The sequence below is a fragment of the Leucopleurus acutus genome, assembly GCF_964270905.1.
Source record: "Leucopleurus acutus genome assembly, chromosome: 9".
Lineage (NCBI taxonomy): Eukaryota > Metazoa > Chordata > Mammalia > Artiodactyla > Delphinidae > Leucopleurus > Leucopleurus acutus.
The window spans coordinates 92,106,650-92,178,738 of NC_139144.1; positions in this window are offsets into that span (position 1 = coordinate 92,106,650).

Below are 72,089 nucleotides of genomic sequence, written 5' to 3' on the forward strand. Positions count from 1 at the left end.
TTATTACTCGTGGTTGTTACTTCTTGAATACTACTGATGCCTATTCAGGATTTGTTTGAAGAGTTTTAAAATTGGATTGTCCGCCCCTTGCCTGTCCCCTATACAGTCCTGACTCAGCCAAGCAGAAAGAGTTCTGAAAGGACTGAATGAAAGCTGGAGTTTCCAGCCAGTCCCCCTGGGGAGCTGGAGATGTCTGGTCCGTGGTTCGGAGGCATTAATTCTGCTTGCTTTGGCTTTGCCAACTGTGTTTGATTTCTTTTCTTCTCTCTCACTGGGCACTTCATTGTAGAATTTTGTATGTAAAGGGAGCGTTCAGCATGTATTGCAGTTTCCCACATGTGCTTAGGCAGCGAATGCTGTCAAAAGCACTCAGTATAATAAAAAATGGCTCTCATCAATGACATTTTTTTATTATGGATTTCCTAGCTCTCTGATAGGCTGTACCTTTGATTTAGGATTTCAAAAAGAATTTAATCATGAAAGAAAGCTCTGTGTGCTGGGTGAATCCTCTTGAAGGCAATTGCCTTTTATACCTCCAGGTTCTTAATCGCTCCTTCAGTCTGCTCAACTGTTTTATTCTTTTATGTTTGGATCAACATGTAAATAACTGAGGATCATGGCTGACTTTACTTAAGGAAAGGTAGAAATGAAATCCAGGCTCAATGGAGGAGGGAGAGAATAAAAGAGATAGGAGGCTGATCCACTGAATCAAAGGATGACTTTTCATGCCCGAGTTTCTGCATCAGAAATATGGAACTATTCCACTTTAGCTTTCCCCAAAGTGAGTTTCAGGGAACAGTAGGCCCGTGAGGCTAGTGTTCCAAGGCTAGTGCTCCAAGGTCAGGTACTACACATGATGCTCAATGGTTTACAACATGTATTAGCTCTGAGAAGACTTGATGTAAAGTTTTATTTTGTTGAATATAGCATTTTTTAATGTATTTGCCTACTGAACTCTTTTTAGAAGAATGACTTATACCACCTGAGTTTTATGTTCCTTTCTTCCTTTGGAAAATTGAAAGATTAATGGATTCTCTATAATTGAGATTAAAAGACATACACACTGGAGCCCAAAGTTAGAGCAAAAAGTTAATATATTAACGGATCTTCTGCTTTATATCTAATTTTGTGAATCTTTCATTTAAAAAGATACACAAAGCAAATATGACAAAATGTTAACAGTTCTTATTTTTGAAAAGAGATTTTCGGTTATGCTCCTTTTTAGTATGTGTTCAATTTCTGAGAAAGTCAGTTAAGGTGCACAGGAAATGTAAATGTCAATTGTACATGAGGCATTACAGTAATAACCATTCATCTGTTCATTTATTCAACAAAAGTTTATTGAGTACTTAAAATATACCATGCACGATTCTTGGCATTTGTGATATACCAATAAATAAATAGATAAAGATCTCTGTCCTTGAGGTGCCAGACTAAGGTTTAATTCAATAAATATTTATGAATTGTTGAGGCTTGTTTCTAATAATGTCTGAATAAGATTCTATCCGACTGACCCTTCTGCAGATAACAACTATAAAGTCTAGACAAAAATAAAACAAAACTAAAAAGCAAAACCAATGGCCAGAAAGTGCTGGAGAGCAACAAAATGCAGGTAGTTTCTGGAAGGAAATCAACACTTAGACAAAAGGGAAGGCTCTGGGTGAGTTCCTATCTGTATGGCTTATAAACTGAGTAAAGGCCTCAGCTTGCCCTGTAGATGTAGGATGCTAAAACTATGATAGAACACCTGAAATCTTTTTGGTCTAAAAAAATCAAATAACAAAGATCTGGACAACAAAGCTTCTGGAAAGTGATGGAATCAGAGAGAAGGAGACTAAAGATACATCCCGACCGCCTGACTGGCCCTGAAACATAAATGTTTGGGGTAGGTTCCAAGCAGCTTAGTTAAGGATTAGATAGAAACTGTTATCCAAGAAAAAGAGCTTGAAGTTTGAGGCCTATCAAACTAATTGCCTGCTAACAGAAACAAACTCAACAACAAAACACTCTTTAGAGGCATAAAACATAATCTAGCAATCCACAATCTAAAATTACTTAATATACAAAGAATCAGAAAAATCTGATTCATTCTCAAGAGAAAAGAGAGTAAACGAAGGCCAACTCCAAGATGAGCCAGATGTTGAATTAGCAGTCAAGTATTTTAAAGTAGTTATTATAGTGATGCACAAGGTCATGAAGAATATATGCTCACAATGCGTTTTTAAAAAGTAAATCTTAGCAGAGAAGTAAAAAGAATAACAAAGAATGAAATGGAAATTCTAGAATTGAAAATTACAATATTTGAAAATTTAAAAATTCACTGGACGGGCTTAACCAAAAGAAAAAGAAAAACAAAAAGAAGAGGAATCTGTGAACTTGAAGAGAGAGCAGTCGAAATTAGCGATTCTGAAGAATAGAGAAAAAATATTTTATAAATGAACAGCACCTCAGTGAAACATGGCAAAATATGAAAACATTTACCCTAAGTGTAACGCAAGTCCCAGAAGAAGAGAGAGGGAATGGGGCATAAATAATGGCCATTTTTTTTACATACATTTGTAAATTTGAGAAGATTAGAAAAGCCTAAGCGGCATGTATACAAAGAAAACCATGCAAAACATAGTCACACTTCTGAAAATCAGTGATTAGGAGAAAATCTTGAATGTAGCCAGAGAAAATCAACACATTTTATAAAGGGGAATGAAAATTCAAATCATTACTGATCTCCTGTTAGAAAAAAATGGAGGGTAAAATACATCAGAACAAAATCTTTGAAGAGCTGAAAGGGCAAACTGTTAACCCAGAATTTTCTGTCCAGAAAAAATAACCTTCAAGAATGAATGCAAAATGAAGACATTTTTAGGTCAAACTAAGGGAATTTGTCACCAGTGGACCCGAACTAGAACCATATTGCGTTGAAAGAAGTTCTTCAAGCTGAAAGGAAATGATATTAGACAGAAATGACCGATTTTGAGCATTACCATAAAGATATACTAATCAAGACAGCAGAGTATTGGTGAAAGAATAGACACATTGATCAATGTAATAGAATAGAGAGCTCAGGAATAGATCGACACAAATTTAGCTAATTTTTGAAAAAGATGAAAACACAATTCAATGGAGAAAGGATAAATTACACAAATATATACGTTTATCAAAACTCAGCAAATGTACACTTAAGATTTATGCATTTCATTGTATATATGCAAGTTTAAAAGAAAAAAAATAAAGTGATGAACTTTAATGATTTGCATATTGACAGATTTAGGAGTGAAATGCATCAATGTCTTCAATTTACTTTGAAATGCATTAAAAACAAGATGGATTGATACATGGATAGAAGAATGAATAGAAAAGTGATAAAGCAGATTAGTAAAATGATAATGGTCAAATCCAAGTGGCAGTTATACAGGTGCTTCTAGTATTATTTTTCTCTCTCTGTTTAAAGTGTTTTGTGTAAAAAACTAATAATGGACTGCCTATTATGGACTGGTATTTCTAACCATGGTCCCCCAAATCAGGAAAAAGTAGTTCTTTATTCTCAGGTATCTCCTAGTCTAGTGAGAGAAACAAACATGTAAATCATAAAAATATGGTACTATAAATTCAGTAGGGATGAATAAAGGTTATTATGACAACATGGAGAAAGGTCCCATAATCCAAACCAAGGGTGGTCAGAGGTGGTGAGGAAAGGGGTCTAGTATTAGGTGATGCTCTTACTGAGTCCTAAAGAATGAAAAACAGTTTGCCAGAAAAGTTGAGGAAAGAAGGCAAGGGAGGAAAGAGTATTCCAGGTAGAGGAGATAGCATGGGCAAAGACAAGAAGAGGATTTACAAAAGAAATGAGTGGGATATTAAATGTAATCAGAAGCCAGACACTGCAGTTTGGGCCTGTGTATTGGGAGCTATAGAATGGTCTTAAATAAGGAAGTAGCATGGACACATTTGAGTTTTAGACAGACTGCTCTGGCAGCTGTGGAAGACAGAATTGAAGTATTGCTTCTGCAAGAGTAATTAGGCTGTTACAATAATAAGACTTGATGGGAGCCTGAACTAGGACTTACATTTTAAGGATGGGGGAAAAAGGGATGTCAGTTTAAGGCACAGGAAGGAAGCAAGGTTGGATATGGGTTTGGGGTGGCCATATAATTTATCATCTGTAAAGGGCACTTTTGAGAGTGAAAGTTGGCATTTTGATAATTATGCCAGGGCACCAGGAATTAACTGAAATAGTCTAGGGTAAGTGGAGCATGTTGTCAGACGAGATATGACGGGGCATGTATTGAAGAGGAGCCTAGAATGACTCTGAAACCCCTAACTCAGCTGACAGAGATGGGAGCAGGTTTACAAGTAAAGATGATGACATACAAAGAAGTTTGTGATTTGTTGGTTTCTGCTCTAAGGAATATACAATCTAGAGAACACTCAACTTTTCTTGGCTACGGTAGTCAGGGATAGAAGAGGCGTCTGAGCTGGATCCTAAAGAATGTAGGATTTGGATCTCCAGAAAGATAGAAGGAGACATAAGACCAAAGTGAGCCCTGTGCCTTGAGCTCTAAAAATAACATTTTTCATAGAGCTGGGTTTTTTTGATTATTTAAATAGTTAAAAAATGGAAGTAACTCAAGTATCCCATTATTAGAATTTTAGGAGTCCAAGTGAGAAATAGACACCAAAACAGACAGATGAGGTCAATATATCTATATCTATCTCTATTATTGTTATTACCAGATCTGGACTGGAGCAGGTAACTGGGACCTGCAGCCACCATTGTGCTTCCTGATTGGATCTCGGGAGTCCTCACGGGGAGAGGAGTCTCTAAGGCAGTCACCACGATATTCTTGTTTTCAGAGGTATTCTGTAACTTCAAGGTGGAGCTCCTTTCCAGGTAGATGATTATCCATCTAGAAGAAGAATCACTGTCTTATCTGTATCAAGCCCTGAGAGGGGGTTTAGAGAGAGAAAGATAACAGGTGACATCTGACTTTTATGTCATTAACTTGTTCCCATCAAAAAAGTAAATCAACTGATGTCAGAATCTTCCTACTTAACCAGTTGGATAATTCCCTCCTCTTCCAATGTTGGGGAGTTAAAGGAGGGGTGGGGAAAAGAGATAAAAGCTTTACTGGCATGCTGTCCTTTCCTGGAATGAAAGTTATTTCGTGGACACATGAAGGCAGGAGAGTAGAGTCCCTTCTAACATACTTTATATTTCTATCATAATTCAAGTCCAGTTTGGTTATCCATTTCAGAAATATATTAATATATTCTCATGTGGCAACACCCTTTATAGAACACTCCCACTATGCCTCTGCCTGCAAGTCTCCTTTTTTCCTTCATCCTAATGGTTTCTAGGCACTGACATCCTCATATATGTAGATTTATATTCAATTACAAATTCTTTAGGTTGCAATTTCATTTTGCTTCCATTTCTATCTGATTGGTTTCTTTTGAACAAGATATACCTCTTGATCACTGTCTTCATAATGAATTCTATACCACCAAGTCTCAGCCATATTTTTTTTGCTAAGCCTCAAGTTCACCTTGACTTTTTTCCCCTAATCTATATTGAATGCATTGGTATATCTAAGCCTCAAGTTCACCTTGACTTTGCTAAGCCTCTTTGCTAAGCCTCTTTGCTAAGCCTCAAGTTCACCTTGACTTTTTTCCCCTAATCTATATTGAATGCATTGGTATATCTACTAAAATATATGTAGATAGGGCTTCCCTGGTGGCGCAGTGGTTGAGAGTCCGCCTGCTGTTGCAGGGGACGCGGGTTCGTGCCCCGGTCCGGGAAGATCCCACATGCCGTGGAGCGGCTGGGCCTGTGAGCCATGGCCACTGAGCCTGCGCGTACGGAGCCTGTGCTCCGCAACGGGAGAGGCCACAACAGTGAGAGGCCCGCGTACCACAAAATAAATAAATAAAAAAAATAAAATATATGTAAATTCTTGTACTTTCAACTATGTTCTCCTTTGAATTATCTGGCACTTCATCCACAGTTAATCTTTTTTTTCAATGTCAGAAGCGATGTTGACTGTCTTAATATTTTTGCCATTTTACTGAGAATATTTCATCTTCCTTTTCAATTTCAGGTCCTCTCAATCAGAACAGCAAATTATTTTCTTCCCAGTCATCATGATATATTCTTTGTCAGAGGTATTCTATAACCTCTAGATGGAACTCAAGGATACATGCCCTACTCCCTCTTTCCAAAGTCAAGGAAGAAGAAGATGTGTACTGATATCTATCTATATATCTAGATCTATAATCTGTATATCTATATATCTTCACAAAAAAATTAGTGCCTTTTGGTGGGTAGAGGAAAATCTCAGGACTGGATGATATCTTTGGAGACTTTTTTCTCCTTATCTTTTCATCCCTGCAAGATGAACTGGGGAAGACTTCTATTTGGAGGAGTCCCTTATCATGGTAGACCTAGAAGAGCTAGGTAGAAGACACAAGAGGAAGGCTGGCAGGTACATCTTAGCTGAGATTGACTTTGCAACTCTGGAAAATGGGCTTTATTTTCCGTGCTGTCACTATGAGGGTAGTAAGATCTAGAAAGCCAAGAAGAAGGTCATTCAGCTTCATTTTAATTAAAGCTTAAGGCTAAAGGGTCAAAAGTAATGCGCATAGCTCATCTAGACCAGTGTTGGGGAAAATATTACAAGCCTCTTCTTAATATTTACATATGGGGGCTTCTGTTCCATTCTTCAGGAAGAAACAGTATTGGAGAAACACTTCTTGCCCTTTTATCCAAACTCTTCCTCCAACAAGTAGGGTGAAACTAATTCAACTGGTGAAACTAGGGAGTCCTTGGAAGCCTTTGAGTCCCATTAATGGGAGCACAGCCATTGCACTGTGACTCAAGTGACATAGGACATCTCTTTCATCTATACATGCTTCCAGGATTAGCAGGGACTTGCTGTTCTCTATTCCCTAATTTCAGCTTCTTCAAGACTGTAACGGCATGGGTACATCAGGGTTGCATATTTACCAAACTCTAGGTTTGGGGAGTGGTAAAGGAAGCCTTGCAATGACCTCTGATTCTGATTTATTGGCAATTGAGCTGATAGTTTGATACTGATTTAGCTAGTTAGTTATGTTTGTACCCTGGAGGGGACAAGGAAAAGTGCTAATTTGAGTACCAAATCCCACCCTGAACTTTCAGCACCCAGCTTACCAAGGAAGTAGATCCTACTGAGATACCAAAGGTTTAGCTAGGAAAAGAGCTTTGCATGTTCCTGGAATGTATTCTCTGCACATGGCTCCCTCCTCACCAATGTAACCTGTTACAGTGTCATCTACTCAAGGATTCAAGGACTTAGTATCCCAATCAAATGTCTCTTTTCATCAGCGATAATCAGCATCCCTAGCTAAAATCCTATTCTTTTTGGAACTTTGTGTTTTGGTCTGGAAAACCAAAACATCTCTATATTATCCTCCATTTTCTAATAATCTACAATTTACTTCTCATATTCTCTCCTTTTAAAGCCCCAATACAATGTGGAAGAAATGGTTAAATCATTACCTGTCATGTGGCAAAGATGTCCTAGTCATAGGCCACTATAGTTAGAGTGGTGAAGATATAAAATAGGATGTAATAGGGGAAAGTGCACAAGCAGAGACGTAGCAGAACACACACACTCCCACAAGCACTTCTTTTGCTAGAGAGTTGTTGACTCAAGCTGGGCATAGCTGGACAGGGTGCACTATAACCAATGATCCAGTGGAGAAGACTTTGCCCCTGTAATGCTCTCCATATTTATAGGAATTATAAATTTATTTTTATAGGAACTATATATTCATATTTACAGGTACTATATATTTGTAGGAACTTGTTAGACCAGGATTGGCAAAATTTTTTCTGTAAGGGACCAAAGAGTAAGTATTTTCAGCTCTGTGGTACATAGGTTCTGTCACAGCTACTCAACTCTCTACTGTATTGCAGAAGCAGACATAGCCAGTATGTATATTAATGGATATGGCTGTGTCTCAATAAAACTTTATTTACAAAGGAGGTGGTGGGTCAGATTTGACTCATGGAGCCAGTTTGCTAACCATTTATCTAGATAACAGTGTAAGAGTGAGCACTTTGTATTCAGAAGTGGTCTTGATAGAAAGGGAGAACTTTTGGAACTTAACACCTGGTGTGTCAGCCTGTTCTTCTATTGACCTAACTCTGACTGGCTGAGTCAGCTTTCTGCCAAGCTACCAAAAGGGATCTGGAATGAACCTCCAGAACTAGACGCCAGGAGCACTATTATTCATTTCACGTGAGTCTACAGGAGAAGATAGGACTCACAGCAACATTTCTAGAAAGACCTGTCTGAAGTTACAGTCTCCAATTCGTTACCTTCTCAATCAACTCCAGTAGAGCATCTATCCCACCATGTTTTTGAAAAGGTCAGTCATTATCAGTCTCCATGTTATAAAATCCAAAGATGGCTCTCCGTACTCTCCTTACTCAGTCACTCTGCAGTGTACGTGTAGCTGACTGCTTTGTCTTTCTTAATGCACCATCTTCTCTTGGCTTCTATGGCACTGCATTTTCTTCATTTTCCTTCTGCTTCATTGGCTACTCTTTTCCTCTTTGTCTGTATTGGCTCCATCAGCACATTGTCTAAATGTCAGAGTGCCACACAGTTAGGTTTTGGGCACACGCTCTTCTCTATTTGTTCTTCCTCCATAACTAATTTCATTTAGTCCTTTGGTTTAAATGACATTTATATTCAATGATTCCAAAATTTACAACTTCACCTCTGGCATTTCCTTTCAGCTTTAGAGCCATATATGCAATTATATTTTTGATGTTTATGTTTGGCTGTTTAATAGCCATCTCAAGTTTAATATTTCCAAGGCAGAAGGAAACCTTTTCCCCAGCTTTCAGTATCTCAGTGTATAGCACTGTCCTTACAGCTAACCAAGTAAAAGCCCACCTCGTTCTTTATTTCTCTCTCTCACAAGCTCCTCTTCGGAACCATAAGCAGAACAGAGCCCAAACCAAACAGCTTCTCTCCATGTCTACTAATCCAAGTCACCCCCCTGCTGGACGGCTGTAACAATCCACTGATTCTTCGAAATTCTCCTTTCTGGTTACAACCTCTTCTCCAAGGAACAGCCAGAGTGCTATGTTTAAACGGTAAATCGGATTGTGTCTCTTTCTGCAGAGAACCTTTAATGACTTCTTGGCACATGCAAAGAAAACCTAAAGTTCTTACGTTATTCGGTCCCTCTGAGACTCTCCAATCTCCTCTTCTGTCAGTCTCCCCCTCACTCCCTTTGTTTCAGCTATGTTGGCTTGTTCCCATTGTAGAACTTTGTACCAGCTCTTTCTTGTGTCTGAAATGTTCTTCTCCCCAAGATCTTTGCATGACCAGTTCCGTTTCTGAGCCTCAGCTCAAAAGTCATCCTCTCAGGCCTTTCCTTATTAACTATTTATCACTTCACTCACCACCCATGGACATTGTCTCTTACATTGTCTATTGTAATAGACAATGTTCTTATTTTCCTCATAGCTCTTACCTTGATTATAAGGGCCTATGTTTATGTGTTTCTTGTGTGTCTCCCACTAGAAAGTAAGCTCCTGAGAGCAGGGACCTTGTCTTCTAGTTACACTCTGTATCACCTACAGCATTGCTTAGTAGAGAGTTGCCCCGCAGTAAATACTTGCTGAAATTAAACAGATAATTGTACCTCAGAAAGCTTCTTTGCTTTCTTAAATATCCGAGTCAGGAATATTGTTTACCATCTGCTCAGCTTTGATTCGTAAACAGTCACATCTCTCAGCAGTGAGTCATCAACCCCCACAATGCATCTCTTCTTCCTATGGCGGTCGATTGGTTTCTGGATCTTTCTAGGCTCTTTACTCCTGGATACAGAAAATACGGGGCTGCCTCTTCCTGAGAGGCTCACTCTGCACTGTCTTTTCTTTTCTTGCTAAGTCACAGTTCCTATCAGTTTCTTGATCTCCTTATACTTTTTAAGAGATTTAAAATTTTAAATCCTTTTGGATTTTCTTTGATTATGATACATACTTATATATGATAAAGAGTCTGTGGACTCCTGAGTCCAGTTGGGACAGTTCCAACCCACTCCACCCCTGTGGTCTCAGCGTAATTATTATTTTTTTTTAATAAATTTATTTATTTATTTTTGGCTGCATTGGGTCTTTATTGCTGCATGCGGGCTTTCTCTAGTTCTGGTGAGTGGGGACTACTCTTTGTTGCAGTACGTGGGCTTCTCATTGTGGTGGCTTCTCTTGTTGCAGAGCACAGGCTCTAGGTGCATGGGCTTCAGTAGTTGTGGCACGTGGGCTCAGTAATTGTGGCTCGTGGGCTCTAGGGTGCAGGCTCAGTAGTTGGGGCGCACAGGCTTAGTTGCTCCGCGGCATGTGGGATCTTCCTGGACCAGGGCTCGAACCCGTGTCCCCTGCATTGGCAGGCGGATTCTTAACCACTGCACCACCAGGGAAGCCTCAGCGTAATTATTAATGGCACCTCCTTATGTTCCCCAAATTGTCTCAGTTTGGACAATATACTATATGGTCACCCTTACTGGTAAGCCTTCCTGCAGTCATTCCTGCTCGTTTGTCATCCAACCTCTGTTCCCCAGTTTTTAATCCCTTCTGGTGAGGGGTCTCAGGTGGCATTACGCTCTTAGTGGATCCCCAGGGAGCTCTCATTACACACTGTCACATCTGGCCATGGAAATCCAACGTGGGCTTTGCAGCCACTGTCTTCTCGTACCATGACAGGCAGACTTATTTATCTCAGTGAGATGAATTAGCAATTAACAATTCGCCTCCTTAGAGCTGCTGAGCTGGGCTTTGCACAGGGAACTGCCTGCCTCAGAAAGCTGAGTCATCAGCCAAAACCCACAGCCTTCAATATTTGAAAACTCCGTCTCTTCCTCTTCTGCCAGATGAATTGCTTGCTGTTTGTTAACGGGACTGCTAGTCTAGGCTGAAATGAAATTTCTTTCTTTCTCTTTCATTCTTTTCCTTTTTTTGTCTTATATTTAGCCTGCTTGTGCCTCATTGGCCTACACTTCCGGAATCAATAGTAAATCATTTTACTTATTGATTATATCTGGTTTGGCCAAGTCTTTTCATAGCCATTGATGCTATGGCTTAAAATGCTATGGTATTCTCCTCCTAAATAGTCTATAATTAGATTTCTACCACTGCACTATATTAGTCTTCACCCAAATTAGTTTTACTTTACCTCATTTCACAAGGGAATCCTACAACATGGGGTGATGTTCCACTGTAGCAGCTGTGATTTGATTCCATCTGCCTTAATGTTGTCTTTTGAGTTATTCTGACATCATTTTGACAACATTCTCTGCCTGTGCCATAGGCTAATAGATTTTTGCCATCGTGTAGCTGATTTACTATGGTATCACTTGACTTGGGGAGGCCATTTTAGTCTCTGAAGACAACTGTTTTTGGTGCTTTAACATGCAAATATTAATTCTATTCATTTGTGTTAAAATAAGTTCTAAGGTTCTGGGGTTTTCATTGTATTCCTTAGTTTCTGCTGTGTAACAAACTCCCTCAAAACTTAATTGCTTAAAACAATAATCATTACTTTAGTTCATGATTCAGTGGGTTGGTAGTTTGGGCTGAGGTCGGCTGGGAGGTTTGTTGTGTTGATCTGGGCTGGGCTCACTCAGGTAAATGCAGTCACTTCAGCTGGTTCTGCTTCTGTGGTTTGGTGTGCAATTGGCTGGAGTGATGGGGGCCAATGAGCCATATGTTTCTCATCATCCAGCAGGCTCTTCTGGGCTTGTTCACGTGGGGTTTCAAGAACATCAAAAGACATGTCCCAAGGCACAAGTGATTTTCAAGCCTCTGCTTATGTCACATTTACTAATGTTTATTTGGCCAAAGTGGGACATATGGCTAAGAGTAGTTTGAGAGGATACTGCAGAATCACATGGCCTTTTTTTTGCAAACAATTTATCAAAAGATCATAAACAGAAACATTGCCATAATTAGACCTTCTGTGTAGAATTCAGTGAAATTCAACACATAAAACACTTTATAAACATGTGAAAAGAACTTTATTGTCAAGTTTCACCTAGTTATTCCATGACATAATCCTAGAGAACAATATTATAGTGAGAGTCTAGTATATTTTAGTACATTGTATGGACCGAATTGTGTCCCCACCCCCCAAATTCATGTTGAAGTTCTGATTCCTAGTAGTTCAAAACAAATTCCCATGACCTGTATTTGGAGATAGGGTCTTTAAAGAGGTAATTAAGGTAAAATGAGTCCTTAACCCAATATGACTGGTGTCCTTACACAGAAGGGGGATCAGGACACAGACACGTGTGTGCAGAGGAAAGGCCATGTGAGGACACAGAGTGACCATCTACAACCTAGGGGAGAGGCCTCAGAAGAGACCAACATTGCTGACTCCTTAACCTTGGACTTCCCAGCTGCCATCACTCTAAGAAAGTAAATCTTTGTTGTTTAAGCCACCTAGTCTGTGGTATTTTGTTATGGTGGCCCTAGCAAACTAATATAGTAAATATATTTAAATTATAAACCAATTAAATTATACATCATTACTGAAGTCAGTATTTAAAGAAATTATTATTTTCTACCCAGTATTGTACTAAAATATTAACAATTATGCCAAAGAAAATTGCATTTCATCCACTCTTTCAAAAGTCATTATTGAGTTCTGATTCTGTTCAAGAAAACCATTTTAGCATTTTTGTGATTCCTGCACAAAAATAGATGATAATGCAGTTGAGAAGATAGGGCTGAGGCTTTTGGGGGGAAAACATGCTTATATAACGGCATATGTTCTTTGAATTATTCTTATTTTCTTGTATGTTTGAATTCTCGCAATTCTGTGTGTTCCTTTAAGGTGAACACTATCTCCTGTGTCTTTGCCCTTTAGTACCTAAAAATTGATGAATATTTTTGATTAAAAGTTGCACTTGGTGTGAGCTACAACAGAGCAAGAAAGGTGTCAGGTGTAGTCTGTGAAAGGGAGATAACATCAAGCGTGACTGATGGAGTAATAACAGCTGATGTTCAGGGGTAGTGGACCTATTCTGTAGGGCTCTGGAACCAAGAAGTCCAGGTATGAATTCTGTTCAGACATTCCAGGAGGCAGATAGTTATGTCAGATAGAAGTAGGTTTTATCTCAGGGTCATTTGTTCCCTGTTTCTCAGTAGGTCCAACTTGTTTTGGGGGGCTAACTTTGAGAGCTCTGGTTTTCATCCCCTATCATCCTAAGTGTTATGGGTTCCTTAGAAAATGCTGAATATAAGCATGGAATGTTGTGGTTCACATAGTATCCAGAAAAGCAAAGGAAATTCCTAGGCAGAGAATAGTCTCTTTAGAACAGATTTATTCAAAGACATTATGGGAAACATGAGCTATAATTGTTATGGCTATAAACATTAAGAGTTTGATTCTTTGTCCAGAAAGGGGGAACTCAGCTCAGCTTTGCAGGTAGAAACAGTTCTCATTCAATATTTGTGAAAGGAAAGGAGATTGCCTCTACATTTTCACAGGAGCAGAAGGCATTTTGTTTATGCTATCCTACTTCTTAGGGGGACTCTTAAAAAACCTATCCGTGGTTTCAACATGTCAACTTCTGTCAACATGTCCAGCAATTTTTCAGTAGGAATTAAAGCTGCGTGGAATTCTGGGGAGTCAAGAGCTAGGGAAATGACCTCTTCTAAAGCTGACAGAAGCTCAGGTGCTCAGAGAATGTGAAATGAAAAGTGTGAATAGAAACTAAATAGAAGAATTAAGCAAACAGACTTAAAACTCAAACTATAGGAGACATTGTTTTTTCTGAGTTGCAGTATCACTGAATTTTTTTTTCCTATCTTTGGGTAGATTCCATTTTTTGCCAACTTAAAGGGTTATACATACCTACCAAGTAATTTCATATAGACATATATTGTTAATGTAGTGCTTTCATAGGCGTTAAATAATTAGCATACTGTCTTGGAAATACGTGAATTTAAGCAATACTATACAAAACTTTAAGTTAGAAAATGTTTGAGGAGCTTCCCTGGTGGTGCAGTGGTTAAGAATCCGCCTGCCAATGCAGGGGACACGGGTTCAAGCCCTGGGCCGGGAAGAACCCACATGCTGTGGAGCAACTAAGCCCGTGCGCCACAACTACTGAGCCTGTGCTCTAGAGCCCACGAGCCACAACTACTGAAGCCCAAGTGCCTAGAACCCGTGCTCTACAACTAGAAAAGCCACTGCAATGAGAAGCCTGTGCACTGCAGCGAAGAGTAGCCCCTGTTCACGGCAGCTAGAGAAAGCCCGTGCACAGCAACAAAGACCCGAAGCAGCCAAAATATAAATAAATAAATAAATAAAATTGATACTTTAACAAAAAAAAATTGAAAGCTTCAGAAGGGAAAGATGTCAATAATGATGAGAAAAAGTCAGCACTTCTGAAAACTATGTTATACCCGTTTCCCTGAAGAACACTCTTGTGTAGGTAGACAATATTGATTTTTTTATATCTTTATTAGAGTATAATTGCTTTACAATGGTGTGTTAGTTTCTGCTTTATAACAGAGTGAATCAGTTATACATATACATATGTTCCCATATCTCCTCCTTCATGCGTCTCCCTCCCTCCCACCCTCCCTGTCCCACCCCTCCAAGAGGTCACAAAGCACAGAGCTGATCTCCCTGTGCTATGCGGCTGCTTCCCACTAGCTATCTATTTTACGTTTGGTAGTGTATATATGTCCATGCCACTCTCTCGCTTTGTCACAGCTTACCCTTCCCCCTCCCCATATCCTCAAGTCCATTCTCTAGTAGGTCTGTGTCTTTATTCCCGTCTTACCCCTAGGTTCTTCATGACATTTTTTTTCTTATATTTCATATATATGTGGTAGCATATGGTATTTGTCTTTCTGACTTACTTCACTCTGTGTGACAGACTCTAGGTCCATCCACCTCACTACAAATAACTCAATTTCGTTTCTTTTTATGGCTGAGTAATATTTCATTGTATATATGTGCCACATCTTCTTTATCCATTCATCAGATGATGGACACTTAGGTTGTTTCCATCTCCGGGCTATTGTAAATAGAGCTGCAATGAACATTTTGGTACATGACTCTTTTTGAATTATGGTTTTTCTCAGGGTATATGCCCGGTAGTGGGATTGCTGGGTCATATGGTAGTTCTATTTGTAGTTTTTGAAGGAACCTCCATACTGTTCTCCATAGTGGCTGTACCAACTCACATTCCCACCAGCGGTGCAAGAGTGTTCCCTTCTCTCCACACCCTCTCCAGCATTTATTGTTTGTAGATTTTTTGATGATGGCCATTCTGACCGGTGTGAGATGATATCTCATTGTAGTTTGGATTTGCATTTCTCTAATGGTTAATGATGTTGAGCATTCTTTCATCTATTTGTTGGCAATCTGTATATCTTCTTTGGAGAAATGTCTATTTAGGTCTTCTGCCCATGTTTGGATTGGGTTGTTTGTTTTTTTGTTATTGAGCTGCATGGGCTACCTGTAAATTTTGGAGATTAATCCTTTGTCCGTTGCTTTATTTGCAAATACTTTCTCCTATTCTGAGGGTTGTCTTTTGGTCTTGTTTATGGTTTCCTTTGCTGTGCAAAAGCTTTGAAGTTTCATTAGGTCCCATTTGTTAATTTTTGTTTTTATTTTCATTTCTCTAGGAGGTGGGTCAAAAAGGATCTTGCTGTGATTTATGTCATAGAGTGTTCTGCCTATGTTTTCCTCTAAGAGTTTGATAGTTTCTGGCCTTACATTTAGGTCTTTAATCCATTTTAAGCTTATCTTTGTGTACGGTTTTAGGGAATGTTCTAATCTCATACTTTTACATGTACCTGTCCAGTTTTCCCAGCACCACTTACTGAAGAGGCTGTCCTTTCTCCACTGTATATTCCTGCCTCCTTTATCAAAGGTAAGGTGACCATATGTGCGTGGGTTTATCTCTGGGCTTTCTATCCTGTTCCATTGATCTATATTTCTGTTTGTGTGCCAGTACCATACTGTCTTGATTACTGTAGCTTTGTAGTATAGTCTGAAGTCAGGGAGGCTGATTCCTCCAGCTCCATTTTTCTTTCTCAAGATTCCTTTGGCTATTCGGGGTCTTTGGTGTTTCCATACAAATTGTGAAATTTTTTGTTCTAGTTCTGTGAAAAATGCACTGGTAGTTTGATAGGGATTGCACTGAATCTGTAGATTGCTTTGGGTAGTAGAGTCATTTTCACAATGTTGATTCTTCCAATCCAGGAACATGGTATATCTCTCCATCTATCTGTATCATCTTTAATTTCTTTCATCAGTGTCTTATAATTATCTGCATACAGATCTTTTGTCTGCTTAGGTAGTTTTAGTCCTAGGTATCTTATTCTTTTTGTTGCAGTGGTAAATGGGAGTGTTTTCTTAATTTCACTTTCAGATTTTTCATCATTAATGTACAGGAATGCAAGAGATTTCTGAGCACTAATTTTGTATCCTGCTACTTTGCCAAATTCATTGATTATCTCTAGTAGTTTTCTGATAGCATCTTTAGGATTCTCTATGTATAGTATCATGTCATCTGGAAACAGTGACAGCTTTACTTCTTTTCTCGTTTGGATTCTTTTTATTTCTTTTTTATCTCTGATTGCTGTGGCTAACACTTCCAAAACTATGTTGAACAATATTGGTGAGAGTGGGCAACCTTGTCTTGTTCCTGATCTTAGTGGAAATGGTTTCAGTTTTTCACCATGGAGAACGATGTTGGCTGTGGGTTTGTCATATATGGCCTTTATTATGTTGAGGAAAGTTCCACCTATGCCTACTTTCTGCAGGGTTTTTATCATAAATGGGTGTTGAATTTTGTCAAAAGCTTTCTGTGCATCTATTGAGATGATCATATGGTTTTTCTCCTTCAATTTGTTAATATGGTGTATCACGTTGATTGATTTGCCTATATTGAAGAATCCTTGCATTCCTGGGATAAACCCCACTTGATCATAGTGTATGATTCTTTTAATGTGTTGTTGAATTCTGTTTGCTAGTATTTTGTTGAGGATTTTTGCATCTATGTTTATCAGTGATAATTGGCCTGTAGTTTTCCTTCTTTGTGACATCCTTGTCTGGTTTTGGTATCAGGGTGATGGTGGCCTCGTAGAATGGGTTTGGGAGTGTTCCTCCCTCTGCTATATTTTGGGAGAGTTTGAGAAGGATAGGTGTTAGCTCTTATCTAAATGTTTGATAGAATTCACCTGTGAAGCCATCTGGTCCTGGGCTTTTGTTTGTTGGAAGATTTTTAATCACAGCTTCAACTTCAGTGCTTGTGAATGGTCTGTTCTTATTTTCTATTTCTTCCTGATTCAGTCTTGGCAGGTTGTGCATTTCTCAGAATTTGTCCATTTCTTCAGTGTTGTCCATTTTATTGGCATACAGTTGCTTGTAGTAGTCTCTCACGATCTTTTGTATTTCTGCAGTGTCAGTTGTTAGTTCTCCTTTTTCATTTCTAATTCTATTGATTTGAGTCTTCTCCCTTTTTTTCTTGATGAGTCTGGCTAATGGTTTATCAATATTGTTTATCTTCTCAAAGAACCAGCTTTCAGTTTTATTGATCTTTGCTATCGTTTCCTTCATTTCTTTTTCATTTATTTCTGATCTGATCTTTATGATTTCTTTCCTTCTGCTAACTTTGGGGTTTTTTTTGTTCTTCTTTCTCTAATTGCTTTAGGTGTAAGGTTAGGTTGTTTATTCAAGATGTTTCCTGTTTCTTAAGGTAGGATTGTATTGCTATAAACTTCCCTCTTAGAACTGCTTTTGCTGCATCCCATAGGTTTTGGGTTGTCGTGTCTCCATTGTCATTTGTTTCTAGGTATTTTTTGATTTCCTCTTTTATTTCTTCAGTGATCACTTCGTTATTAAGTAGTGTGTTGTTTAGCCTCCATGTGTTTGTATTTCTTACAGATCTTTTCCTATAATTGATATCTAGTCTCATAGCATTGTGGTTGGAAAAGATACTTGATACAATTTCAGTTTTCTTGAATTTACCAAGGCTTGATTTGTGACCCAAGATATGATCTATCCTGGAGAATGTTCCATGAGCACTTGAGAAAAATGTGTATTCTGTTGTTTTTGGATGGAATGTTCTATAAAAATCAATTAAGTCCATCTTGTTTAATGTATCAATTAAAGCTTGTGTTTCCTTATTTATTTTCATTTTGGATTATCTGTCCATTGGTGAAAGTGGGGTGTGAAAGTCCCCTACTATGAATGTGGTACTGTTGATTTCCCCTTTTATGGATGTTAGTATTTGCCTTATGTATTGAGGTGCTCCTATATTGGGTGCATAAATATTTACAATTGTTATATCTTCTTGTTAGATAGATCCCTTGATTATTATGTAGTGTCCATCTTTGTCTCTTGTAATAGTCCTTATTTTAAAGTCTATTTTGTCTGATATGAGAACTGCTACTCCAGCTTTCTTTTGGTTTCCATTTGCATGGAATATGTTTTTCCATCCCCTTACTTTCAGTCTGTATGTGTCTCTAGGTCTGAAGTGGGTCACTTGTAGAGAGCATATATATGGGTCTTGTTTTTGTATCCATTCAGCCAGTCTGTGCCTTTTGGTGGGAGCATTTAATCCATTTACATTTAAGGTAATTATCGATATGTATATTCCTATTACCATTTTCTTAATTGTTTTGGGTTTGTTATTGTAGGTCTTTTCCTTCTCTTGTGTTTCTTGCCTAGAGAAGTTCCTTTAGCATTTGTTGTAAAGCTGGTTTGGTGGTGCTGAGCTCTCTCAACTTTTGCTTGTCTGTAAAGGTTTTAATTTCTCCATCAAATCTGAATGAGATCCTTGCTGGGTAGAGTAATCTTGGTTGTAGGTTTTTCTCCTTCATCACTTTAAATATATCCTGCCAGTCTCTTCTGGCTTGCAGAGTTTCTGCTGAAAGATTAGCTGTTAACCTTATGGGGATTCCCTTGTGTGTTATTTGTTGTTTTTCCCTTGCTGCTTTTAATATGTTTTCTTTGTATTTAATTTTTGACAGTTTGATTAATATGTGTCTTGGCATGTTTCTCCTTGGGTTTATCCTGTTTGGGACTCTCTGTGCTTCCTGGACTTGATTAACTATTTTCTTTCCCATATTAGGGAAGTTTTCAACTGTAATCTTTTCAAATATTTTCTCAGTCCCTTTCTTTTTCTCTTCTTCTTCTAGGAACCCTACAATTCGAATGTTGGTGCGTTTCATGTTGTCCCAGAGCTCTCTGAGACTCTCCTCAGTTCTTTTCATTCCTTTTTCTTTATTCTGCTCTGCAGTAGTTATTTCCACTATTTGATCTTCCATGTCACTTATCTGTTCTTCTGTCTCAGTTATTCTGCTATTGATCCCATCTAGAGTATTTTTAATTTCATTTATTGTGTTGTTCATTGTTGTTTGTTTCATCTTTAGTTCTTCTAGGTTCTTGTTAAATGTTTCTTGCATTTTGTCTATTCTGTTTCCAAGATTTTGGATCATCTTTACTCTTACTATTCTGAGTTCTTTTTCAGGTAGACTGCCTATTTCCTCTTCATGTGTTAGGTCTGGTGGGTTTTTATCTTGCTCCTTCATCTGCTGTGTGCTTTTCTGTCTTCTCATTTTGCTTATCTTACTGTGTTTTGGGTCTCCTTTTTGCAGGCTGCATGTTCGTAGTTCCCATTGTTTTTTTCTGTTTGTCCCCAGTGGCTAAAGTTGGTTCAGTGGGTTGTGTAGGCTTCCTGGTGAAGGGGACTAGTGCCTGTGTTCTGGTGGATGAGGCTGGATCTTGTCTTTCTGGTGGGCAGGTCCACGTCTGGTGTTGTCTTTTGGGGTGTCTGTGGACTTATTATGATTTTAGGCAACCTCTCTGCTAATGGGTAGGGTTGTGTTCCTGTCTTGCTAGTTATTTGGCATAGGATGTCCAGCACTGTAGCTTGCTGGTTGTTGAGTGAAGCTGGGTGCTGGTGTTGAGATGGAGATCTCTGGGAGATTTTCGCCATTTGATATTACGTGGAGCTGGGAGGTCTCTTGTGGACCAGTGTCGTGAAGTTGGCTTTCCTACCTCAGAGGCACAGCACTGAGTCCTGGCTGCAGCACCAAGATCCTTTCATCCACACGGCTGAGAATAAAAGGGAGAAAAAGTAGAAAGAAAGAAAGAAAGAGGATAAAATAAAATAAAATAAGGTAAAATAAAATAATGTTATTAAAATAAAAAATAACTATTAAGAAAAAAATTTTAAAAAAAGGAAAGAAAAAAAAAACGGACGGATAGAACCCTAGGACAAATGGTGAAAGAAACACTATACAGACAAAATCTCACACAGAAGCATACACATACACACTCACAAAAAGAGGAAAAGGGGAAAAAATAATAAATCTTGCTCTCAAAGTCCACGTCCTCAATTTGGGATGATTCGTTGTCTATTCAGGTATTCCACAGATACAGGGTACATCAAGTTGATTGTGGAGCTTTAATCTGCTGCTCCTGAGGCTGCTGGGAGAGATTTCCCTTTCTCTTCTTTGTTCGCACAGCTCTCGGGGCTTAGCTTTGGATTTGGCCCCGCCTCTGCGCGTAGGTCGCAGGAGGGCATCTGTTCTTCGCTCAGACAGGACGGGGTTAAAGGAGCAGCTGCTTCAGGGGCTCTGGCTCAGTCATGCCAGGGGGAGGGAGCGGTGCGGATGTGGGGCAAGTCTGCGGCAGCAGAGGTTGTCATGACGTTGCAGCAGCCTGAGGCGCGCTGTGCGTTCTCCTGGGGAAATTGTCCCTGGATCATGGGACCCTGGCAGTGGAGGGCTGCACAGGCTCCCCAGAAGGGGGGTGTAGGTAGTGACCTGTGCTCGCACCCAGGCCTCTTGGTGGCAGCAGCAGCAGCCTTAGTGTCTCATGCCCGTCTCTGGGGTCTGCGCTTTTAGCCGCGGCTCGCGCCCATATCTGGAACTTGTTTAAGCAGCGCTCTGAAATCCCCTCTTCTTGCGCACCAGGAAACAAAGAGGCAAGAAAAAATCTCTTGCCTCTTCGGCAGGTCTAGACTTTCCCCTGGACTCCCTCCCAGCTAGCCGTGGTGCACTAACCCCTTCAGGCTGTGTTCACGCTGCCAACCCCAATCGTCTCGAAAATATTGATTTTAATTGGAAAGAATATGGGTGGAAATCAAAGGAAAAAGAGAGACTAGAAATTGCAAACATAGAAGCTTACATAATCAGGACATTACTTCCAGATGGGAAAGTGAGATTATGAGAGAAAACGGTGTCGAGGCCAACTCTATGGCCTGGAGGACCTTCCTACTTTGTGGGGAGTGTAGTAAAGGGATAGAAGGGCTCATTTTTGAGGCCAAGTGGGATGAAAGGAGCTGGAAGTGGAGAGCTGAAGACCAGGAAGAAACTTTCCACCTTTGAAGAGAATAAAAACTGAGCTACTAGGTGAAGCTATTTCCCTGACCACTTTTATTTTAAATTTATTTGAATAAATAATGCATTCTCATGAAAAAAAAATAACATACAAAGTGAAAAGAGAAAAAAAAAGTGTAAAGTGTGAAGTCATTCTCCATTCCCCGTTTCTGACTTTTAATTCTCCACTCCCCTTATCCATTTTCTTGTTTCATTTAGAGGTTATCTAGGAATTAACATGTAATTTCACCCAGAAAAATAAAAGAAACAAATGGTTACAGACCACATTAGTGATTCATAACCGTCTTCATTTAACATCCTTTGGGACATGTGCCATATCAGTACATATAGAGGATATCTCATTAAACAAAATGCTCCAGAACATTCTATTATATGGACATGTCTTAGATTGCTCTGTAGGTTTAACTGCTGTATTTTAATATTTGAGGGTTTGTTTTATACTCCAATCTTTTGGAGCTAAATGCTTATCTCTATTAATTTTTAGTTTTTCTTCTTCAACAATAAAGGCATTTATGAGTATGAATTTGCCTGTGATTTCTTTCACAAAAATGTTTCCATATTGTAGCCTCATTGTCAGTAATTTCTAAAATATTCTGAAATTTCAGTTTTGATTATTTCTTCTTTGATTCAAAAAAAGATTTTTCCATCAAGGAGATAATGTCGTTTTATGAAGATTTGGCTCTTAAAATATAGTGTGACTTTTTATTTATGGGCTAATTCAAGTTATTATTTTAATAATGGAAGTTTTTTCGGAAAAAAACACATTTCATGTGGAAGTAGTGCTCTATGCTGAGTCTCAGCTGATGGTGCCTGAAGAAATCTTTCACTACGATACCCTAAACCTGGCCCCGTGATTACCAGCTATCAGAATTATACAACCTCACAAGGAAATTACTGAGATCTAGGAAATGTGTACAGTAATGTAAACAATAACAGTAAGGACATCACACAGCTAAATGACACAGTTTCAAGCTGTCAGCACTGAAGGTAATTCTATTTCTTATCACAAACTAGTAATTGGTGTTTCCTGCCATATTTGACAGATTCATAAACCCAATTTTTATCTTAGATAACTCAAAGGAGATTTTTTTCTCCTTGAAAAACATCCACTTTGGAGGGCAAGTAGAGCCTTCTCTGTACCCTTTCTTAATTCAATATGTACTTTGTTCATGATTTAAGGTGATTTTTCTCACCCTGTAACTCAAGAATTCTACTTCCTTCCTCCCAAGAATGCCAAGTGCAATTGTTTTTGTTTAAGGCAAACTACAAAAGTGGCCAGGATGATTTGGCCAAGACATTAAGCCCGACTTCTCAGAATGCCATCAGTTCAGTTGTGGTTGCAAGGATCCCCTCCTCCCACACCAAAACTGTTCATTTGCTACATTAACCTCAGATGGAGGTACTACATACATGGATGCAAAACATCCGGTTGTGAGGAAAGTGTTTGGTCCATATTCAGGCACTGGGTGGACCCTGCTCAGGGAAATGGGACTCTGCATTTCTTAAGCATTTATTTATTATTGGTTATACCTAAGAGATGGAAGAAAAACACAAGTACTCTTTCTCTTAATAAAAGGCATAGTAATTTGTGGATCCATAGCGGAAAACAGCACTCTTACGATGCTGAACAACTTTTAATAAATTGGTAATTTTAAAATGATCAAGAAATAGGTCAGTGAGAGACAACAGGTACAAAAAAATGAAAAACAGTTATGGTGACGCTCACCTCTTTTATTTTTCACTTTTTTTTCTCTCCAATGTTGCAAATGATCTTCGGGCAAAACCAGTTTACAGGTTATAAATCATATAGTTTTCTGGTTTTAGGAATAATATTAGCTTCTATGGTGCAATAATTCTATTAAAATATCTATTTAAGTGATTAATTCTATTTATGAGTGTCTTCTGAGCACAGCATTACAACTGTGCCTTACAGTCATTTACAGACTGATAGACGAATTGGAATGGGTAATACCCTAATACAATTAATTTGAAATGTTGTAACCTGTGTCCTCTTTCTGGAACAAGAAATTTCTTTCACCAAAGGGACTTTTATTAATGTAAGTCGTACATGAGACTCCTACACAGATTTTCTGAATTATTCATGAGGAAAACTCTGCTTTGGAGGAGCATTACCTGGTAGAGGGCGTACTGAGCAGGCCTGGGAAGACCCGGGTTCCTGTTCCGCCTCTTGCCCCAGCTCATGGGTGATTCTGTGTGCATCATTCAGCCTCTTTGGTCCTTGGTTTCTTCATCTTCAATGTGAGGAAGTTAGAATAGAGATGTAAGTTCCCTGTAGCTCTAACATTTAGAGACTAGGATGAATATGATCTACATGTCCAGAAGCTTGCAGACCAAAGGTATAATTATCTGGATTTTATGATAAACATATGCTATGTCTTTCCTTTTATGTAGCAAAAGTCTTCACAAACAATTGTTTCCAAAGGAAGTTTTTCTCTGATAAAAATATATCTGAATAAATATTGAGCTGTGTTGATCATTGGGAACTGCTGGAGATTCCAGTATAATGAATTGATTATTTTCTTATCCACAGGCAGTAAAAAAGAATGTGCCTCTGAAAATGACAAAAAAAAAAACCCCAAAAACCCCAAACCACACACAGTGAGATGTAGTGTTTTTGTATACAAAATGACCAAAGCTTTTTTTTTCTTTCATTTTTTTATTGTAGTAAAATAACATAAATACCATCTTAAACATTTTTAAGTGTACAGCTGAGTGACATTAAGTACATTGATAAGGTTATGCAATCATTGTCACCATCCATCTCCAGAACTCTTCATCTTGCAAACCTGAAACTCTATGCTCATTGAACAGCTCCACCATTCCCTGCACCTTACACTCTTAACCACTGACCCAAACTTTTAATTCTCAAGTTCAGCTGGCTTCATTCTGTTCTCATTGTCCTTTACCTCTCTGTAGCATTGGACACCATGGACCAACTGAGGCTTTTTGAAAAGTTTTGTGTTTTTTTTTGTTTTTGTTCTTGTTTTTTAACCTCTCTGTTCTCTCCAACTGCTCCTTTGCCACCTGAGGAGAGGAAGCTTGTCTTTTCCCTTTCTTCCTAATTGGATACGTGGAAGACTTCAGTCATGAGCCTTAGCTTACCTCTCTCACTGTCACTTTTCCCTAAAACATCAATTTTGTGTGTGTGTGACTTTAACTATCATGTCTATTTAGACAATTCAGAAATTTGTGTCTCTGGTCCTATTCTGGCACTCTAACCTCTGGTGTATCCATTGCCACTCAAGAGTGTTGCCATCACCTCATACTTAATGTTTTCAAGGATTTTATCCCGTTATCATCTCTTCCAGGATTGTTCCTCTATTTTCTCTCCCTTTTTTGCCGCTTTCTTAATGATCTCTCACATTCTCCCAGAAACTCAAATGCTTCTTGATCTCCTGCTCCCACTCACTAAGTACAGTAGGCTCCGTCTTTGAAAATATTGTATGTCTGTCTTTTACTTCCTCTTTTCAGTGGTGCCATCCAGGTATAGCTCTTGGTGGGCTGCCTGGTGTCAGACTGTTTCCTTCCGAGGCATTATGCACACTTCTGCCCCATTTACCTTCCCCGTGTCTATCACTTCACCGAACCTATTTCCCATGGTTTTCTGCCTGAACTCCTCTGCTTGGTTTCACGTCTCTCAAACCACATTTCATCTCAAATATGCGTTCTGTACTCTGGTCACACTAGTCTCTTTCCTGCTACTTGGATATTCTTATTTCTATGCCTTTAACCACATGGTTCCTGTTTTCTGACCACCCTTTATCTTCCTCTAGCTACAATCTGATATGCGAAGGCGACTCCATTTCTCACTGATCTACTCATCTCCCCTTTCTCTAAACTTCTGTAGTCACAGCTGGTATCACAGGAATCTTAGCATCATGTACAGTCCTAGATTGCTTGCTTTTTTATGTGTATTTATTTTGTGATCTCCCTACTTAATTGCAAATTCCTTGAGGGCATAAGTCTACATAGCTGCTGAATGACTAGAGATTTTTCATCAAACAGAAATGCCCTGGGTTTGGAAGAGCTGTAAAAAGGACAAGTTTAGAAACACATCAAGGGAGATTGGAAAGCTCCTTCTAAATTGTTTTTCAGGTGACTTTATTGCAGTGCAGTTGTTGAGATCATGTTTTGGGAAGCAAAGCTGTAGATTTTGGAAGGAGGCCAGAGAGAAAGCTCCAGTGTAGACGCCAACTAGAATTAAGATGTGGCTTATCCACAGATTCCTCTTCATATGCATGTGATTAACTTGGGATTCAGCTCTTTGTCTTAAAAAGAAGTGTTACTGAAGACCTTTGTTGCTCATGTATCATAAGCAGCCATAAAGCTATACTGAAATTTGAACATTTTGGGGGTGAAATTTCCCCTTTTAAAAGAAGGTTTCTTCATTGTCTGTACTCTGACATTAGATGGAAGTAGAGCTATAAAGTCCAAAGATCTAAAGTCACAAAGTCTAAAGATGTAATGATCCTTCCCACAGTCAGAAAATTGGATGAATTTACATTTGTGTGATTAGCTGGATTAGAGATTTATTGGGTTTATTGATTGATCTGTTCAAATAAACTGTTTTTGGTTTCATTGGTTCATTGTTTTCTGTTTTCAGTTTCATTTATTTCCGTTCTTATCTTTAAACTTCTTTTATTCTGGTTGCTTTGGTTTTGATTTTTCTTATTTTTCTAGTTTCTTAGTGTAGAAGATTCTTTTATTGATTTCAGAAATTTCTTCTTTACTAATATATACATTTAATATTATGAATACTCCTCCAAACATTGTTTTAGTTACTTGGACAAATTTTGATATGTTATATTTCTATTTTCATTCAGTTTTAAATATTTTCTACCTTCCTCTTATGGACTGAATGTTTGTAGCTTCCCCAAATTCATATATTGAAGCTCTAACCCTCCCAGGGTGATGTTATCTGGAGGTGGGGCCTTAGGGAGGTAATTAGGTTTATTATTTATTTTTAGAATTTTAAATATTTATTTATTTATATTTATCTTTGGCTGCATTGGATCTTAGTTGCAGCATGTGGGATCTTTCATTGCAGTGTGTGGGCTTCTTTTTAGTTGCGGCACGCGGACTTCTCTCTAGCTGTGGCATGCGGGTTTTCTCTCTCTAGTTGTGGCATGCAGGCTCCAGGATGTGTGGGCTCTGTAGTTGTGGCGCTTGGGCTCCAGAGCAAGTGGGCTCTGTAGTTTGTGGCACACGGGCTCTCCAGTTGAGGAGCATGGGCTCAGTAGTTGTGGCTCACGGGCTTAGTTGCCCCATGGCATGTGGGATCTTAGTTCCCCAACCAGGGTATTGAACCCACATCCCCTGCATTGGAATGTGGATTCTTTACCATAGGACCACTGGGAAAGTCCCAGTAATTAGGTTTAAATAAGGTCATGAGAATGGGGCCTCTAAGATGGAATTAGTGTCCTTCTAAGGAGAGGAAGAGAGATCAGGGCTCTCTCTCGCTCTACCATGTGAGGACACAGTGAAAAGGCAGGCCAGGAAGAGGGCTCTCACCAGGAACCAAATCTTTGGGCACCTTAATCTTCGGCTTCTCAGCCTCCTGAACTATGAGAATAAGTGTCTGTTGTCTACACAGTCTATGGTATTTTGTTCTAGCAGTCTGAATAGATTAATACACTTCTCTTGAGAAATCCTATTTGACCCATAGATTATTTAAAGTGTAATGTTTCATTTACGAGTATTTGAAGACTTTCCTAATATCTTTTTGTGATTAATTTCTAGTTTAATTCCATTGTGATCAGAGAATGTACTTTGTACAATTTCAGTTCTTTTAAATTTGTTAAAGTTTGTTTTAGGACCTGGGACATGGTCTGTTTTGGTGAGTACTTTACGTGCACCTGAGAAAAATGTGTATTCTCTCTTTTGGGAGGAAAGAATTTTCTATACATGTTAATTAGGTCAAGTTTGTGGTTTCTTCATTCTTGATGATTTTATCTCTTACTAGTTGATTACTGAGAGAGGAGTATTGAAGTCTTCATCTATAATCTTGGGTTTATCATTTTTTTCTTTCAGTTCTATCAGTTTTGCTTCATGTATTTGAATGCTCTGTCATTAGGGTCATTCACATTTTAAGTTGTTTTGCACTCTTGGTGAATTGATCCTTTGATAATTTTGTAGTATCCATTTTTGATCCTGGTAATTTTCATGGTTTTTAAGTCTAGTTTTTCTAATATCACTCTAGATACTCCAGCTTTCTTTTGCTTTGTATTTACATGGAATATCTTTTTAAGTCATCTTATTTTTAAACTATCTATATTATTACATTTAAAGTGTATTTCTTGTAGACATGATATATAGGGTCTTGTTTTGTTCCATACAATCTGACAACCTTTGCCTTTTAACTGATGTGATTAGACCGGGGATTGGTAAACTATGGCCTGTGGTCTGTTTTCATACTTCCCATTAGCTAAGAATGATTGTTATATTTTAAAAGAGTTATACACGGACAAAACAAACTTAAAAAAATAAGCAAAGGAGAACATATGTGTCCTGAAAAGTCTAAACTACTTATTATCTGACCATTTACAGAAAATGTTTGGTGACCTGGTTCCCTCTTGTTTCTACCACATTACATTTTATCCATACGGTGATGCACTGTCTGACCCAGTGATATAATATATTGTAAAGGAGACTGCAGGTGAAGTGGGGTTTGTCCTATTTGCTTTACAGCATTGCCAAATAGGTGAGAGGACTACAGGCCTTTCAGTGATGCATGAAGTCAACCATCTGCTCCAGTTTCTCCAGGCTTCCCAGCTATAATTTGAAGCTAAAAGAGGGTGTCTGGATCAAAGCAAGCTCTCCCACTGCTGAAAGGTTTGGGCTCTGTTCCAATGCCATGACTCAGGATTCCAATCTGTTATTGAATGGGTTCTCAGATGCCCTCTCTGACTCAGAGCATTCCAGTTCTCTATACCTACAGAAACTCTGGGTTAGGGTCTCAGACTTATTCCTCTTTCCCTCCTTGTTAGAATCATTTCAACACAGGGTCTTTGAACTTGTCCAGGCTACCACCTAATCACTCAAGTGCAGGTGGTACTCCAGAAGTGGACAATAAGTAGCCCCAGTCATCCTGGTCACTAAGGTAGTATTTCAGAAAAAGGAAGTGATACGTAAAATGAAGAACAGTTGTCATCTCAAGGAATACTCTGTCTCAAGCAAGGCAGAGATGAAATAAATTAGAAGGTACCTGAGCAGGAGAAATAGGCTTCAATGGGATGCTTAGTGATGACAGAATTCAGCCAAGAGAGGCAATCGGACACTACTGTACTTAGGTCTAGTTCAGACGACTTTTTTTTTTTTCAGAGTAGGAATTTTTAATATAGCCAGCAAAACTGAACCTAAAAATTGCTGACGTGGTTATAGTTAGTGGACAGGGAAGGCTTTTGGCCATTTTATAAGTATGATGCAGTCAGGAGAAGTAAAGATGTTTTGATCACCAGGTAGAAGTCTAAGCTAGACTAGGAAACTTTTAGCCTGCCAGTTCCTCCACCAAATAATGTATTCTTCTCTGTTTGAAGTGTATCTTCTCTACTTTATTTATTTACTCATTAAATTTTCATTTATTTATTCATTAAATTTTGTTATAATTATTTTTATTAAAGAATTACATGTCTAAAAAATTGACGCATACACAGGCTTTAAAATAAAAACCAAAAGTCTTCCACCAACTCCTATTCGACAACATTACTCCCTGTCCCATTTCTGGTTTTGATTCTTCTGTTTGCTTTTTCTCTTAATTGCATTTATAAATTACTTTTATTATTTTTATATACATAATTATTAAATCTTAGTGGTCTAATAAAGGCTTCTTCAACAGCAACAAAATTTCAGCTAGAAATCATCCAGCCTAATCTTTTTTTTTTTTTTTTTTTTTTTTGCGGTATGCGGGCCTCTCACTTTGCGGCCTCTCCCGTTGCGGAGTACAGGCTCCGACGCGCAGGCCCAGCGGCCATGGCTCACGAGCCCAGCTGCTCCGGGGCATGTGGGATCTTCCCGGACCGGGGCATGAACCCGTGTCCCCTGCATCGGCAGGCGGACTCTCAACCACTGTGCCACCAGGGAAGGCCCCAAAGTGTGGCTATTTCTTTTTTTTTTTTTTTTTTTGCAGTACGCGGGCCTCTCACTGTTGTGGCCTCTCCCGTTGCGGAGCACAGGCTCCGGATGCGCAGGCTCAGCGGCCATGGCTCACGGGCCCAGCTGCTCCGCGGCATGTGGGATCTTCCCGGACCGGGGCACGAACCCGTGTCCCCTGCATCGGCAGGCGGACTCTCAACCACTGCGCCACCAGGGAAGCCCAATCCAGCCTAATCTTAAACAACTTCCTGGATGAGTGATTTAGCAATTTTAAAGTTTGGTAACTTCTTTAGGCTTTTTTGTAAATGATATTGTCTAGTCTTTCTAGGTGTGACTCCAAATGCAAAAATTCATAAAATTAAAAAGGAAAGAGAGAGAGAGGGGAAGAGGGAGAGGAGAAAGTTTTGTGGTTATAAAAAGGAGCAAACAAAATCTTTGAGTGAAAGCACTGCATGTAAAATTAACAACAAAAAAGATAAATGGTAGAAATTATACATACATATATTCTTTTTTAAAAAAAATTAATTTATTTTTGGTTGTGTTGGGTCTTCGTTGCTGCATGCAGGCTTTCTCTAATTGTGGCGGGCGGGGGCTACTCTTCGTCACAGTGCATGGGCGTCTCATTGCAGTGGCTTCTCTTGTTGCGGAGCGTGGGCTCTAGGCATGTGGGCTTCAGTAGTTGTGATACGCAGGCTCAGTAGTTGCAGCTTGTGGACTCTAGAGCGCAGGCACAGTAGTTGTGGTGCATGGGCTTAGTTGCTCTGCAGCATGTGGGATCTTCCTGGACCAGGGCTCTAACCCGTGTCCCCTGCATTGGCAGGCAGATTTTTAACCACTGTGCTACCAGGGAAGCCCGCATACATATATTCTTGTTGATTGATACTCAAAGAGCCACACTTAAAAACAACGAGGTACTAACTTTTTATCTGTCAAATTGACAAAGAATAAAGAACATTAATACTTAGTTTTAATAATGAGGTAGGAAAATGATCACTCTCATGGTAGAAATATAAGTGATATAATATTTCTGGTTGGCAATTCAGCAATGTGACAAAGTTAAATAACATGCATAAACTGTGATCTAGCAGAAATGGAATTGTTAGAAGTTCATCTTACTGATAGATGTAGACAGAAGAACAAAAATATATGTATAAACGTTTTTCAATTGCATACTTGTTTTTAACAGTATAAAATTCGAAAAAATTAAGATTCCAAAAATATTGGTAAGGAAACAGTGGTGGTTGCATACAAAGAAATACTGTGTATCCATTATGTAAGATGTAATGGATATACCAATATACTTATTTACAAGTAAAGATGTTCACTATGGTTTTAAGTAAAAACTCTGGTTCCAAAGCAATATGTGCTGTGGGATTCCCAAAAGGAGATGAATCAGGGTTAACAGTGGTTTATCTCTTAGTAGCAGGATTATAGGTGACTTCTAAAAAATTTTGACTAATTCAATATTTCTTTTTTAAATACAGAAAAATACTTTAAATAATTTGTCTCCTTCATAGTAAATGACAGTCGTTTTTAACTTTTCATAGGGCTTAGTTTAACCCCTTCTAATGATCTAAACAATTGTAACATTTCATCCATATGTTGGTTCTTTAGATGTTTGAAACTGTCATTATATACTCAAAGACACTAATGTTTGCTATCCCAAATTCCCCTCCTTTTTCATTCTAACAGTGTCTTTGTTTGTTTAGCTATCCAGTTCTCAGGGGAGCTTTTTAGATCATCACACTGATGTCAATAAAACCCTCTAACTCATTTTTAAAATGTGGAATTTAAAATTTTCTCTTCATTCTTTGTTTATTTAGTCTCTTTGGAAAGTGGTAAGTAGCACCCAAACTACAAAAGCTTATACATCATTTACTTCTTGGAAAGATAATTTTCCTATAGGTCTCTTTGAACTTTGTGATTAGATTAGTTTTAGGGCATTTACAATTTAAGCCATAGGGTTTGTTTGTTGAATGCTAAACTCTCTTTATTCCCAGGAATATCTTCAAATTGGATTTTGTATAATCACTCTGGAAGAGATTTGAAGGTGCAGTTGATTTGAAAAGTAAGATAAATACAGGAATATAGGAAGCTTCCTATTTTTCGTTCTTAAGTTCTAGACCAACTGAGTGTCATAAGGAAAGATCTATATACTATAAAGAACTATGACCATAACATATTCTTGTAAGATGTCCTTGCTTCTTCTGCTCCATTTTTTGGTATACTAAATGCAAAATGTTTTTTCAGTCCTTTCTTCTAAATTAATACCATTTAAATAATGGAGAATGCTTGAATCTTATATGTAATCTAACTTACACTAAATAAGTAGGAAATAAATACTGGTCAAATTATATTTATTTATTTATATTTTTTTTAGATGTTGGGGGTAGGAGTTTATTTATTTATTTATTTATTTTTGCTGTGTTGGGTCTTGTTTCTGTGCGAGGGCTTTCCCTAGTTGTGGCAAGCGGGGGCCACTCTTCATCACGGTGCGCGGCCCTCTCACTATCGCGGCCTCTCTTGTTGCGGAGCACAGGCTCCAGACACGCAGGCTCAGTAGTTGTGGCTCATGGGCCTAGTTGCTCTGTGGCATGTGGGATCCTCCCAGACTAGGGCTCGAACCCGTGTCCCCTGCATTAGCAGGCAGATTCTCAACTACTGTGCCACCAGGGAAGCCCGGGTCAAATTATTAAAACCACAGTTAAACTTCTGCTAGAAACTAAAATAATTTACTAAATTGAAGTCCTCTTAGTTGTTACAACCTTTATTTCTTTCAGTTAGTAATAGATGTAAGTACTTGAATTTCATGAGAGCCTTTCAAATGTGATATATTTCAGAGAATGAATATTTTTGAAGTAAGGCTTGGAGAGTTACTTACTTTCATATACATATCACTACGTTTGACAAACAAGACTTCTGGAATTGGGTAATAGCTATTCATTTCTTATAGCCATGGTATGTATATAGTGCTTTGATGTCCAAAGTCATGTCTTTTTCAGGGACACGCCAACATGGGTTGTACCACTCATTTGGCTAAACATCCAGCAATCTGGGAAGGAGCTTGGCTGCCTTCAAAAGCTAAATTATTGACACCGTTAAACATATTCAGTAAAAGTAATTACAGGCAAGGATCATTCTCTAGGCACACCTTCTGTGGACACAAAAGGGGATCCGTGTTCTACACTGGAAAAAATGACTTGCTTCCTCTCTTTAGGTCTTGAAATTAAAATGGTGTTTGAGAAAGTCAGAACTACATAAAGAACTGATAATGAGAAAGAGCAGTTCAAAATGTGATAAAGGGAAGGACTCTATCTCCATGTTTATTATTGATGTAAAGATTTAAAAAATAAAATCACTTTTTAGGATAGGTATCCACATCCTCAGATACAGAAACACATGAGGACGTGTACATTTGTGCATAGCAGAAGTTTAATCTCTTGAGAATGGAGAGGTAGCTATTTTGGTAGGTGTGGGAGACTGAGTGTGTGAGAGAAGATGGAATGAAGGGAAGATAAATGAGAGTTGGAAAAGGACAGACAACATGCTTATACAACCCTGTGGGTTATTTTCTGTTGTTGGGATGTGAGAAGGACGACCAACTGTAAATGACTCATGAGGGGCCAGACAGAGCCTATGACGAGGGCAATGGAAAGATATTGCTCTGGGGGGATGGAACACTCCCTTTAGCACCTTGAGCCTTACTCTTAGCCTTGGGGGAAAAAAGCAATAAACCAATAAAAAAAAGTGGATGTTACTCCTCTTGTCCTCATTAACATCTGGAAGGGCAACTCTGCTGTTTCCTTGATGTAGCTAGGGTCTTCACCTCAATGAATACTTTATGGTCCAGTTTGAAATGTAAGCAGTTCTTATCAAGGGGAAAAGAAGAGAAAGTAAGAATATGTATTAAAGGATTGGAGGCACATGGTCACCTATAATTTAACAAAGCCCCTCATTTTATTTTGTGTTCGTGTAAATGCACCATCAAGTATTTCTGAAAGACACTCAGGTTTTTAACAGTATTCTCTACCGAGAATATTCTCTAGCTCCAGTTCAGAAGCATGCAGACATCAAAGAAATTGCGAAAAAATGAAATAGGGTAAAAGAACAAATAGCAAGGAAACATATTAGCATAATTTATTAGGTGTCTGGCACTGTGATAACTGTTAGTTATGTAATATCTAGCTTCACAAGTTATGAGGTTTAGTTATAACTTTTACTTTTTTGACATTTTTCACGAAAATAATTATAACTTAGTTCAAGAAATTTCTCCAATACCATGTATCTTTTAAATGGGGAAACCAGATTTTAAATCAAGCTCTCAAATGCTTATGTTCTTTCTAATAACCCAAAACTCATGACCAAATAATACCGCATTTTTTTTTACCTTGAAAACTTGTGTTAAGTCTTCATTCTTCTGTTTCTTTTAACTACCACATTTAAGAATGAGGTCCTATCTAATCTACCTCCTAGGTCCATCTCAATTATTTTTTCTCTTCTCCGTTTCACTAACCTCCTTTAGGCCTCTAATATTTCTTGTACCTACTATCTCATTAGTCTTTTAATTGGTTTTCTTTCTTCTGGTTCATCCCTTTTCCAACAGACAAGTGAATCCTCCTTGTTGAAGTGCTTTCTGCTTCCCTTCTCAATTTTTTTTACAATTTAACCCTTTACCTAATGCTGATTCCAATCTGACCTACTACCAGATGACATTTATCAACTAACATTTAGCAAGCATTTATCAGCAAATATCTGTCAGCTGCCCCCTACTTGCCACATACAGGGATGGGTTGGCTCATAGAAGGATTGAAAACTCAGCTAAACCACAGTTGCTGGTCTCAAAGACCAGTGGAGTGGGAAAAATAAACAAGAAAATTAATGATTAGAGTAAAAAATTTCCCATGCTTTGCAAGAAAAGCATGCACAGGGTGCTAATTGAGCCTCTAGGGTGGAAGTGGCAGGGGAGACCACTGACATAAGTCAGACTGGAAATCTAGGGCATTAGGGATGACATCTAAAGAGACGATGGAGTGATTTGAGTAGGAGCAGAGGTAAATTACACCAAAGGATATAATGTGTTGATTCAGGGTTAGGAATTGCAAGAGGGCTGTCGAGTCATGATTGGTGTGAGAGGCCTTGATACAATACAAGCATGTGTGCTTTTGGAAGTATGTCGAGCTCCTGGATCTGCACATGTTCTTGGTCCAGAAAGAGGGAGATGAAAAGAGGAAGGACACATAATCCTCTCCCCGACGCAGGGATGAGGACGGAGGAGTCCAGTCCTCGTAGAAGTGGATGCAGAGGCGTCCATCCCTGCATCTTGTGAGCAGAGTGTATGTGGGCTTTGCACCGAGGGAGGCCTCCAATTCACCACGTCATATCAAGTTAAATAAATACATATTTTAATTTTTTCTCAGTTTTAATTTCGAATACAGTAAATATTAGTAGTTTTAATCCACATAGTCCAAAGCCTTTGGAGTCTTACCTAAATTTTTAGGGTGTAAGTGGTCCTGAGACCAAAAAGTCATAACTGATGAGCTGGCAAGACAGAGTCCAAAGCACGAATCGCTGGTGGGTGTGGGAAGCTAAGAAGTTCTAATTTCATCTTAAAAATTATGGGGAGATATTGAAAGATTTTAAATAAGGAGGGACAAATCAAATCTATGTAGCCTGTGTTGTGAAATATCAGTTGGCCTGTTCTTTGAGAGGAGGCATGGTGACCAGGTAGGAGGCTGTCCTTAGTTGTTCAAGCTAGATGTGATAAAGGAGAGCAAAGGAGTGGTCAGAATCACTTTGAGAGGAATCCTGGATCTCTGTAGGACTTAGTGACTGAAGCAATGCACAGAATAAATGAGCATGAGGACTCAAGAGTGAGTGCCTCAGATTTCTGGGTCAGGTAACTCAGAGGATGCCAACGACACTGTACTCACATCCTCTCAGATCTCTGCTCCCTCCCCAGACTTCTGTGCTCTTTTGCCTCTTTGGGAGATGACTCCATGGCTCCTGGAGCCCTTTACTCACTTGTGCAGAGGCTGAAAGTACCTGAGAATTTATGTTTCCCCAGCCCGACCCTGAGGGACTGACTGCACAGGAATATGAAAGCTCCGCTGCCCAGCCTTGAGGTGGCATGAACTGGAGATGTAACATACATTCCAGGGCTTCCCCGTGCAATCAGGCTGAGGCTAGAATTTTTGGTGAAATCACACTGTTGCTTGATTGCCACGTTTTCCCATTCTGCTTTCTCTTACTCCCTTAGAGCTTTCTCCTGGGAGCACGCCCCTCTCTCTGTCACTACACATGAATATTCATCTCAGAGTCTGCTTCCCTGGAGCCTGACCTAAGACAGGGCTCATGTTGACTTTGGATTTTGCTCAGATAGAACATACCATGTATGGAGCGGAATTTAGAGGAAGGAGAGTAAGTTCGCTTTGGACACATTGATTTTAAGTGCACTTGGATCATTATGTGGAAATATCTAACAAGTAGTCAGAGCTGAGTTAGAAATATTGCTTTGAGAGCCATCAGGATATAGATGGCGATCAAAGCCATGGGTGTGAATGAGGTGCATTTTGGAGAGTGTATGGCGAGTCTAGAGGTGAAGACTGGGCCACAGGGAAATTTTGACAGATGGATATTAACCTGTCCTTCATAAAAATCCTTTTCACAAAAGTAGCACTTTACATTTTCATATTCAGAAACATCATATCATTTGACCTTTACAGTAACAAAGGAAGGTGGGAGACTGTATAATTATTGTCCTTATTTTTCAGATGAGGAAATTGAGACTCTGAGAATTCATGTGAATTACCTAAAGTCATGAAAGTGGCAAGACCAGCACAAAAATCCAGGTCATTTAACTCCTAGCACAAAGCTTTTCCTGCCACCCAATTCCTTTTGGAAAAAAATGTCATTTTTTTCCCCCTAAATACTCTTGCAATATGTAGGCAATTGTCTGTATTGCAGACTCGGCATTCTTACCAGCTCCTATGACATCTGTTCCAGTGTTTCTGATATCCTCATAAATTTATCATGCTCTGCTGCAAGATAACTTTGTTTCCTAGAGCCCAGAAAGTCACTTCCTTCAGGAAGCCACCCTGAACCAACTTCAGCTCTCTGGTTGTTTCTTAACAGTTTTAAATTTATTTGACAGCATATTCTTTTCACATGTTGATATACCACTTTTGAATTTTTCCCTTGGTACATTCTGTGCATTTTTGTTTTTCTTTCCCCAACTATATTGTATCTTAATCTTTAAGATATTCTCTTTTATACAAAAGTCAATACATTCTCATTATAGAATTTTTTTGGAAAGTAAAAGATAATCTATAGTCCTAGATTATAAAAACTATCAATATCTTATATATCTAATTTCAGTCTGTTCATTTTCCCCACATATTTATGGATTTTCTTCTGCATAGTGGCATTCCTGATGTTTGTAGTTATTCCCCCAGGTTGCTATTTGATGTACAGATATGTTTTGTAATGAATTTTGATTCTGTGTTAGTATATATTGCAGTGCATTGAATAGGGATTCCGCACCTGATTGGGCATTCCTTAAGTGGGAGATAGATTTGTAAAAGATGCCGCCGATATTAAGTCAGGTTACAGAAGCAAAGATGGTCAGAGAAGAGACTGACTGGGGGGAAATGATTTTTTGTTTACAGGGAGATTTTTACTTTCATAGAATAAAATGCTTAACAGATTTAATTGGTCCAATGGTCTTCATTTGTTAGGATATCCCTGCTTGGTGAGCTTGCATTTTTACTTTCCTCTCCCTGCTGGGACTATTTAGACAGCTGAGGGCATATTAGAGCTGGTAAACAATTTGGTTTTATCTTATTTTTATTCAGCTGTCAAGACATGATTGTGACCTTCTTTCAGAGTTTAGTATAAAACACTTTTCTGGACTTTGATTAATTTTTTAAGAGAGTCCTAATAGGTTATACATTCCATTTTTAGACAAGAAACTCTCCAATCAAGTTTTATAAGTTATTTTGTAAGTTCATCTGGCTAGCACCCTTTCTTGGCATAAGAACATCATTGTACATAACTATGACTCGCCATTAATCTGGGTGTATTAGGTTTTCAAACATTTGTTCCTCCAAACTACACACTGGATTTGCACTTTGCTGGATGACATTTAAGTAGTTAGCCTGGATGCTAACTATTACCAGCACAGCATGAAAATGCATTTACTAAGGGCTTTGTTTCTGTGGTTTTAGATAAAAAAGAAATAACTCTTCCTCTCTCTTGAGATGTTTGGATTACATTTAATTGACTTTTAAAATATACCAGCATGATCAAAACACTTTAAAACAAATGAATTCTTTTCTTAAAAAAAGAAAGCAGGTTACCTTAGGGGCTTGACTTTAAAAGCTTTGAAATACTGAAATACCAAGGAGCTAAAGAGCTTTTTTTTTTTTAACTTAGGGAAAGACCAGCACACATGAAAAAAATTTATAGTTTATGCTTATGCTTTTAAAGTTTGAATACACATAAACTTGCTTCTGGAAAGAAGGCTTTTCATTCTGAGGGGCTTGAAGTTACAAGCCTTTTCACAGGATACTGTTGGAAACGTGTTGTTTTTGTCAGACTAATGCAGCTCTATTGACTTAAAGCTTAGAAAGAAATCAATATATTTTCAGAGATGCATGGAAGATGGTAGAGCTTCCATTTATGAAAAAGGTGGACACTTGCCACCCAGGCCGTCTATTTCAAGGCATGGTCCCTGGACCAGTTGCAGTGGCATCACCACCCACCAATGTGATATTGAACAGGTGGTTCTCCTGTGACAAACGATGCTGCCCTCATAGACTCTTGCTGAAGTGCTTGATCTCAGACCATCTGCTCACCAACACCTGCTTAAAACCCTATGGAGATCAGTGCCTTATAAATAAGATTGTCTGAGAAACATGATATCCACTCACTTCTCTGGCTAAATCGACAGCTCTATCCTTGAATCAAGGCAGAGCACTAGAATATTACATAACTTTCACATTATCTTATCCCCTGAACAACCACCTTCACTAAATCAAATTCAAATGTTATATCTTTGGTTTTGTCTGTATTTGGTAGATAATTTTGGTCAAAGACACATTGCCTATTATTTTCTGTATACAGTCTCATCTGGGAAGTCCATTCAAAATTTATAGCCAGGGAAGAAATGCACGTGCTCATTTTCTCTATATCTCTCTCTCTCTTTCTGTCTCTGTCTCTTTTTCTCTCTTAAAATTGGTTTGCTTTCATCAAGCAAATAACTAGAAGTATTTAACCTGGGTTTTTTTTTGTTGTTCTTCTTCTTGCCCTGAGGAAACTCAGAGCAAAATTGAATAGGCAATCAGAATAATTATATCAAACCTTATGTTTAGCATTTTTGCTTTCTCCTACTCCTCCTTATATCTTTGATACATTATTTTTTCCCCAGACCTTTGTTGTATACATACATTTTATTTTAAGATGCTTTAAATCCCTTTTGAAAAGCAGAAAGTATAAACAAACTGTTAAGTGTAGGATAAAAAAGGGCTATTCAGAAGGCCGGAGGATAATGATTCTATAAACATCTATAAACTTTAGAAACATAAAAAGAAAATGGTATTTTTGATTGTCATTTTACTGCCAGGGTGACTCCAACCAACAAATGGTCATTTATTCACTAGTGATACTCAGCAAGTGTGGCCACATCATATAGTATACTTTCCTGTAGACTCTATTGATTGAGAGAAATAATGGACATGAACAATTCTATGTGGATCAAAAAATCTCTGTATAGGGTCCTTTTATAAAAGATTATGAAAGAAATAAGTGGGCCAAATATTTGTATTAAAATGGAAACACCATGAGGACTTAAAAAAAGTAGCTTCTCTAGTAAATTTTTAGTATTGGTTTTTACCTGACTCAAATTTTTTTCAAAGGATATAGAAATTGGGAATCCTTGGTTATCCAAAAAATTTTAGACGTGAAGCTAAAGTAATTTCAATGGAAACTGAGGAAATAATTATGATTCAATTAAAATATATTTGCATGCAACCTTTAAAAATCACATTTATTTTTTGTATATAGTCCTATCTATACTTGAGATAATGTAGATACCAATAAAAGATAAATTAGAAAATGAGAATCAGAACTGTAGGGTTAAAATTGGTTTGAAAAGTCATTTATCCCAACCTCTCATCTGAGTTTTTTTTTTTAATTTTTGAATTTATTTATTTTTTTATAAAGCAGGTTCTTATTAGTCATCAGTTTTATACATATTAGTGTATACATGTCAATCCCAATCTCGCAGTTCATCCCGCCACCACCCCCACCCGCACCCACACCACCCCACCACTTTCCACCTTGGTGTCCATACGTTTGTTCTCTACATCTGTGTCTCAACTTCTGCGCTGCAAACCGATTCATCTGTACCATTTTTCTAGGTTCCACATATATGAGTTAATATACAATATTTGTTTTTCTCTTTCTGACCTACTTCACTCTTTATGACAGTCTCTAGATCCATCCACGTCTCAACAAATGACCCAATTTCATTCCTTTTTATGGCTGAGTAATATTCCATTGTATATATGTACCTCATCTTCTTTATCCATTCGTCTGTCGATGGGCGTTTAGGTTGCTTCCATGACCTGGCTATTGTAAATAGTGCTGCAATGAACATTGGGGTGCATGTGTCTTTTTGAATTATGGTTTTCTAAGGGTATATGCCCAGTAGTGGGATAGCTGGATCATATGGTAATTCTATTTTTAGTTTTTTAAGGAAACTCCGTACTGTTCTCCTTAGTGACTGTATCAATTTACATTCCCACCAACAGTGCGATAGGGTTCCCTTTTCTCCATACCGTCTCCAGCATTTGTTGTTTGTAGATCTTCTGATGATGCCCATTCTGACTGGTGTGAGGTGATACCTCATTGTAGTTTTGATTTGCATTTCTTTAATAATTAGGGATGTTGAGCAGCTTTTCTTGTGCTTCTTACCATTTGTATGTCTTCTTTGGAGAGATGTCTATTTAGGTCTTTGACCATTTTTAGATTGGGTTGTTTGTTTCTTTAATATTGAGCTGCATGAGTTGTTTATACAGTTTGGAGATTAATCCTTTTTCCATTGATTCGTTTGCAAATATTTTCTCCAATTTTGAGGGTTGTCTTTTCGTCTCGTTTGTAGTTTCCTTTGCTGTGCAAAAGCTTTTAAGTTTCATTAGGTCCCATTAGTTTATTTTTATTTCCATTACTCTAGAAGGTGGACCAAAAAAGATCTTGCTGTGATTTATGTCAAAGAGTGTTCTTTCTATGTTTTCCTCTAAGAGTTTTATAGTGACCGATCTTACATTTAGGTCTTTAATCCATTTTGAGTTTATTTATGTGTATGGTTTTAGGGAGCATTCTAATTTCATTCTTTTACATGTAGCTGTCCAATTTTCCCAGCACCACTTATTGAAGAGGCTGTCTTTTCTCCATTGTATATGCTTGCCTCCTTTGTCATAGATTAGTTGACCATAGGTGTGTGGGTTTATCTCTGGCCTTTCTATCTTATTCCATTGATCTGTGTTTCTGTTTCTGTGCTAGTACCATATTGTCTTGATTACTGTAGCTTTGTAGTATAGTCTGAAGTCAGGGAGTCTGATTCCTCCAGCTCCCTTTTTTTTTCCCTCAAGACTGCTTTGGCTATTCGGGGTCTATTGTTTCTCCATACAAATTTTAAGATTTTTTGTTCTAGTTCCATAAAAAATGCCATTGGTAATTTGATAGGGATTGCATTGAATCTGTAGATTTCTTTGGGTAGTATAGTCATTTTCACAATATTGATTCTTCTAATCTAAGAACATGGTATATCTCTCCATCTGTTTGTATCATCTTTAATTTCTTTCATCAGTGTCTTATAGTTTTCTGCATACAGATCTTTTGTCTCCCTAGGTAGGTTTATTCCTAGGTATTTTATTCTTTTTGTTGCAATGTAAATGGGAGTGTTTCTTAATTTCTCTTTCAGATTATCATTAGTGTATAAGAATGCAAGAGATTTCTGTGCATTAATTTTGTATCCTGCAACTTTACCAAATTCATTGATTATCTCTAGTAGTTTTCTGGTGGCATTTTTAGGATTCTCTATGTATAGTATCATGTCATCTGCAAACAGTGACAGTTTTACTTCTTCTTTTCCAATTTGGATTCCTTTTATTTCTTTTTCTTCTCTGATTGCCATGGCTAGGACTTCCAAAACTATGTTGAATAATAGTGGTGAGAGTGGACATCCTTGTCTTGTTCCTGATCCTAGAGGAAATGCTTTCAGTTTTTCACCATTGAGAATGAGTTTGCTGTGGGTTTGTCATATATGGCCTTTATTGTGTTGAGGTAGGTTCCCTCTATGCCCACTTTCTGGAGAATTTTTATCATAAATGGGTGTTGAATTTTGTCAAAAGCTTTTTCTGCATCTATTGAGATGATCATATGGTTTTTATTCAGTTTGCTAATATGGTGTATCACATTGATTGATTTGGGCATATTGAAGAATCCTTGCATCCCTGGGATAAATCCCACTTGATCATGGTGTATGATCCTTTTAATGTGCTGTTGGATTCTGTTTGCTAGTATTTTGTTGAGAATTTTTGCATCTATATTCATCAGTGGTATTGATCTGTAATTTTCTTTTTTTTGTAGTATCTTTGTCTGGTTTTGGTATCAGGGTGATGGTGGCCTTTTGAACGAGTTTGGGAGTGTTCGTTCCTCTGCAAATTTTTGGAAGAGTGTGAAAAGGATGGGTGTTAGCTCATCTCTAAATGTTTGATAGAATTCACTGTGAAGCCATCTGGTCCTGGACTTTTGTTTGTTGGAAGATTTTTTTTTTTTTTTTTTTTTGTGGTACGTGGACCTCTCACTGTTGTGGCCTCTCCCGTTGCGGAGCACAGGCTCCGGAAGTGCAGGCTCAGCAGCCATGGCTCACGGGCCCAGCCGCTCCGCGGCATGTGGTCTTCCTGGACCGGGGCACAAACCCGTGTCCCCTGCATTGGCAGGTGGACTCTCAACCACTGCGCCACCAGGGAAGCCCTGTTGGAAGATTTTTAATCACAGTTTCAATTTCATTACTTGTGATTGGTCTGTTCATATTTTCTGTTTCTTCCTGGTTTAGTCTTGGAAGGTTATACCTTTCTAAGAATTTGTCCATTTCTTCCAGGTTGTCCTTTTTATTGGCATGGAGTTGCTTGTAGTCGTCTCTTAGGATGCTTTGTATTTCTGTGGTGTCTGTTGTAACTTCTCCTTTTTCATTTCTAATTCTATTGATTTGAGTCCTCTCCCTCTTTTTCTTGATGAGCCTCACTAATGGTTTATCAATTTTGTTTATCTTCTCAAAGAACCAGCTTTTAGTTTTATTGATTTTTGCTATTGTTTTCTTTGTTTCTGTTTCATTTATTTCTGCTCTGATCTTTATGATTTCTTTCCTTCTGATGACTTTGGGTTTTGTTTGTTCTTCTTTTTCTAGTTCCTTCAGGTGTAAGGTTAGATTGTTTATTTGAGATTTTTCTTGTTTCTTGAGGTAGGCTTGTATAGCTATAAACTTCCCCTTAGAACTGCTTTTGCTGCATCCCATAGGTGTTGGATCATCGTGTTTTCGTTGTCATTAGTCTCTAGGTATTTTTTGATTTCCTCTTTGATTTCTTCAGTGATCTCTTGGTTATTTAGTAACGTATTGTTTAGCCTCCATGTGTTTGTGTTTTTTACATTTTTTCCCCTGTAATTGATCTCTAATCTCATAGTGTTGTGGTCAGAAAAGATGCTTGATATGATTTCAGTTTTCTTAAATTTACTGAGGCTTGATTTGTGACCCAAGATGTGATCAATCCTGGAGAATGTTCTGTGCGCACTTGAGAAGATAGTGTAATCTGCTATTTTGGGATGGAATGTCCTATAAATATCAATTAAATCTATCTGGTCTATTGTGTCATTTAAAGCTTGTGTTTCCTTATTTATTTTCATTTTGGATGATTTGTCTATTGGTGTAAGTGAGGTGTTAAAGTCCCCCACTATTATTGTGTTACTGTCGATTTCCTCTTGTATAGCTGTTAGCCGTTGCCTTATGTATTGAGATGCTCCTATGTTGGGTGCATATATATTTATAATTGTTATATCTTCTTCTTGGCTTGATCCCTTGATCATTATGTAGTGTCCTTCCTTGTCTCTTGTAACATTCTTTCTTTTAATATCTATTTTATCTGATATGAGTATTGCTACTCCAGCTTTCTTTTGATTCCATTTGCATGGAATATCTTTTTCCATCACCTCAGTTTCAGTCTGTATGTGTCTCTAGGTCTGAAGTGGGTCTCTTGTAGACAGTGTATATATGGCTCTTGCTTTTGTATCCATTCAGCAAGCCTGTGTCTTTTGGTTGGAGCATTTAATCATTCATGTTTAAGGTAATTATCGTTATGTATGCTCCTTTCACGATTTTCTTAATTGTTTTGGGTTTCTTTTTGTAGGTCCTTTTCTTCTCTGTGTGTCCCACTTGGAGAAGTTCCTTTAGCATTTGTTGAGCTGGTTTGCTGGTGCTGAATTCTCTTAGCTTTTGCTTGTCTGTAAAGCTTTTAATTTCTCCATCGAATCTCAATTAGATTCTTGCTGGGTAGATTAATCTTGGTTGTAGGTTGTTTCCTTTCATCACTTTAAGTATATCAGTCCACTCCCTTCCGGCTTGTAGAATTTCTGCTGAGAAATCAGCTGTTAACCTTATGGGAGTTCCCTTTTATGTTATTTGTCATTTTTCCCTTGCTGCTTTCAATAATTTTTCTTTGTCTTTAATTTTGGTAATTTGATTAGTATGTGTCTCGGTGTGTTTCTCCTTGGGTTTATCCTGTATGGGACTCGCTGCACTTCCTGGACTTGGGTGGCTATTTCGTTTCCCATGTTAGGGAAGTTTTCGACTCTAAACTCTTCAAATATTTTCTCGGGTCCTCTCTCTCTCTCTTCTCCTTTTGAGACCCCTATAATGTGAATGTTGTTGTTTTTAACGTTGTCCCAGAGGTCTCTTAGGCTGTCTTCATTTCTTTTCATTCCTTTTTCTTTATTCTGTTCCGCAGCAGTGAATTCCACCATTCTGTCTTCAAGGTCAATTATCCGTTCTTCTGCCTCAGAAGAAGTTATTCTGCTATTGATTCCTTCTAGTGTAGTTTTCATTTCAGTTATTGTATTGTTCATCTCTGTTTGTTTGTTTTTTAATTCTTCTAGGTCTTTGTTAAACATTTCTTGCATCTTCTCTATCTCTGCCTCCATTCTGTTTCCAAGGTCCTGGATCATCTTCACTACCATTATTCTGAATTCTTTTTCTGGAAGGTTGCCTATCTCCACTTCATTTAGTTGTTTTTCTGGGGTTTTATCTTGTTCCTTCATCTGGTACGGAGCCCTCTGCCTTTTCATCTTGTCTGTCTTTCTGTGAATGTGGTTTTTGTTCCACAGGCTGCAGGATTGTAGCTCTTCTTGCTTCTGCTGTCTGCCCTCTGGTGGATGAGGCTATCTAAGAGGCTTGTGCAAGTTTCCTGATGGGAGGGACTGGTGGTGGGGAGAGCTGACTGTTGCTCTGGTGGACAGAGCTCAGTAAAACTTTAATCTCCTTGACTGCTGATGGGTGGGGCTGGGCTCCCTCCCTCTTGGTTGTTTAGCCTGAAGCAACCCAACTCTGGAGCCTACCTGGGCTCTTTGGTGGGTCTAATGACAGACTCTGGGAGGGCTCACACCAAGGAGTACTTCCCAGAACTTCTGCTGCCAGTGTCCTTGTCCCCAAGGTGAGCCATAGCCACCCCCTGCCTCTGCAGGAGACCCTCCAACACTAGCAGGTAGGTCTGGTTCAGTTTTCTCTGGGGTCACTGCTCCTTCCCCTGGGTCCCAGAGCGCACATCACTTTGTGTGTACTCTCCAAGAGTGGAGTCTCTATTTCCCCCAGTCCTGTCAAAGTCCTGCAATCAAATCCCACTAGGCTTCAAAGTCTGATTCTCTAGGAATTCCTCCTCCTGTTGCCGGACCCCCAGGTTGGGAAGCCTGACGTGGGGCTCAGAACCTTTACTCCAGTGTGTGGACTTCTGTGGTATAAGCGTTCTCTAGTGTGTGTCACCCACCCAGCAGTTATGGGATTTGACTTTACTGTGATTGCGCCCCTCCTACCATCTCATTGTGGCTTCTCCTTTGTCTTTGGATGTGAGGTATCTTTTGTGGTGAGTTCCAGTGTCTTCCTGTTTATGATTGTCCAGCAGCTAGTTGTGATTCTGGTGTTCTCAGAAGAGGGAGTGAGAGCACGTCCTTCTACTCCGCCATCTTTGTTCTTCCTCCTCATCTTAGTTTTAACCTTTAAACAATTGTTGCTTTAAATGAGCAGAAAAGTAATGGTAAAATAACTTTTTCTTTTCTCTTTCCATTGCAATTGGTCTTTAGAGTTAGTTTTTCCCCTTCCTGGATGGAAAGTCTGGAAGGTTGTGGTAACTTTTATGGAATGCTGAAAGTTTTGCTCACTATAAATTGTAGTCTCAGTATTTTCTTTTTATTTTACCTCTTTTTTTAACATCTTTATTGGAGTATAATTGCTTTACATTGTTGTGTTTGTTGCTGCTGTATAACAAAGTGAATCAGCTATACATATACATATATTCCCATATCCCGTCCCTCTTGAGCCTCCCTCCCACCCTCCCTATTCCACCCCTCTAGGTGGTCACAAAGCACCGAGCTGATCTCCCTGTGCTATGCAGCTGCTTCCCACTAGCTATCTATTTTATGTTTGGTAGTGTATATATGTCCATGCCACTGTCTCACTTTGTCCCAGCTTACCCTTCCCCCTCCCCGTATCCTCAAGTCCATTCTCCACGTCTGCATCTTTACGCCTGTTCTGCCCCTAGGTTCTTCAGAACCATTTTTTTTTTTTTTAGATTCCATATATATGTGTTAGCATATGGTATTTGATTTTCTCTTTCTGACTTACTTCACTCTGTATGACAGACTCTAGGTCCATCCACATTGCTACAAATAACTCGATTTCGTTTCTTTTTATGGCTGAGTAATATTCCATTGTATATATGTGCCACATCTTCTTTATCCATTCAAGTCTCAGTATTTAAAAGTTCAATCTCATATAATATTCAAAATTTTGTTTTGCTTTAAAGTTAAGGCCTCTTCTATTTCTTCCTGTAATGTAGTTTTTCTCCCTTTTCTTGACTAGTTTCTACCACTCAAAGATCAGAAAAGTGGAGGGAGGAGAGGAAAAGGGCATGAAACTTTTGGCACCTTTGTGATCAAGCTCCTGTGTTCTCTAGACCTGGCCAGGGATGGAAGCTCATTTTTCCTCCTGAGGGATGCTTTTTAATGGATTCTTCAGAGACTCTCTCCATTGCTGGGATTACCCAGCTGAAGTTCTCTAGAGATTGGCAAATGCATCTCTGTTTCCGCTGGTTACTTGGCTCTTCCTTAGGCCCTTTGCGTCAAACAATACCTGGTTCTCTTTCTCTTTTTCTGCAGTCTCTCACTTTCTCTGTTTCTTGTCTACAGGATGTACTTATTCCCCAACAAACTCTGAGAATGCTGACCAATTCCAGCACAGCCAAGTCTCATTTACTTCTCCATCAAAGCAGCCAGCGACCCCATCTCTTCCTCTGTAGGATTTCTAGGTAGAAGCCAGACGCCAGCTCACTAGTCTACCTATGTACAGGGCACACTCATTAGCTCTCTGAGTGGTCCTTTTGAGTCCACTTGCCCTAGTGAGAAAGAACTCACTGCCTTATTTTAGCGAGTGAAAGCTTTAGGGGGAAACATTCTTGACTTTTTATCTGGGTAGGAGAAGAATTGTTGGAACAGTCGTAGTGAGTATTATGGAATCACAGTATAAAGTTAGTGAAAAATCTATGCAACTATGGTTGTAGGACAAGAACACAAATTTTATCAAACTAGGCAATCTAAAATAAACGTGTGGATGAAAGAAGTTGGGAAGTAGTGGCAGAAAAGATCGGTGATGAAATAGACAGGGACAATAAACACTTTACTGTGTGAAGTAAGAAATCCAGAGAAAATCTCTAATTGTTTGAATAAGAAATAAATATTAAAATACTTGATTTAAAGCTCCAAAGGTAACAGATGAAGTGTAATAGTGGATTAACTATAGTAGAAAGAATCAGGGAGGGATTTACAGAACTATGTACTCAAATCTTGTCTTGTTTAGTTGGAAGAAGGTAATGTTTGAAATAGATAAATTTTAAAATATATTAGCGTATTATTTAGAGTCTTGGAGGTAATTACCAGATGAATTTAAAACAAACTCTTAAAAGAGTGAAATCTAGTTTCTTGTAGGAACAAAGAATAGGGGTGGAAAGGGTGAATTGGGAGATGACTGTGCATATTCCTTGTTTCCATCTTTTAAAAAATATGTGCATATATTTCTCTAATAAGAATTTCAACTTTTATTATTTATATATATATATATATATATATATACTTTTTTTTTTTTTTTTTGCGGTACGCGTGCCTCTCACTGTTGTAGCCTCTCCCATTGCGGAGCACAGGCTCCGGACGCACAGGCTCAGCGGCCATGGCTCACGGGCCCAGCTGCTCAGCAGCATGTGGGATCTTCCCAGACTGGGGCACGAACCCGTGTCCCCTGCATAGGCAGGTGGACTCTCAACCACTGCGCCACCAGGGAAGCCCTATTTAAACATATTTTTTAAATTATGTGGGAATATATACAGATAAGAATATATTATTTAATGTGAAAAGATGATTGAGTTAAATTATTGCTGTAAGATATTAAATCAGTGTAAAGCTGTATCACATTATTCAATGTGATACAATCATAAACATCTTCAGAAGAATCAAAGAAACAGAACAATTCTACAAAAGATGTTTTGGTGCATATATGAATTAGACATATGAAAATGATATATTAAGAAATCTTTAGGAAAGAGAAGGGTTATTTAATAAGTGAGTTTAGGTCATTTACTTTTAAATAAAAATGTTGTCTTCAACTCTTATCCCATACTAAAATAAATTCCAGTTCATTATTAACTTATAAATATCAAGCCATAAAATTCCTAGAAGGAAACTCTGAGAGTTTATCTGAGCTCTACTTTTGGTAAGACCTTTTATACTTAAAACAAATGGAAGAATTTGCAAAAGAAAATACAGATTCAACTAGTTTCAAAAGTTTAAACTGTGCACATTAAACTAAAAGATGGCAAAGAAAAATCATTGTGACTAATATAAAAATACTTAATAATATTGATTTATAAAGAAGTAATTCAATTAATTTTTATTTCATCCCATACAATGCTAGGGTTCCAGCACTAAGCATGATGGACATGGTCTTAAAAATCAATGAGAAAAAACCCTGAGGTTCCTATAAATAAATGGACAAAGACCATGTATGCTCACTTCACCAAAGAAAAAATACAATAATTAGTAGGCGTTAGAAAAGTATTTGGGTTATGTCATAGTCAAAGCTTACAAATAAAAATGAGATATAAATTGCATTAATTAAATATACAAAATTGTTCTTAAAGGGAATTCCTAATGTTGGCAAGTATCATGCGGTGGGCACTTCAGACACTGCTGAGAGTACAAATTATTTTAGCTGTTCAAGAAGGTAATTTGGGAATATGTGTAGAGTTTGAAAGTTGTTCATGTCTTTAAGGCCAGAAATTCTATTGCTGATGTTTTTGTAAGATAATTTATAGCAGTGAAAAATTAAAACTTTCTAAATGCTCAGCCATAAGGAACTGGAAAGTAAGAAATAGTATTTTTTAAATACTGTGCAGATATTACATAGGATGTTCATGTGTAGTTTTTAAGAATATGGAAAATGCTTATAAAAACATTTTAAAGAGAAACACAGAGTGGTATTAAGTAGGCAAAGCAATATGTAGAAATATCGAGAAATTAAAGCATGTTAACAATTTCTCTATGAATTGAAGTTTGATTTTTTAAATAGTTTCAGTATTTTTTCTACTTTCTCCAAAATGAACACATATTGTTTTCACATTGACAATGAAGTACAGGGAAATAAACACTTGGTAGCTAGTCCAAGCTCCACAATTTGTTCATTGTGGGAACTTGGGCAAGTGACCCCTTTTGTAGGTCCAGCATCACAGGCCAAATTGTCTTGTTGGCACTGCATTAAACCATGATGTGCCTGGCAAATATGAATGGTTATGAAAATGTTGATTCTGGTTTTGGTAACTACTGGTTACACAATCCAGTATACCTCCCCTTTTCTTGTCTTCATCTCAGCTATTGAACTCCATCATCAGCATTTTCCTTAATATTTCCCCCATTTTGGGAGAAGTCAAGTGAAAACGTTGATCATGTTCATCTGTATTTGTGTTCACCATCTCCGGACCTGGAGTAATAAGCTGAGTTTACAAATTTAAATACTTGTTTCTTATGGTCTTTAACCTTGGGTTGGTCCACATTCCTCGCTCCTTTTTAAAAGTGGCCTTTTGGCTTCTACTGTACACCAATGAATTTGAATTAGACAGAAAGGGGCATAATACCCCTTTATAAGAACACCCAGCCTTTCTATACGTGAAAAATAAATGCTCTCTCTACCTGATTCCCTCTTTGGATGGCCTTTGGCCTCCCTCTCTTGGAGGAATCAATGATTGTTCCAGCGACTTCTGCTGTCTGTCAATTTTTGATACAACATTCTTCATGAACCTGGGGCCAAGAAGAAAAAATGGAGGAATAAGTTTTGGGCTTGGGGTTGGAGAGTCTGTGAGCAAAAATGCCATTGGCTTTTGAGTTTGAAGACGTTTGCTCTTGAGAGAATGCATTTCAAACAGCTTTTTGACCCTCAGGAGCCCAATCAATTCTTGACTCTTTCTAGTTGGGAACATCATGTAACAGTACTGTACTAGTCTATTAAGTCAGAACTCCATCTTTTGCACGATTCATATTTGAAACTTTAAAGAGGCTCACAACTGAGCTTTCACAAATTTAGCTGTTTACTTTCTTTCCACTAAAATAATCATCGCAAATACCCCTCTGAGAACGTATATTTTCAGATGCCAGGTAATCAAAGCTTAGTTGTACTCAGAGGCTTTTTTAGAACCAAATGGAAAATAATTGCTTTAAAGTACCCACTTGTGAGGATTTCTGCTCATCAGTATAATTGCCAGCAGTCACTGTCTTTCTACCACAATAAATTCACAGTGATTCATTAGCTTCTTTTGGGGGCGATGAAATAGATCATCTTGTTAACATCAACTTTGATTTTTAAATGGCTTCACTTGATTTCATATTGGAATTACAGTTTGCACATAAACTAAAATAATACCCCTGACCCCACTTTAAAAAGTAGTGTAGGTAGTAGAAGAGGATAAAATTAGAACTTAGCCAGCCTTGCAGGATTTAGATATGAATTCTCCGTGTGTTTACTCTAGGAGGATTTTTTTTTAATCTTAACATCTTTATTGGAGTATAATTGCTTTACAATGGTGTGTTAGTTTCTGCTGTATAACAAAGTGAGTCAGCTATATGTATACATATATCCCCATATGCCCTCCCTCGTGTCTCCCTCCCACCCTCCCTACCCCACCCCTCTAGGGGGACAAAAAGCACCGAGCTGATCTACCTGTGCTATGCGGCTGCTTCCCACTAGTAATCTATTTTACATTTGGTAGTGTATATATGTCAATGCTACTCTCTCACTTCGTGTGTTAGTTGCTGCTATATAATAAAGTGAATCAGCTATACGAATACGTATATCCCCCATATCCCCTCCCTCTTGTGTCTCACTCCCACCCTCCCTAACCCACCCCTCTAGGTGGTCACAAAGCACTGAGCTGCAATGAACACTGTGTTACATGACTCTTTTTGAATTATGGTTTTCTCAGGGTATATGCCCAGTAGTGGGATTGCTGGGTCATATGGTAGTTCACTGCAGCTCTATTTACAATAGCCGGGAGATGGAAGCAACCTAAGTGTCCATCATCAGATGAATGGATAAAGAAGATGTGGCACATATATACAATGGAATATTACTCAGCCATAAAAAGAAAATGAAATTGAGTTATTTGTAGTGAGGTGGTTGGACCTAGAGTCTGTCATACAGAGTGAAGTAAGTCAGAAAGAGAAAAACAAATACCGTATGCTAACACATATATATGGAAGAAAAAAAAAAAAGGTCATGAAGAACCTAGGGGTAAGATGGGAATAAAGACACAGACCTACTAGAGAATGGACTTGAGGATATGGGGAGGGGGAAGGGTAAGCTGTGACAAAGTGAGAGAGTGGCATGGACATATATACACTACCAAACCTAAAATAGATAGTTAGTGGGAAGCAGCCACAAAGCACAGGGAGATCAGCTTGGTGTTTTGTGACCACCTAGAGGGGTGGGATAGAGAGGGTGGGAGGGAGGGAGATGCAAGAGGGAAGAGATATGGGAACATATGTATATGCATAACTGATTCACTTTGTTATAAAGCAGAAACTAACACACCACTGTAAAGCAATTATACTCCAATAAAGATGTTAAATTAAAAAAATGAAAAAATAAAAAAAAAGAAATACTGCATCAGCAGTACTCTATGGAAAAATGTGGACATTAATAATTCTGAGTTCAAAGGTCATCACAAAAGAACCAGGCTCTGAACGCAAAGAAGTTTTAGGAATATACGTGAACCAGTATATTTCATGTGTGCTTTATTTATATGTATGTACAACAGTAATAAACATCTGTGTTAAATACACCTAAAAGAACTTCCTTAATTTCCATGTGGTAAAATTCAAAGTGATTTTACATGTGTCATCGTTTAATCGGCAGGGATTTTCTTTCTGGTTGGTACATAAAATAATAGGGCTTCTTAAAATCAATCAATTGAATGGTGTCAGGTTCAAGGACATCTGGTATTTCCATGAGAAATCCTGAAATCCTCTTTTATTTTAGGGTTTACAAATTATTCAAAGTAGGAAAATCAATGGCTTCAACAAAGCCTAAGATCTAATCCACTGGATTGAAAAATCACATTAAAACTAAATAATACAATATTAGTAGCTACAGAAAGAAGGACTGACAAGTGTGTTGGTAAAGGGTTGGTATTGGAATTTTAGTTAATAGGCCTTTATTGCATCCATTCTGCATGTAGCATATGACACTGGGTTGTTACATTTTCCCTGAAACTAATTTGAGATTTCTTCAAGTTCTGACAACCTAACCTGAAGAGGGAAATAGGCCATTCCTCTGGTTGTTTGCTAACCTCACAATCCCTTTTCTTTGTTTTTAGGAAGGACAAAGTTATTTATAGACCCTATTAATTTAGCTTAAATGATTCTAGCTACTGGCTATGTGTAATCAGCTTTTTCCTCCTTTCTACTTAGAGTTGGCTGGAAACATATCAGATGAGAGAATTAACAAAAGAGCATCCACAGCTAATATTCTAATACAAGTGGAGTTTCCAGGCCATATGAGAAATAGACAGACTCGGTCTTCTGTATAGGAGGCCAGCTTGTTTACTGTGCTTAGAAACGCATGGGCACAGAGAGGTTCTTACCTTGGAAGTGCCCCTAATGTCACATGGAATGGAATTGTTTACACTCTGTATTTTCAAGCTCACAGAGCTAATTCACAGTAGGAATTTAAAGAAAAGATTTTGAGGAAGATTCTTGCTGGGAGATTAGGGAAGGGATTATTTGGTGAGGACCACTGGATGGTTTTGTTTTTCTCTGGGTAAATAGCCTTCTGGTTAATGCAGTGTCCATCACGTAATTTAATGGGAACAGCTTGTGTCGTTATAATAGAAACGGAAGTCTGTTGCCTGCATGGTTCTGAGGAAATAGCCAGACAGGGAGAGAATTTTAGATCCTCTCAGATGGCGGGACCACCACTGAGCCACCACGCCATCAATCTGGTCAACCCACTGGGTGAGATGCTCATGAAGTGCCCATCCTGGCTGAAAGCTTACAGAGGACAGCACCCTTCCCATCCCGCGTGGGAAGAGGTCTCAGAGGACTTCGAAGTAATTTCAAATTTTGAGAAAATTTTCCCAAAGAGTACAAAAAATTTATTGCATTTGGGGAAGTGTTAACATCTTCCCACATTTAATTAATTTTTCCCCTCATGCTCTTCAATTTTTTGTCTATAATATAATCTGTATCTGTCTGTAATATAATATTTTTCTCTAAATGATTTGAGGGCTCTTACTTGGAAACCAAGACTGATCATACAACTTCCAGGCCAGAGGCAAGATTCTCATCGGCCTGACCTGGCTACAGGTTTTATCATCTCTGTCTCACAGAGCCAGAGTCCCCTGTGGGCTCAGCCCTGCTCCTGGTTCCCACTGCATGGCCTCACATGGATCCTGGTGGTTCCAGCATCCCAGCCTTCAGCTTAATTATCAGGCAATTCCGATTACTCTCCCTCCCTGGCATTTCATTCAAAATTGCTACCAGGTCTCCCATTGTTTCCCAGACTCGGTGCCTGCCCCCTTGTCCTGTCACCCATCCCTCGGCTCACATCATTAGGTCTGCTTTGGTGAGCAGCCTGCACTGCTGCCTCCGCCTGGTCCAGGGCCTTGCATCACTTCTCCCAGACACTCTCTCAGAACCTGTTCTTGAATCACAGAGTGAGGACAGGCTTCCCATCCCTAGATATTCTGTCTCCCTGCACTTCAGAGTGAGCATCACCCCCTAGATTGCCTACTGTGGGGTTTGTGGTACATGCTACGACACTTGACTACAATCATGTTTATCCATCTTTTCATTCCATTCATTTATTTAATGACTACATCATTTATACTTACTTATTCTTGTTTGCTTGGATTTTGACCAAATATTTCTATACCACTTGGACACTCTGCTTGACTATCCCCAGGGCATCCACTGTCAGTCTTCACATACAGGCTTGTTTCCCTTATCCCCGCTCATCTTAGTGGGTGGGTCTACAGACTGGCCGTGAATCTTTCCACCTTCTCTGATCCAAAAGTGCAAAGATGGTTATTCTCCCCCTGATACTTTTTATCTTTGTACTTGAAGGACACATATCACAGTGGGATTGACCTCTAGTTTGGATCTTAGTTCTGCTACTTTCTAGTTATATGACCTATGCTTAATTCATAGTAGCTATTTTTATATTTCAGTTCAGCTGAAGTGATACATAACTACAATTACAAATAACAGTGCTGTGTGATAAGTTCAGTGCTAGAGATAGGTAAAATGTACTTTGGGAGAAGGAATCCCAGGTGAAGAGGCAGTTAATTCTCTTAAGAGGTATGGAGAAGAGTAGTTCAATTAAGCTCCAGGTAAGAGGAAACAGGTGAGCTGGACTTTGAAGGATGGATAGGAGTTTGCCAGAAAGAGCAGAGGAGTGCATTTGAGTCAAATTGAGTCAATATTTCCCAAACCTGGCACTATTGACATTTTGGGCTTGATACTTCTTCGGGGGGTGGGGGGAGGGTTGTCCTGTGCATTGCAGAACACTTAGCAGCATCCTTGTCCTCTACCCACTAAATGTACCCTACCCCCTATTCCAGTCACAACAATGTCAAATGTCTCCTGGAGCCACATCCCTAGCTGAGAATTCCAAGTTGGGCCAATAGGAGATTCAAAAACACGAGGGGTGCTTTTAGTATTTTCCCATTTTCACTGCTGGTCTGTCAGGTTCCACTTTCAAGGAAAGGAGAACTTATTCTGATTTCTCAACTCTGTAAGTGACACTATTTCTCATGAGTCATGCGAGTGATCACATACTCAGCCTGCTTATGTATGTCACCAAGATTACTGGATACTTAGCATGTGTCAGAGGCTATGCCAAGCACTGAGGACACAAAATCCTTCCTCTGTCATGGTTTATGGCGGAGGCTCAGAGTTTGAAATCTACTCCCTCTTCTGGTTTTTATACATGCCAGTCATTCTTTCAGAATTCTGTTCCAATTTTTGCATAATTTATTTATCACCATAAATCATTGTTTAGCTTGTCACAACTCATCGTCAATTCATAAAGATTATGATTGTTAGTATAATTATTAAACATAAAATATGAATCACCTACACCTCCATTGAGTTAATAATTATCCTTAACCTTATGCCTTTTCCTATTGAGCTTTAGGTTCTGTACCTTCACATTCAGGCTCTTCGGGAACCTTCTGATCTGTGAGTCTAGGACAGGGTGCATAAACCACAGTGCCAGGATCATATATCAGTTCTTGGTTAACCCAGATCCCTGCTAGTTTCTTTTTCTTCAACACCTGCATCCTATCTGTTCTCTATTGATTGATCTGTTTTCTTGTTGATCTGGCTCTTATAGCATTAGCATTCACAATTCCCCATTCATTAAACACGCACAGGATTATTACTTATAGCAACGACAACAACAAAATTTGAAGGTGTACACACATGCTTAGACTGGGGTGGGGTCAGTCGTGACAAAGTGATCTCTGAAGTGTGGGCTCGGGTACAAAGCATACACATGCACTCAGCCCTAATGATTGTAAATGGTTCAAGAGCATTCCCATTCTCCAAACAATATCCCTTGAGAACTATTAAATGCTACCCACTCTGAACATTAGGTACTTTACGAAAGGCAGAGGACACTTAGTCCTCTACAATTGTAAGGCAGAGGAGCCTCGATCACGAAGGTGCAAGTGTGTGTGTACGCTCGTGTGAGTATACTTTGATCAATTGTGATTCCTTTGTGTGTTGAGTATGTAAATCTTCATCTCACATCGGCTTAGTCATGGGACCTATGGCCTCGATGATAACGACCTCATGTGAAAGGACATCTCAGTTGGAGGTGCTCTCCAAGTTGGAAACAGACCCTTGCTTGTGTAAAACAATATCTGCCACAATTATTACCATAAATCCTACTTTAAATTCTTTTCTGTAATTTAGAAATCTGTTTCTGTCTAGATGGCAAAATTTAATTTATTTACAGTGGTTCCCATTTACTTTCCTTTCAGTATAGTTTTACCATTTTTCTATTTTGGAAATTGATATGGAACATAAAAATGTTTAGAGTTGTCTGACAGCTCCCTGGAAAACTTTTAAAAGCCATTAATTTAGAAACAATTTTGCTTTTAGTCTTTTTTTTTTTTTTTTTTTTTTTTGCGGTATGCGGGCCTCTCACTGTCGTGGCCTCTCCCGTTGCGGAGCACAGGCTCCAGACGGGCAGGTTCAGCGGCCACGGCCCACGGGCCTAGCCGCTCCATGGCATATGGGATCTTCCCAGACCGGGGCACGAACCCGTGTCCCCTGCATCAGCAGGCGGACTCCCAACCACTGCGCCACCAGGGAAGCCCCAATTTTGCTTTTATATTTCATTTCTCAACTGGTTATAATGGAAGTAATTGTCATACCCAAAGGGAGAATCGTGACTTCAGGCAATACGTAAACAGCTAACCTCTTTGGAAACAAAGTCTTGTTTTCATGTAAATGTCCCCAGTTATAAAGAAAAGTAGAATTAAAATCTGGGAAGCATAATACCATGACAGAACTCTTTCTCAATAATAATCAAAGTTGTCAGACCTATGCATCATACAATTAAATAAGAGAAAAATGGCTTATTTTATACAAGTCTTTATTGCCCCAAATGTGTGCTTAGGTGAGGCTGCACCTATTATACTATCCACTCAATCATTAAACACTCAGCAAATCAGTTCTTGATGTTACAAAACACATGGGATATCAGTGCCTCTGAATTTTATTGTATTATTATTATTTTTTAAGCTCTCTGAATTTTAATTTGTTATTCTAAGAATAAGGACAAAGGACCACCTTTGTAGAATTATTGGGAGGCATAGAAAATAACACACAAATCAGCATGGATGTTTAATAATTGATAACTATTTCTGCCTACTGGTAGATATTGTCTGTGTGTATTTATGTGGCAGATCATGAGAAAACAAATAAATTCTGGCCCTTCTGTTTTTTTAATTTGAATTGCAAAAGTGGCATTAGTAGAGTTAATGGTATTACAACACCTTTTTTCCCCTTCTTATATATCTTGAAAGACTCTATTCACAATAGTACTCACTAAAAATCTGATCGTGTTAAAAATTTAACTAACTTAACTGGTTGTTTTATCTACATAATGATCAAGAAATAATGTGACATATTGGACATACTAAACTAATTGGTGAATTATTTCAAAAGTATGACACTGTTCTGGTCTACACACCCAGTTTCCTGCTATTAATTTTTATATTTAGAAAATGACAATTCAGCAAAGAGTTATTAAACATCCATAATGAGCAAGGCAATGTGAGAGATAAAAAATGAATGTTACATATCTGTATAGAAATTAACTGCAATTAAGTTTCCTTTTGGAAATTAGGTCTTCTTCAAATTGCTTTATAAGAACAATTCAGTCAAAAACCTAGGAGTTAGGGCTTCCCTGGTGGCGCAGTGGTTGAAAGTCCGCCTGCCGATGCCAGGGACACGGGCTCGTGCCCCGGTCCGGGAAGATCCCACATGCCGCGGAGCGGCTGGGCCCGTGAGCCATGGCCGCTGAGCCTGCGCGTCCGGAGCCTGTGCTCCGCAACGGGAGAGGCCACAGCAGTGAGAGGCCTGCGTACTGCGAACAAAACAAAACAAAACAAAACAAAAAACCTAGGAGTTAGCAGAATAACAGAATACATGACCCCCACCCCCCAGCTGGAAACTGTATTTTCTGGCCTTCTTTGTAGGAGAGCTTGACTAAATTTGGGCCAATAGAATGTGAAAAGTGAAATGTGCAACTTCAAGATAATATTCTTAAATATGAGCTGCGCTTCTTGGAATTTCTTTTTCATATTCTTGTGCACAAGTCAGAGATCCTGGCCTTTGAGCTGGAGGCCAGAACAAGATGCATCTTTAGGGTGTAAATTTGTGGGAGGAGGGTTGAGAGTGTTTTATGTGCAGGATGATGGGTTCACCTAGATACTTGGGTGGCCAAAAAGATCTCCTATGGATATTTCTACTGTTAGTATACATTTTTCTTTTTATCTTTTAGTAATAAGTGGACACATGAATGACCATATGAAGACTACATTTCTCAGCCTCCCTTGCAGCTATAGGTGGTAATGTGTCAAAATGTAGACCAGTGGATGTCTGAAGGGATGGGTCCTCTCCCTTGCCCAAATTTCTTCTTCCCTTTGCAGTGGGCCTGGAATAGGGTCATAGTTGTGAACTGTTTTTACGGGCATAGTGGTGAACTGTTTTTAACCATGTAGATGAAGACAACACTCCCAAAAGATGGTGGAGCAACAAATTGGAAGACAGTTGGATACTTGAAGGACCTCATGGGTCATGATTGCCCCACGTGGCTCACTCTACTTTTGGCTATCTTTGTTTCAGAATAGTCTACTCAATGATTAACACGTGTCCCCATGTATATATACTGATTTACTATTTCTAAACACTTTAAAATATATTACTTCATTGATTTTTTTTTTTTTTTTAAATCGTATGCCTAACATGGGGTCAGCCGAAGGGCTAGCTCTGAGGGAACAGTGATGATTCACTGGGAAGGGGACAGGGATTTTTAGAATGATAGAAATTTGAGAAGGCAGGGAAAGATAGGACTTGAAGCACAGATGCTGGGGTTTGTCTTATACAGAAGGTCTATCTCTTTTCCTTTAATTCAGTGGTTCTCAGCCTGTGACCTTCAGACCAGCAGCATCAGTGGCATCTGGAAACTTGTCAGAAATGCAAATTCTTGCCCAACCACCAGCCCAAACCTACTAAATCAGAAACTCTGGGGCCCAGCCCTCTATGTTATAACAAGTCCTTCAAGTGATTCTGATGCATGCTAAAGCTTGAGAATCAGAGCTTTCATCCTTATAACAGCTCTGAAAGCTAGTTAAGAGATCCAGAGTGTACCCATTTTATGTATGAAAGGACTGAAGCTTAGGAGGTTAGGCAGTTTACCTGCGGTAACACAGATGGTAAGTGGCAGACTCTGGGTTAGAATCCGTGTTCTGATCTAATTCCCATGTACCAACCCACTCATTCTCCCAACTCTCTATTTAAAGGATTGGGATTGGTTCCATACCTAGTACCTTTACAAAGTGGCAACAGGGAAGTGGATTTTAGGCTACAGATGGAAGGTACAATTGCTGTTGGCTTCTGCAGATGGAGAGAAGAGACAGGATTTTGCTGCAACGATCTCCCCTTGAGAATCTGCTGCTCTTTTCTCCATTGCTTAGGTGTGTTTCCTATTGACCCCACAGTCGGCCAAAGTAGGCTCAGGGGCCTTTCTACACAAATCTACTTTCCAGTGCTAAGAGGGTCTTTGCAGTGTAAAATGCCCCAAAAGGACCTTTCTGTGTGTGTTTATCTGGCCATGGTGATTTAGCAATTGCCATTTAGGTACTCCTAATTGGTCACTGACCAGGTGATGTCAATTCAGAAACAATACTGAAACATTACCATGGCCATTCAGAGGGTATGCTAAGCAGAGGTTAAAAAAAATAATTCCCCCATGTCTCCTTGCTGAGATAGGTGTGACAGTGTCCTTCAGGCTGATCTTCCATCATGGACAATATTGACCTGCATATAGTAAAAAAAAATATGACAAACACTATTTCTCATATTTTTAAACTAGATAAAAATTTCCAGGTGTCTTATCACCTATTGTAAAACTTATAATGAATAAATACTAAAATTACCATATTTTGACTTGTAATATTCCCTTTTCTTTTTAACAAGTCAAAATGGTGAATAAGATCTTCAACTGTTCTGCTTCTTTATAACTGTTTTTGTTGGTTTGTGTAGATATGAAGCAATGCTGCTAAGTTGTCAGAAGTGAAGCAGATCTAAGCTATGTTAAGGGGAGTGTTGTGGGAATAGAATTTTCTAGCTGAAAAGAGAAATGACAGAATCCCAGAGGTGTGTACACACTATTATACAAAGCTGCTACTTCTGTGAGGCTTCTGAGAAAAAAAAATGTGCATGAAGGATAAAAGCAGGACAAGGAAACCTAGGTTATTAGCTGGGGCTTTGGGCCCAAACTGCAATATGAATAGTGATCTTGTCTGGGTTGTAGGCAGGGCAGCTTTAATCCAAGCTAGAAATAGATCTGTGTTCTCAAAATATGTGAGCATTGCCCCTTTCTTCCTAAGTGCACGCAGGAATATCATCCCTCCGTGAGAAAGCAAACAAGCCAGGGAGGAGCAAGAACAAGAAAGCAATGACCTCAAAATCTAGAGTTCTTCTGGGTCGGGAAGGCTGCTGCAAGAGGAACCATCTACCAAGTGTGGCATCAACGAAAGCTGGCCAAGAATAAAGGACACACTTAGCCAGGCTCATTGCAGAGAGCGCTCTACACCCAGGCACGGCCTACAAATAGAATGTTCTATCCCTTGACCCTGACCCATTCTTGGTAGAAAGTTGAGGATGAAGTGTCAGGTGAAAACTCCACCCAAGCCAGCTCATTAATGGAATAGCTAGTCTGTTTGGAAAACTCATTGGAGAAAACATCAAACCAGTTAGTGGTCCTTTGCAGACAAGTGACCTAATTGACAGTATTTTTCACTTTATACCTGTTTTAAGGGCCCAGAAAAGACTCATTTATTCATCCAACAAATCTCTGTATTGGAGCACTCAATACCAGAATAGAATTTGTGGTTGCAAAGATCACTAAGAAGTGGTCTTGACAATGAAAATCTCCTTACATGTTCGAGAGACACAGCGTCCAAGGAAGAAATCAAACCAAGTGACTATTCATTAAAATGATGGGAGAAAGAATACCAGATCGGCTTTAGCACAAAATGGGTGTTTTCATCTCCTTGGAAAACGAACACTTAAGAACTTCAAGCTTTATACTCTGAAAGACTGCAGTGAATAAACTCTGTTGACCCTAGTGTTTCTAAGATGCCTGATGTTTTTTTCTTCGTTCTTTGTTTTTCAGAGCTGACCTTTTCTTAATGATGTTTTACTGTAACTCAGGTTCATGTTGCATCAAATGGTATGTTTTTAGAAAAAAATCCCATAGGACTTTCCTGGTAATTTTGCAGTGGTTTATTAGAATTTTAAATACTTTAGAAAATGGACTTTAAAAATCCACTTGAAAGAATTTGAAAGAGAAAAAAATATTGACCTTTATAATAAATTGATACTGTTATAAAAATATACTCTAGAGAACACTGGATATGGTCATTTAGAGTTGGACACTAGAAAAATAAGCTCTTTAATGTATCTCATAAATATTTTTATATGCCTTTCAAATGGTGAGAGAGTAGTACAGGGTATTTTTTTATCCATAATTATTTTCTTCTCATCACAGGTATCTGTCCAGTATAACTTACACATGACATTTAGGTAGAAGTGGGAACATTCCATTTCCTGTTTCTAAATGCTGGGGTATTAACAGTGTCAATTAGTTCCTATTATAATAATGCTGATTCTAGTGGTGGTTACACAGAGGTACAAATTTTGTGATACTCTATCTGAGGTTCTATCTCTGGAAAAGTGGTCAAATGTAGCTTGGCAAAGAGTTGGTCATTGTGAATGTAGTTTTTACACAGAAATAATGTGGTTTTTTTTTTTTTCAAATATATAATGAAGGTTCTGGTTTGAAATCAGAGTTCTCTCCGGGAATGCTTAGGTGTAGAAGAGGAACCACACTTCCTAAAAAAATGTTCTCTACCTCTGCACACAGTGCCTTGGGGGATCTCTCCTGGTCCTCCTTTTTTTTAACCCCTCTGAGTCCCTTGGTTTCATCAAGGGAAGTCAGGTTCATACTCTGAGTACAGATGGCCCAGGAAATAAGGGAAGATCAAAGGATCAACTAGAAAGTAGGGATGGGATCTTAAGTAAAGAATAGACAAGCCAAGGAAATGGGACATTAGCAGACACTGGCAAGATCTTCTGATGTAAAAGGAGGTTTTGTTAGTGACCCTTTCGAGTCAGGCCTTGACAGGATCCTTCTGCCCAGTGTCGTTCAAGCCAATAGAATAAGACCAAGTTAGTTCATAAGCAAAGAAAAGCAGTATTCTTTGATCAAACAATGCAGACGTACGAGCTGCGCAGCTCTAGCGCACATGTTCTCTGTCCCCCGCACCCCACACACGCAGATGGTTGGCGCAGCTGCTTTATAGGGATCTGGTCCGCAGGGAGAGGGCGGAGCTCTCGCGGGGCTGGCGGAGCTCTCGCGGGGCTGGCGCAGCTGCGCTATTCACGCTCCAGATAGCAGTGCCGGGCGCAGCGTCTCCGCACACGGCCCGCCACCCGCCGTCTTGCGCTGAGGTGCGTGCGCAGCGCTTCTGCGTGTAGCTGACGGAGCTGAGGTGTCGCGCAGCCCTTCACACTGGGAACACCGGTCCGAGGTGCGGGTGCGAGCCCTCTGCACACAGACCCCCTACAGGCAAGTGAAACGAGGCTAAGCACAAAGGAAGAGGTCAGACCTCATCACCTAGATTCCATCTGATTTTCCCCGGGGACCCCAGTGGGCTTTGCCGGTGACACTTTGATTGGATATAATGTGAAAAATGAGTCCTCAAATCTTAATGACTTTACAAAGGTTTGTTCACTCAGAGTCCCACAGTGGTGGGGGCTGGGCGCCACAATGTCCCTCTTCTACCCAGACACCAGGAAGCAAGAACATCTCAGTGTGTGTCCTCTGCAGCCACCGCGGCAGAGGTTGAGGAAGCTGGAGGGCTGTTCGTTAGCTCTTACGTGCTTTGGCTGAGATGGGACACGAGTCCTTTCCATCATTGTCCATTGGCCAGAGGCGGCTAAGTGGTCCCCATTGGCAAGGCGTGGGGGAAGGTGCATGGACGTTTCGTGAGCAGCACATGTCTGTGGCGACCAGTTTGAGGGACAGTTCCCCGTTAGAGGGGTTGCATGGCTGAGCCAGGAGTTCAGAGGAACTGCCTAGGGCCTTGAGCTGGTTATCCCACTGGCTGCTTACAAGACTGTGACTCTGGACTTGGTTTAGCTTGTGCTTATACCCTTGGGATTGATGCCTTGGAATGTTCCCTTGATTCCCGATTCTGCCTGTGCGGGGGTGCTGCAGCCTTCTCGAAACACAGCTGCTGTGGATCGGATGATGGGAAGAGACCACGCAGCAACGTGCTGGAAGTTCTTGTTTTATTTTGCCTGTAATACTGATGGAAGCACAGGGCAGTATATTTATGGGCAGTGTTTCCTTTGTCTAGAGTCTCATCTGGGGTACATAGTTGCCTGTGACAATTTTAGTACAGGAAATGTACACCAGAATTCATAAAGAAGCCAAATTATTCTACATTCTGCCTGTGCTTCTATTCCAAAACATTTGTGCTAACAATTGTAAGGGAGAGTTATGCTGATTTGGCTTTGCTGGTTCAGCATCTGCATGGCCACCTCCTATGGGGGTTGGGGGGGGAAGAAGACTCAGTGCCCGGGAGCCCTGAATGATACCTCCCTCCAGCTCTCTAGCAGCCCAGAAAGCCTTGCCAGTCCCCATCCTCAGGCCAAATCAGAAACCTGAGCCCCTGTTTACACTGGTTGGGCAAACCTCCAACTAAGGGGAAATGGAAGGGCACAGACAGGTTTATTGGTTGTACGGGTGATTCTGTGGAAACATGGTTTCCTCCACTTAGACATCTTCTGACTAGCCTCACAGACTTGTGTCAAAAGCTTGCAGGAGAGGGCAGCAATGGAAAACAAAGAAAATATTAACAGGGTTGGACCACTGAGAAGGCAAAGCATCAACAACGTTCATGCCAAAAATTTCACAGCAACAGAAGACAATGCCAGCAGCTTTGGTTAGGAAAAGAGACAAGGAATTGAGTACAGATAACAAGACTGAGACATCAGACACAGTTGCCCTCTGCTCAAATGTCAGTCCTTGACATAGGGCACTGGCAGCCTTGTGGAGATGTTGGCAGGCATGGGCACTCTGCGGTGCCTTAGTAGGGCAGGTGTGGAGGCTGTGCTTTTGGAGAGTGCCAGCAACAGACTTCCTGCTTTTGGTCTTGGCAGAGATGGGGGACTGGATCCATAGAGAGCAGGGCCAAGCAGGGCCATGAAATGGCTTACACTGTATGGCAGGCAAGAGGGCCAATTCACAGAACACACTGGAAGCTGTTCACAATTTCCAGAATCACCTGGGAGAGAACTGAGGAGGAGTGGAATTTCTCCAGAGGGGTTGAGTATGCAAAAATATTTTTTGGCCTTTGAATGTGACCTAGGACTCCACAGAGACATATGACCATCCAGGTGGTTCTTCTTTACTTTTGTTTCTTAAATATTTGTTTAGCACTTAGTGGGGGAAAATAAAAGTTGTAAACCCTCTTTATTTCAAAATAAGGGATTTTATATCATTTTATTTAGTTATTTATAATTTTTGTTTTATTTATGATGTGCATTTACTATGTGCAATTGTTTTGAGCCTAACAACTTTTGGGGAAGCATTTGACATCCAATCTGTAGGATAAAATGAATAATCTATTCCTGTTGGCAGCCCTGCACTGTACCCTACTTGGTCTCAGAATTCCAGCTGGTTCAGTGACATCAGATGATAGTTTGAAGTCAGCTATGGTGGAAATATTCACACCATGGAAATCAGCTAATGTAAAAATTTGGGCTTTTTGTTTTTGAGAGCCACTTTACAACTACTGACCCCATTTACACCATTCTTCCCATCAGTACAAAAAGTTGAATCCAGTTGAATTTTTCCCGTAGGCAACTGAGAGCTTTTGAAATGAGGAATAATGTTTTCAAAGACAGTTTTAGAGATATTAATCTGGCATTGATACATAGAAAATGCAAGAGTTGAGAGACAGCAAATTTATATGACCCGCTTAAGAAAATTCTGGAAAAAGAAATTAAATTCTTGAACTTAAGTGGTGGTGGTATAAATGAAAAGGAAGAAATGAGTCAAAGAACCTTTTAGTGAAGACTTGATTTTGGCAAAGATAGTCGAGGTGATTGGTCCTTAGTATATGCTCCTTAAATATTTGTCGAATTAAATCAAATTTGAATGAGACTTTTGTTTACAAATTTAATTCTTTTTCTTTTCCCCTGTTCTTTCTTAGATCATTGTCTATTCTGTTTGATTGTTCTTTGCATAAACCTGTTTTTATTTTTTATGTTACTCTTTTTTCCCCATCATTTTATTTTTCTTTACTTCAGTCCTAGAGTAATTAGTAACCAATCTTACTAGCTGCTCAGAAACTAGGATAGCAAATCTCTTGGCCAGTGAGGTGATAGATCTTTTCCTCCCAGAGATTAGGTAGTCAGTATTCCCCAACACAGGTATTACAACATAGTCTATTTCTGGATTGAAAAATAGTTCATACTCTCAGCATGCTTATTTATCTTAGTAACATTTTATAGATGGGAACAAAAAAATGAGTGAAATATGAGTCACCTTTAAAACTTGCAGCATGCCTGTCAAATTAATTGCACAATCTAACCACCAAATTCATTCCTTTAATTGAATGTCTTATAGGTGTCACCCTTCAGCATATGCTATAGTTAATGATCAATTGTTGCCATAAATGATTTAACATTTGTATACATGTGAGATGACATGCCATAATTCATGGAAATGCCAATGCTATGAAATAACCACAAGCAGTGATAAATGTGCTGTCAGTTTCTGTATAATTACTCCAGATCTATCATCCCACTTTTGTATGTTGATGCATTAGTGCATTAAGAAATGTGCATCACCCCCTAGTGATCAATATCCTATTTCAAATTATAGTGTGTTACTATATAATTATCATGTTATTCTTTCCGATGATGTTTCTGTCCAGCTATTTCAATTTAAAAGTAAAACCTCAGATTGTCTACCTGGATGGGAATGGTTGATATGTGCAGTTTTAATTTAGACATTAATTATGGCTTGTGACTTCACTTACATGTTAGATGATTTAATTTGTCCACTTGAAATAGTCTCTTCTGACTAGCTATATTGTGCCCCCAATAAATCTTACTCTCTGAGCCTTTGATCTGAGAACTTTTTTTTTCGTGTGCTACTTTGGTCTTTGCTTCCTTCTCTTTTACTTTGCTTTCTCTTTCTTGATTCTGTTTATTTCATTTTGCTGAGGTAGTATTCTCTAGATTAAATATTGTGGTATTTTCTAGAATAAATATTGAGGTCAATTAGGTCAAAGCAATAATAGTCAGTTTAAAACCACCTCTCTGACAGGCAAAAACAGTTTCTGTACATTCAGTATTTTAAGAATTTGTGATAATTTCTAGGAAGAATAGAGAGAACATAAGTACCTCAGTTTTGCAGGCATCCTTAGCCTAGTCACATCCTTATAAAGGGGCACTAAGGTATCCATCTTTGGCCTTGCTCCGAACCGCTGAAGATGCACAACAAGAAGTCACCAGTAATTTGGCTGAAATGAGAGTCTGGCCTGCCCATGCTCCAAGACCCAGCTAGTGGTGGCACTGGATGACCCTCAGCAGCTACCTCTCAGGGCTGCTCTGTTTTCCTCTTGCAAAAGCAATGGTTTTTATTTATTTGTTATTAATTATTTTTTTATTGGATAAATTGGCCATATAACATTGTATAAATCTAAGGCTTTGTGTTACTTTGAAACATTTAAAAATTGTAATATGGTTGCCATTGTAACAATATTTATGATATAACATACAGTACAATATTGTCTATGTTCAGTAAACTGTACGTTAAATTTCTATGGCTATTTTAGTATTTTTTACAACTTCGTATCCCCTAATCTTACCCACCCCATCACCTCGTAACTACCATTTTGCTCTAAATTTTTTTTTTCTTTTTTTACATTTTTGCCTTTTTAAGATTCCACATATAAGTGTTATCATACAGTATTTGTCTTTCTATGTCTGGCTTATCTCATTCAGCATAATGCCCTCAAGATCCATCCATGTTGTTGCAAATGGCAGGATATCCTCCTTTCTCATGGTTGAGTAATACTCTATGGTGTATATATAGCACATCTTTTTTATCCATTCAACCTTTGATGAGCATTTGAGTTGTTTGCATATCTTGGCTATTGTGAATAGTGCTGCCATAAACATAAGGGTGCATATATGGTTGAATTCCAGTTATCATTTCCTTTGAATATGTTCACAGAAGTGGAATTGTGGATCGTAAGGTAGGTCTGTTCTTGATTTTTTGAGGAACCTCCATATTGTGGTTGGACCAATTTACATTACCCACCAACAGTGGATAAGGGTTCATTTTCACTACCTCTTCACCAGCTCTTACTGTCTCTTGTCTTCTTGATGACAGCCATTCTAACAGATGTGAGGTGATAGCTCACTGTGGTTTTTGTTTGCATTTCCCTGATGATTAGTGATGTTGAACATCTTTTCACGTGCCCAAGGGCCATTTTGATATCATCTTTGGAAAAATGTCCATTTAGTTCTGCCTATTTTGAAATCAGATTGGTTTTGGTTATTAAGTTGTGTTAGGTCTTTACATATTAGCCCCTTATCAGATATATGATTTGTAAAAATGTTCTCTCATTCTGTAGGCTGTCTTTTCATTTTGTTGTTTCTTTTGCTATGCCAGAGCTTTTGAGCTTGATGTAGTCCCATTTGTTGATTTTTGCTTTTGTTGTTTGTGAAAAGCAATCATTTTTAGAAGTTATATAATATTAGTTTCTTTTTTTAAAAAAACATTGCCATTCACTGAGAGACAATATTCTAGTAAAGTTTAAAAAAAAAAAAGAATTACCCTGTGGTCTGAACGCCTAAGCAGGAAAAGTGTGACAATTGAAATAAACATAATTCAAAAGGAAGTGAGACACCTGAGAAACCACAGGACTTTCTCCAAACTTGTGGATTTAGGGATTAGGGACCTTCTCTGGATGTAGTGTGTGCTGGTTCAAGGTCTATGACAAAGCAGTTGTTGCAGTAGCAGGGCTTTTTTGCAGTCCTCTGACCTCTCTATGGCTCTAAAAACTCCTCCAGGCCAAGGGTATCCTATAGTGGTGTGACAACGTAAAGTAGGACAGAAACCCCCAGGCAGCCCCCCAGCTAACTCTCTTCTGCAGTGTTTCTGAGGGCTTCCTGATCTCCAGGACTCTAGCTCACCTTTCCACACCTGCAAGTTCCAGTTCCTTTTTTTTGTCTCCTGGTTTCTCTGGATATAAGCCTGAAATTTTTTTTAACTTCAGTACTTTTCAAACCTACTCAACTGAATTCATTATCAGAATTCTTCCTGCAGTTACCAAAATGAAATTTTAAAAGGTGCTTAATGACCTCTCAACCTGATTTCATCCCCTCATTCAAGCTTTCTTCATTCCAAATCTACTGGCTGAATTTCTCTCTTGTGTACTGTCCATGCTCCATCCTCAGGTTTTTGACTGAGACTAAACAATTTTTCTCTCCAGGTTTTCCTTTGTTAATTTCTATTCATCGGTCAAATAAATCTTGGTTCCATTGTCCCTTTCCAAGAGAAGTTCTTCCTGAATCTCCCTGGCTAGGTGAAATCCTTGTATGTCATCACTGCATTGCAATTTTACATTTATTCGGTTATTTGGTTAACATCTTCCTTCTCCACTAGATTGTAAGCTGCTCAAGGGTATGGATCATGTTTATTTTTGTTCATGATACTTGCTAATACTTTCTTTCCCTCTTATTGTGTGTGTGTGAATGTGTGTGTATGTGTATATGTATTTAATGAATTGATGGATTAATGGATGAATAGATGAAAACTTTACAGAGACTTGCAACTGTGTTGGGAAATTATCTAATCTGTATATACAAGGAGAACAACAAATGGTAAATAAGGACATTAGAAACACAAAAACTTTGCAAGATAATTTCAAAACTTCTATAAAATAAAATATTCTTAAAACTTTATAATAATGCATTTTTAAAAACAGAATGTACAAAAGGCTTTCCTATACATTGTCTCATTTACTTCTCAGAACAGCCTTATCTCCATTTCAGAGTCAAGGAAGGTGAGATCAGATAAGGCAAGGAACTTTTCCAAGGACACTATTTTGAACCCAGATTGTCTGATTCCTAGGACAGATCTGTGGAAAGCCACAACACCAAACTGCTACCATTTCTAGTATAAAGTGATTAATATTCTCAGTTTAATATTTGACTTAATGTTGTAAACCGGTGAATTTTGATTTTAATGATGTTTTGTAGTTGAGCTTTCTTTTTTTTTTTTTTTTTTTTTTTGCGGTACGCGGGCCTCTCATTGTTGTGGCCTCTCCCATTGTGGAGCACAGGCTCCGGATGCGCAGGCTCAGCGGCCATGGCTCACGGGCCCAGCCGCTCCACGGCATGTGGGATTTTCCCGGACTGGGGCACGAACCCGTGTCCCCTGCGTCGGCAGGTGGACTCTCAACCACTGTGCCACCAGGGAAGCCCTGTAGTTGAGCTTTCTTTTGTGGATAGGTATTGATAGAAATTGTAGGGGTTTACATCAAGCCATGCCAAGATATGCTATTCTAATATATTGATTATTTTGAAAAACAGCAGATGCAAGAGGGGCACTTTGACCTTCCTTTTTCTTCTTAAAAGCAGGTACTCAACCTGTACCAGGAGGAAGGAAAACATTCTCATCAGCAGAGACAGAGTCAGGTAGAGAAATCTATAGAAACAGACCTTATTAAACTAACCCTAATCTTCCTAGTTACTTTTCCACAACTAACTGCCCAGCCCGAACCCTTCTTCTTGTCACCTTTTCATTGCTTACCACTCTTTGTCTCACCTAGTATGTAAGTGTTCGGCTCTGTTTCTTTGGGTCTTCATCTTTCTTGTGAAGTCTCCCATGGACATGTAAAAATCACTAAATAAAATTTCTTTGCTTATCTCCTGTTAATCTGTCTTATGTCAGTTTAATTCTTAGGCCCAATCAGAGACCTAAAGAGGGTAGAGGAGAAATTTTTCCTTCGAAGGTCAATAAAAAGATGGGAATGTTTACCTGAAATATCAGCTTATGTAACATTTTCCCATAACACTGGTATAAACTAACAAATTACAGCTGTTTCTCCAGGGCATAAAATTGAAACATTTTGCTAGAGATTTTAAAACATCCATATGTTGAGCATCTTACCCCTGGCAAGCAGATTATGCTGTTCACGAAGACAGAAGGTATGAACCAGAGCCAGGCATTTATAAGGTGAATTTCATCAAATAGACATAATACTTGTCTGAATTCACTCTTTGTAGTCAGAGGAAATCCACAAATCAAGGAGAGCATTGTGATGATTAATTTTATGTGTTAACTTGACTGGGCCATGGGGTGCCCAGACATTTGGCCACCCATTATTCTGAGTATGTCTTTGTAGGGTGTATCTGGATGATACTAATATCTGAATTGGTAGACTGAGTAAAGCCTATTGCTCTCTCTAATGTGTGTGGGCCTCATCTAATCAGTTGATTACCTGAGTAGAACAAAAAGCCAGAATAAAAGGCTGCCTGACAGTGTAAGCTGGGACATTGGTCTTTTCCTGCTTTTGGACTTGAACGGAAAAATTGCCTCTTCTTGGATTTTGAGCCTGACAACTTTGAGACTGAGCACTGTTGACTTTCCCAGTTCTCAGGCATTTGGACTTGGACTAGGACTTGAACTATAACTATACCATGAACTCGCCTGGGTCTCCATCTGGCTGACTTATACATATATAGATATAGATATAGATATCCTACAGGTTCTCTTTCTCTGGGAACCTTAACTAATACAGATTTTTGGTACTGGATCCGTGGGGGTGACGCTGCCACCCCAGTGGGGCCAGAAGGCAAGACATGGAGCCAAAGAGGATTATATTCAAACCTTAAGATCTAATGGAATTTGCCTTGCTATGTTTGAACTTGCTTGGGGCCCATCACCTCTTTCTTCCTTCTGATTGCTCCCCCTTTAAAAAAAAAATTTTATTTATTTTTGGCTATATTTGGTCTTTGTTGCTGCACGCAGGCTTTCTCTAGTTGGGGCGAGTGGGGGCTACTCTTCATTGCGGTGCGCGGGCTTCTCATTGCGGTGGCTTCTCTTGTTGCAGAACACAGGCTCTAGGTGTGCGGGCTTCAGTAGTTGTGGCACGTGGACTCAGTAGTTGTGGCTCACGGGCTCTAGAGCGCAGGCTCAGTAGTTGTGGCACATGGGCTTAGTTGCTCTGCGGCATGTGGGATCTTCCCGGACCAGGGATCAAACCCGTGTCCCCTGCATTGACAGGCAGATTCTTAACCACTGCACTACCAGGGAAGTCCCTGATTGCTCCCTTTTTGAGTGGAAATACCTATCATATGTTCGTTCCATCATTGTATTTTTTTTTAACATCTTTATTGGAGTATAATTGCTTTACAATGGTGTGTTAGTTTCTGCTTTATAACAAAGTGAATCAGTTATACATATACATATGTTCCCGTATCTCTTCCCTCTTGCGTCTCCCTCCCTCCCTATCCCACCCCTCTAGGTGGTCACAAAGCACTGAGCTGATCTCCCTGTGCTATGCAGCTGCTTCCCACTAGCTATCTATTTTACGTTTGGTAGTGTATATATGTCCATGCCACTCTCTCACTTTGTCACAGCTTCCCCTTCCCCCTCCCCATATCCTCAAGTCCATTCTCTAGTAGGTCTGTGTCTTTATTCCTGTCTTACCCCTAGGTTCTTCGTGACATTTTTTTTTCTTAAATTCCATATATATGTGTTAGCATACGGTATTTGTCTTTCTCTTTCTGACTTACTTCACTC